Source organism: Apteryx mantelli, chromosome 3 (genome assembly GCF_036417845.1).
Source record: "Apteryx mantelli isolate bAptMan1 chromosome 3, bAptMan1.hap1, whole genome shotgun sequence".
Taxonomy (NCBI): domain Eukaryota; kingdom Metazoa; phylum Chordata; class Aves; order Apterygiformes; family Apterygidae; genus Apteryx; species Apteryx mantelli.
Genome location: NC_089980.1, coordinates 26465658 through 26525779, shown reverse-complemented (window position 1 = coordinate 26525779; position 60122 = coordinate 26465658). Strand labels below are relative to the sequence as shown.

The 60122-nt window shown below is 41.1% G+C and overlaps 1 protein-coding gene and 1 long non-coding RNA gene across 2 annotated transcripts; both read right to left on the bottom strand.

The window, feature by feature from the left end:
- Nucleotides 1-1488: 1488 nt before the first annotated feature.
- On the bottom strand, nucleotides 1489-59664 carry LOC106490368 (stonin-1). The gene is made up of 15 exons (XM_067294558.1): nucleotides 57729-59664; nucleotides 51723-51989; nucleotides 35703-37681; nucleotides 25953-26155; nucleotides 21764-21800; nucleotides 14336-14437; nucleotides 13777-13829; nucleotides 11811-11912; nucleotides 11430-11553; nucleotides 9676-9731; nucleotides 8332-8425; nucleotides 6443-7044; nucleotides 4681-4974; nucleotides 3836-3925; nucleotides 1489-1834 (listed from the first exon to the last, which is right to left on the bottom strand). The coding sequence occupies exons 3-15, from the start codon at nucleotides 37630-37632 to the stop codon at nucleotides 1727-1729; spliced, it is 3795 nt and encodes a 1264-aa protein (XP_067150659.1). The 5' UTR covers nucleotides 37633-37681; nucleotides 51723-51989; nucleotides 57729-59664; the 3' UTR covers nucleotides 1489-1726.
- LOC136991558 (uncharacterized) lies at nucleotides 29659-34265 on the bottom strand. Its single transcript, XR_010883675.1, has 3 exons — nucleotides 33961-34265; nucleotides 30915-31119; nucleotides 29659-30754 (listed from the first exon to the last, which is right to left on the bottom strand). It is a non-coding gene; the product is annotated as an uncharacterized lncRNA (long non-coding RNA).
- Nucleotides 59665-60122: the final 458 nt, after the last annotated feature.

Genomic DNA, 60122 nt, shown 5'->3' with positions numbered 1-60122 from the left:
TTATGTCATCAGCACAGGGGTTTATACAACTATGAACAAGAAGTTTGGGGTTTTTTTTTCCATTTCTTCTCTGTATTCTTTCTCTCCAACTCTTCCCTGCTACTTCCCCTGTTTTCTCAGGCCCTCTGCCTCATCCCAGGGAGGAGGGATACCAAAGTGTCTCATGGTTTCTTTTCTCACCAGATTTAAAGGAGGCAGCCAGGAGGGAAGGGTGCCAGACCCAGTGTGTGGCACTATCCCTTTTAGCAGGAGCATCTCTTTCTGAGTAAGGCTGGCCTGGTTCTTCCCAGCTAGTTGGGAATGGGTAGAACAAACAAGTTTCCAATGCTGCCCACAAGAGGCTACAGTCTTCAATCCTCCCTCTCCAGGGGCCAACATGAGGACAACTGTGCAAGTGGAACCCCAGCCATCTGTTACAGTCATGGGAGTTAGAAGATCTTCAGTCATATTAGAAAAAAAAAAAAAAAAAAAAAAATCACCAAACAGCTGACAGTTTAAATAAACATTCCTTCCCCCTTCCTTTCTCCCACTCACACCTCCAAGTATAAAGGACTGGTGCCTCCCATATGACACCAAACTCCAAGCCAGTGTCCTTCCTGGAGAAGGAAAGCACTGTTGGGAGGCACAAGCAGGGCACTGTTTTGAGGCACACGCTTCTGGCACTTTACCATTTAGTACCTGAAACTAAAGCAACAAGGAACAGAGCGCTACAGCTATGAAGGGCTAAGGCCCAGCCCTGCAGGCACAGAATTTCTCTTTGATCTCTGGAGGAGCAAAGCAGAGGTGAACATCCAGGACTACTGGGAATGCAGTTCTCCTGGTGGAGTGAGCTACCAGCACATGCGTGGCTTGTGCACATTTCTCAAAGCAAATTTTAAATTTAAGGCAGACAAAAACAGCTCACAGGTAAAAATGCATGAGATGACATTTTATTATGCACAGTTTGTATCATTCACAGCTTCCTGATCTGCAGCCATAGAATGTAGTGGATATATAGAGGAGGAAAGTTAATTGACTTTGCATTGACAATGAAAATAAATCACATTTTAATGTTAAATCACACTATTACTTGACATTGAGGGTTAAAAAATAAACAATAATTCTCATATTTTGATAGCTCAAGGATCTTCCACCCACATTTCCTGACTTACATCTAAAGTGCTTGCCTTGAGGCTGAAGCAAAAACAAGCAAACAAACCAAAAAGTGCAGAAAGGGAGAGGAAGGGAAGGGGAGAAAAAGAAGAAAGTACACAGTTGAAACAGCCACAGGTCTCAAACTTGCACAAGTGTTAGCTTTTTTCTTCCCCAGCAGAATAATAAATCACTAAGAATTGTGCTGTTTTATACTGCAAGTCATATTTTAACTCATTTAAAAATGGAAAGAAAACCAAAGGAGTTGGAATTTACTTAAATATAGTCAGTTAGTATTCTATGACTTTTTCTTAAATTACTAATAAACTCAACATTTTAGTCATTAAAGCTGTTCATTTCAATTATGTTTCTTTGGTGGAAAAGGAATGAAATAATCAGAAAAGAGCAGCAAAGACAGATGAATAGCTAACAATACAGTGTTTTAATTTGCATTATTAACAGCACAGTTTTACACATTTTGTTTAACAAGTTAATTTTTTTCTAAATGGCAAAACAGTAGAATGTTTAGTTGCTTCACAGAAGGTTCATAAGGGAATAATTCCACACTCATTAAAGTACCTATTTCAGTGAAGTTTCACCACTCCGCATCTCCAATGGCTTTTGCAAAAACATAGTCTTTACCCCCAAAGCACATCACTCCATCTTTTAAGTAAAACTTCCACTTGTTCTTACTTCGATGTATCTGATAAAAAAATTAAATCAATGCCCCCCCAAACCCAAAGCATATATTAGACCATGCATAAAAACATACAGGTTTTTAAGCACAGCTTAGTTTACACACCTCATTTTTGCTTTAAAATTCTGATAGCCCCTAACATGTTAAACAGTGTTGCTCTTAAAAGAGCACAAATACTGGCAGCAGATTTGTTGCTTATAATGAATTTCCGCCCTCTCAAGTGAAATACTTCATTAATCTTAGTCTTGTCATATTCCAGTTTTCCTGTCTCCCTTTCAAAAACAGTAATTATATAAAACACCCTCCTTCCCTCCCCCCACAAAAGTAGGTAAGGGTAGCAGCCTGAAGTCCTAACACTAGAAGGAAAACAAGACAGTAATGGAGCAATTTGATTGTTGTATCCATCCCAACACATAAACTATACTTGTTTGCAAGGTGCAGTAACTGAAATGCAGTAGTTTCCACTTCCCATACACATAGCAAAGCAATACTGCTTGCAGAAGGACATTAGGATAAGGCAAAACCCAGGAAAGCATTACTCAAAAGCAAATGCTATCATACAAAGCAGTATGAAAGAATTTTCCTATTCTGTTTCTTAAGAGGCCTGCAAAATATCTACACTGCAGAATGTGTTTTCAGCATCAGTCTATTTTCAATTCCAGAAAACTGGGTGAAAGGAGAACAGCACAGTCATTTTGCCTGCAGCATTCTTTTATAGGTAATAAGATAATGTATATTTTAACTGTTTACATCCATTTTTTACCAGACCTAAATGTTTTATTAAATCTCTGTAGGAAATAGAAATAACCAACAACTCCACCAACTTGTTTTTTGTTTCAGTTTATACAATGAAAGTAAAATTAAAAAAAAATCCACAACTGTCAGTTTATAACATCTGGTATTAAATTCCCTATAGGCAGGTCCAGTGTTGAACTTCATATCAGTTTTTAAAAGTTTTCAACTAATTTTTCAGTTCATCACAAAATATATATATATATATTTATAGTTATAGATAGCAACATCAACTACCTATCACATCCATAACATCCAAATAAGTTACGCTTCAAAACTTACGGTACCTTGTCAACACAATGCAGACCAACACTGTGGCTCAATTTCAGATGCATTTTCTACACATATCCCTATAACTACGATTTTCCAAATAACTATTTTCAGAAACACTCAATCTGTTACACTTTAACAAAAATCAATTTTCCTAGCAGCCCACTGCTTCCTAGAATACAGACCCCCATTAAGGTGGGTCTAGTTGAACACACAAAAATAATCACTGATTACTTCCAAAAGCATAAAGAAAGTCACATTCTTAGCAAGCTATTAGACAGCTTTCCATATTTGGTTTCAAAACAAGGTGTGCACTTTGTTTTGTCAGCTTTTACACTATAGACATACAAGTATCCAAAAAAATACCAACGTTTAAGGGGGGTTTGGGGTTTTTTTTTTGTTTTTTTTTAGTTTGATCACCAGTAGTTCAAAATAAAGTTGAAGTTCAAACATTTACATAGGATGGGCCTTTTGTGCTCCTTAAGTGCTTTGCTTTTCAGAAAAGACAGATTTCTGGTAGTAAGATCTTCTCAGGAAGCACTTTAAAGACATACACTATAAAAGACAACACACTCCTCTTTCCTATTACCCATTTCAGTGGTCTTAATTCATAGTTGAAAATGCATACATACATCCATGGAGCAGTCCATATTACTTAAAAGTTAAGGATGTGCATAAGCATTTGCAGTACTACAAGTCCTCATTTTTCAAGATTCAGCCCCCTTCTGTTTTCCTTTAATAGGCTGTTATATGCCCTTTATTTATCCTCATTTCAGAAAAGAGTAGATAAGTCTTCTGATTACTGTCAGCTAAACACAATTTAAACACTCAATTATTACAGCATTTGATTTTCTTTAAAAGGCACTGACAGCAGACAAGATGTGGATTTGCTGAAGATATTATTTAAAATGATTAAGGAACAAAGATAAGATTTATATACTGTACCTTGTCATACTGACAAACTATCACATTATCGGTGTCAAACAAGTCCGGAGTGTCCTGTTCACTGACATCATCACCAGAATTTAAGGGGTCCTAGAGAATAAAACTGTATTTAAGTAGTATTTTTTACATTCTTCCAAATAGCATTGAATATACTTGACATTAAACACAACTAGGACAATAAAGGTTGCCACACCAAAAAAATCAAGACCTAGAAGCTCTGAAGATCATGTTACATCTTTACATGCTTATGTTCTAAAAACAAAAACACCTAAAACAAAAAAGACACGGGTCAAAACCAAGTTAGACTGTTAGCTAAAAGACAAAGGTGACCACAATACGGAGAATACTAATCAACTGCTGTTTATCCAGTCAGGATTCTACAGACAGATTCTCTTGTGAATCCCAAGGACACAGAGTTGCATATCTTTAAGAAAAGCCTTTTCCTGGGAAACAAATATACTTGTATCACATATTGTTCTCTTCTCCAACTAATCCCCTGGAGTTCTTCATAAGGAAAAGAAAACTAGATTTGTATCCTGATCTTAAATGAAATAAAACTCCATTCCACTGAGGCCAAGACTTCACCCATATAACTTCAATTCTGGTAATTAAGTGTTTTAATCCATCCAATAAACAAACGATTCTCAACATCTCTTTCATTTGTTCACACTTCTCACAATGAGTTCTCAAATAATTCCTCAGTAGTACCTCGTGCCTCCAGAGGTACGGAGCTTAACTATGTGTTCTGTGTTAAATAGGTCAGGAGTTGTTCTGGGTTTTGCAGTTCAATATTTGAGATAGATAAACAATTGTAACTTGCTTCACGAGGCTTAAAAGTAAATTACCTCCTCAACTATATCTATCTGAGGCTCTTCGTTATCACCACTACTGCTGCTAGACTCTGTGTTTGATAGGCTGTCACCTTCTTCATCCTCTTCTTCATCCTCATCCTCCAGAACTTTTAGATCCTCCGATTCAATAATGCCAATGAATTCATTCTCTTCCATATCTTTTGTATGTGCTATTTCTTCCTTGGGAGAAACATCACCAGTTCCATCTAGCTGAATTATGCCTTCAATGTCACTGCAGATATCCTTCTCTGTTCGCAAATTAGATTCCATCTGCTCAGTAGGTTCCATCTGACAGGAATAAAAGAGACCAGAGACAGCTTATGAATTAACACTGAATAGCTTTCATTGTTCAGTACAAAGCCTTAGATTTTTGTTTAATGCAGCAACAAAATCTGGGGCACTGAAATGGGAGTGTCAAGTCCTGGCCTACTTGTAAGCCCTGAGTACATTTGAAAATCTTGTTCTTACACCAACCTCAAATGGAATCCATGTCAAATTCTTCCTCAGTAATATAGAAAGACATTTTGCTAGACTTTAAACACTATTGCACTTGACAAATGACGACTTTAGAAAGATGATTGAGTTGGCCTTTAGAATTTCTATTGCACAGGAAATTCCAATATTAAAAAAAAATAAAATAAAAAACCTACTACCCCCCAAAATAGTATTTTTCATTTTGGAAATAAAAGTTAAGGTGAAATCATCGTTCTCCATCAACTCAAAATGCTTTGTTTAAATAAGATACAAAAAGCTGAGAGAGCGCAAGAGTAAATATTTTAGTACTTTAAGTTACTGTTCATAGAAACATTACAATTCCTAAGCAGAGAGCTCACAGGAGCATGAGGGCTTTAAGTTTTCAGTCATCTTAGTTTTCTCATTAAATCTTTATTGTAGCACTGAATTCACATCCATATACACTTTCTAATTCAAGAAAATAACACTTTGCTTTGACCTTCTATTCTTCCTACTGACAGTCTACATCATCCTACCATTAAAGTTCAGATGAGCAACATAATATGCTTTCTATTTACTGTCATTTGCATTTAATAAATTTGTCTCAATCACATATAAGCAATAAAACTCAAAGTCAGCAAGATAACATGAACATAAAGTATCTGTAAATAATTTCTGGAACAAAGATTAGATGAGGAAAGAGGCTTGTTAAATTAATTTAAATTTTCACACAGCTCTAGCTGAATCTTAGTTTGTTCAGGCTTTTTTTCCCCCCTAAGGAAATACATTTCCTTCCAGCAGATTTTCACTTTGATCAAATCTGATTTTTCAAACTCAATATGAACTCTCAATGCAAGTTAATTGCTCTTCACATCTTTGGGGTTAATATTAATCCCAGGTTGTCCCCTACTGGCCAGAATCCACCTACAAATTTAGTGGCAGAATGACCTGGAAGATTTCAGAGGGTCATTCACATATGCTCAGAGTCAAAAAACAATACTGAAAAATACTTTATAAACCTAAAAATGCATTATAGCCATTCATTTCCTTTTTAGTGTTTGTTTTTTAGAATTTGACATTCCATTCAATCCAAGTATTTCAGCAATATTTGTGACTGAAATCCTAAATGTGAACATAAGCAGTCAGCTGCTGCTATCCAAAATAGACTCAAGAAAGAATGAACTTTAAAAAAAGAAAAAAAAAAAAAGCTATTTATCACTTACAGATGTGTTTAACAACATCCCTTATGAGACTTGTTCCTCAGACAGCCATCAACAATGTTCATATTTTCACCAGGTCCTACCTTGTCAGCGAGAGCGACGCTCTCCTGATCTTTCAGGACAGCATTATCATCCAAACTGTGGCCCATGATAATCAGCTCAATGATATCATCAGACACCTGCTGCTGCACCGACCCCTGAGGCTCTGTGTCTAACTGCCCCTCCACATCCGGCAGCATGCTGCTTGGGTTGTTTGCCAGTGATTCAGCCGGAGAAAATACTTCAGAGGTTTCTGAAGTGAACACAGCTGTATGAAGATCGCTGCACTGGGATTTTTCCGTCAAGTCTGCTTGCTGATTCAATGTTGCATTAGTCGCAATTTGCTGCTGACTTGTAGTAGGCTGCTGAACCAACGTAGCATTTGTAGAGTTTTCCAGGCATTTTCCTTCCATGACACTTGGTTGAAAGACCATGGTCTGTTGGACAGCAGGCTTCTGGGGTTGCAACGTTTCAGCAGTTGCCTGGACAGAAGGTGCATTCACCTGTGCAACACTGGCAATGTTGGCTCGCAGAACTGAAGGTTGCCCAAGCTGCTGAAATATCTGCTGAATAGGATGCTGTAGAATACTTGCATCTCCTGGGGCCTGTGTAACCATAACAGGCACATTTACCTTGTAAAGGTGCCCTACAAAGAGAAAAGTTAAACTGCTTCAACAGGTTAAACTACAGATCCTTACAGGCTACCATCCTGTTTGCTAGTAACAGCCAGTAGCAAATACTCAGGCAAGCCACGAGAATCAAGACGCACGCAAAGCAGTACCTTCCCCACACACACTTTCAGCCTTTGACAAGTAACAGTTCAGAGGCTTTCCGAGTCAGAGGTTTCATCCAGAGCATCATGTTGAATACCCATTCTCAGACCTATCAAGCATGACTTCCGACATTGCTTTTGTGAACCCATTTATATATTTGGCCTTCACAATACCCTGTGGCAATAAGTTCAACAATTTAATTACATACTGGATTAAAAAAAATAAATAAATCCTTGTTTTAAACCTGCTTCCAAGTCATTTCAGAAACGAGAATACAAGACAAAGCAGTGAACAGCCGTTCCCTGAATAAAAGGATAGTTCACTCTTAAGGACAGCTAGGCATCTCTTCTTAAAGCAGAAGACTCCTAGTTTATCTGTCCTCTCCTTGTATGATAACTACTCCAAATACTGAACCTTTAAATTTATTATTGTTATCAATGTTAGAATTAAGATGCCAGAGCCAAGTTCCCAATTTCATTTAATTATACTGTTCCCCATATACACCATGTATACACACAGAGAATCACCAGAAACAGCCTCTAGGTCTCAAATCTTTAGGAGGTATACCTGAACAGGTATCTAATGGCATGCATTTCTCAAAAAACAGCATTTTAAAAGGGGACCTATGACTGAACATAGGCTTTCAACTCATCACACCCTAAGCAGTACCAGCAAATGTTCTGTAGTAAAATTAACCAACTTAGGCAACATTATCAGCAAGAGAGGGTAAGCAAAAAGAGTAAGAGGCACTTGGATTTTATTTAAAGAAGAAATAAATTTGATTCTGAAGCATCAGAAAATGTCTTTGCCTGTTTAAAATATGAAAGGCTGTCCCTCATGTAAGACAAGGGGATGTCTATGTCTGGACTGACAAAGGTACACACTCACCAGCACTTTTAAAACAAAGCTTGGCTCCCCAGATGATGCCATCTTAACTGATGTTGCAAGAGCACGTAACTGACACATTGTAACTAATCCGTTTACTTGCTTTCTTCATGTAGCAACTGCAAGCACAAACTACAAAGGAGGAGGAAGAGAACTGGCTCTACCCAACCATACTTTAACTTCACATTTGTTTCATTTACTCTATTTGGGACCATCTTTCAATATCCACATACAGTCAGTGCACTATACCATTTAAGATCTCTTTTCAGTCTTACCAGATGCCATCTGTAGCGTCACTCCAGCAGGTACATGTAGAGGATAAGCAATACCCGAAGGGAGAGCAAGAGTTGCACCTGGTCGTGAAGCACCCTAGATACACAGGAGCTTTATTAAGTCATAGTTCATACTTTATCTCTTAGGGCCTAAAACTCACATTTAACTTATTTGTTAAGAAACAGGAATGAGTACCTTTTTGCGATCATCTTTACTGAAGAGTTGCTTCAGACTTTTGAGGTAAAGGCAGATAAAGAATACTCTGTATTGAAAGGATGATGACTTGCCCTAAATGCTTTCTTATTTTCCAGTTATCATATACCCTTTTCCTTTTTGTTAACAGAACACTTTCCTGTAGCCTCTCAACGTACACATGATCCAGAATGCTACTTTCCCACTCAGAGCTGCTTTTACCTGAGCTTAAACTTCACACAGCACAGACTCCTTGCCTAGGCCTATAAAGTCACTTCATAGCCTCTTTTTTCTCTCAGAAAGTAAACAGTTGGGTGTAAGTCACCCTTTCAAACTAGCTATTCCTGGGAAATCCAAATTAATTTAGAAAAAAAAAAAAAAAGCCAGGGAACTTGCATGTTACTCAAATACCTTCCCAATATTACATTTCAGCCTGGCAAGCAGACTTAGCTTGAGGCTCCATAGGCACTCAGTACATTCATCAAGCTCTGACACTAAAAAGAAGAGACACCCCCCCTCCTCCCCTCTCCCAAAACAAATTCGGCCATATGAGGAGTTTGGAAGCTGTCACTCCAAAAACACTCACTTGCTTCTGAATGACTTCTAGGCCTCTCAGGTAATGCTGTTTCCAGCTAAATTAGCGCTGGCATTTCCCAACCATACATTATTTTAACACCCAGTAATAATAATGGATGTGTGCACACACATTTCCACTACACTCCCACCCCAGAGGCAGCCATGTCCTCCAACACACTTCCTGGCTCCGCTGCTTGCAAAACCAACTGGTACATCCCCATCCTTTTTCACTGCTCAAACAGCAGCAGGAGAGAGTGCAGCAGCAGTCTGCTCTCCACAGACTCTCAACTTTTGTATGGTTTTCATCAAAATAATGTGGGCTACAAGTATCAAACTGAGTTTCTCCAGCTGTTGATACTCTCTCAGCAGGACTTCTACTCCCTTGTCTGCTATACCACATTGTACACAGACAAAATTGTCAGGAGAAATGCTACCTTTTCAGTCTCTAAATGTTGTCCTCAAGTATCTATACCTGGAAAATATTTAATGTTCACCTTCTCTCAAGTGACAAACTTAACTTTATCATTTAGAATTCAGTACAATCAAACTGAGAACAAAATGGCACTGCAGCTACGTACCAGGTCTGCTGCTGTGAAATGCTGGAAACCCCTGCCAGCTGGGATGACTAAAGAAGCTATGCAAAAAAATAATTATAAGAAAAAAAATAAGTATTTTAAATAGACATATTTGATCATTCAGTACTTTCCAGCAAGCATAAGTGAAGCTGGAGTAATCTAAGTTCAGCTCATGCTCATTAGATCAACATATAAGTAAGCACATCTACATAATGTTGCTGAATACACTTTCTTTTATGTTCCTTCACATTTATGCTGAACTCAGTTTTTATTATTATTTTATATTCTGAATTTATAAAACTTGCATTTTGTCAAAAACTGGTCTTGGAGATTTTGTTGTTTTAAAAAGATCAAACAGTTAAATAGAAATATTTAATTTTTTTACAGTGCAACTCACTTAAGTGTGACATTTCTACTTACTACATCACCTGCAGGGACAGATGTACAATGCTTCCATTTTAACACAACCAAGCATGTATATATCAAATGCACTGTCCTGTCCACATGAGGAAGATTTGTAAGTAATTTTCTGCACCAGTGCTAATCCAATGGTGTGAATGGTAGGAGCAGTAGGATGGGATTTTCAAAAGCATTCACTGCTGAGTTCAGTGCAAGAAGATAAGTCAAAAAGAAAGTTTTCACAGGCTTTAGTAAGAGCAGAATTTAGGCAGCCCTAACTACTTTGAAAACCTCAGCCGTAGGACAATTCAAGACCGTTTAAAAAACAAAAAAAAAGTGCACTGGCTTCAACAGATTCTGTTCTGCCTTAGTACTAGCCACCCTTCCAAAAATTAGGAGTAATAAAGTAAAATTAATTAAATATAAGGCCTCTAATAGCTAACAAATGCAAAAGTATATCCCTTTTAACCAGATGGAATAAATAAAACAGTCTGTCTCCAAAAACAGTGCATTCAAACATGAAGAGTGAAAAAAAAAAAAAAAAAAATCAAGGGTGCCTGCTCAGGCTTGAATGGTTGCCCATGGAAACATGCACTATAATACAGATTTTAATTATATCACCACATACGATTTTTCTCCTTCATGGGAAAAGTCTTAAATGTCCTCTCACATTGGGAGAGGCTTCAGCTGAGCATTACATTCTGCCTTAACATCATCATAGTGGTCAGCTGGACTTAATCAAGACAAATAGACTTTGAAGTCAGAGTCTGTGTGAAAATCAGCTGCTTCTGTATGATGTGAATTATCTGCTTTTAGAACTAACTGAAAGACAAACAAACAAAAAAATCCCCAAACCCACACTCTTATATTTTGAGCAAGGATTCACATCATTTACAAATATGCATATTTAAGATGTGTAGACAGATTCAGCTCCAATATGATAGCAGAGCTGCATGGCACAAACATGCCATATAACCCTCAGCACACATCATGCCACACATGGCTATAGGGAAGTGAAAGCTTAACCGTTCTGGTGAATTTGCAATTGAAGGTTACTTTTCTGGACTATGCACAAGGCAGCTAAACTTCTCTTCATATTTCCTTGCTGAAAATAAGCAGCAGGTCAAGGGCAGCTAGATGCAATTGCATTAGTTTACCAAAATTTAGTTTGTCCTCTATTGGTCAAATTCTATTTTCAGATACATACTGTACCCCATCCTCCTAGATATACACATGAGCACTGCAAACCAGGATTATTCCAGCACCCTCAAGTCTTCCAAAAAGATTCTTGAATCACTGAGCTATTCTTAAATTGCATCTGTTGTGTCAACAATCTGTTGCATTCAACAACATCCAACCTGCTGAAGCCTGCAGAGCACGATGAAAACTGTGCGGCAACTGCAGAGTAAACTGTGGTGAGTGGTGGCTATGTCTGAAGAAGCCTTCTGTTGCTTTCGACTGCATCACCTTGGTTTCCCAAAGCTGCAGAAAGAATATTATTAAAGTCACCAGATATCAGCTTAAAAAAAGATAATCAAATTTCACTAGTTTTTCAAGAGTAAGCTGACTGATTCTATCCAATAAACATGGTAACAATCACTACTAGATTTTGACTTCCAGGAGCCCAATTCATCATTCACAGAATATTTGCAACTCTAAGTTAGAAGAAAATTTGCATGTTTCAGAGGGCAAAGAGAAAAAACACAGAGTTTTTATTAATTCAGGTGAACCCAACAAACCTGCTTCAAGTCTTTCAGAACTTGTTCCTCTATACCCTCTTCTGCAAAGAGTTCCCGAACACCTTCAATCACATCTTCGATAATGGATCTGTAGAGTTTGGGCTATACAAAACAATTTAAAGCATTTACAAGTTAAGATAAAGATTAAGTCATTTGCAAAGATAGCACAAAGTCTAATCTGGCTGCATAAACTACCATTACAAACTGAACATGGAGAGATCGGTGCAATATGTTGAATGCTCTACCAAGTGCACAGACCTGCAAGTCCACCAGATCTGCAAGCCCCACTCATTCTTCTAAATCCATAGGACTAATGAGACATCCCTGGAAAAATATTGACTTTTTAGCCTTGAAATATTGGTTTCTGTGGGCTACAGAAATGCTCAAGAAAATCCTAGAGACATTAGGAGAACAGCTACTGTGGTATATTTTCAAAATAGCATATTTGAAATGATCGTTTAAAATTGATATTTACTGTGTGGTATCATTCTAGCAGCACTGGCTAACGTCAGCCCCTAACTTGAAGGGCAAATAACAATAACTAAAAAAAGAGAAGTGACAATTCTGTCAGAAGCATGATGTGAATAACCTGTTATGAGTTGAGCATGAAACACAGAGATATTCCTTTGTGGCAGTAATCAGATGCTATACAGTAGCTTATCTATGGAAATCACTACAGCTAATAGTTTAACGCTATAGTTGTCAACATATATCATTTGTCTCATATGAGACGACAACTATAACATGACATGTTATTCTCTCTCCTGTGCATATCAGTGATTAGATGCTAATCCTCCTATCAGGACTGGACAACAGGCACAACCACATATAAGCTTCAAGGTTCACCCACTCAGATCCAAATATAAAATAAAAAGCTTTTAGCATTTTAAAGCTTTTTAATCCTGTCATCGCCATCAGAATAATCTGCTAATAGAAGGCCAAAGTATGAAGTTAAGGTTTTTAGGAAACCTCAGCAGTTAGGACTTCAGGATCTGAATTATCTACATTTGTCTAACTTAACATCAAATTAATTTTTCACTGCTGTGAAGTTGTTCTAAATTGCAGATGAAAACCAATTTAAGACAACTATAAGTTATTATTCAGTTACAGGTTATGGTCTTTGCAAAAAGTGATCAGCGCAAAATAATGCTATTGTAAGATGACCATACTCATATACGATTTCGCATGGGAGGCTGGAGCTCCCTAGGACTCTCCCAGCACATTTCAGGAGACCAGCTCAAGAAGGGCTGGGGGGAGCTCGACTCTTGCATCACCACACTAAAAAATGTTGATGAGCCCATGTATCAAATGCTTGGCCTTCACTGCTAATTCAGAAGAGAAACTGAGTTTAAATCAATTTGCTTTCAATGGGCCTACTCCTCTCCCCAGGTTGGCCAAGCTACATTGCATTAAGTTCATTTTTACAGTAAGCACAAATATTATGTTATATATTATGTTCAAACTGTACAAAGCAACTATAAAATTCAACCATTAAGTACTTCCAAATCAGAGCAAAGGAGGCCACTGTGCATATGCTAGGGTACTCCAGTTACACCCCATCCCGCACACACCCTCCTCTGCAAGGAGGAGGCCACACCACAGCGCCACAAACCAAGCACCTCCAGCCTTCCTTACATACCAGCAGACAGGAGGGCGCGATTAATGCCCCGCTCCAGAAAAAAAAAGGGGGGGATACTTAAAATTATCCTCTTATCCACTGCCCTGCTAAACATTTTCCTTAATAAAACCAAAAAGGGGGAGAAAAAAAGCCCCCCAAGCTTTCCAAGCTAACCCCAGGCCCCTCCTTTCCCGGGCAAGGCCGCCCCGCGGAGGTGGCGGCTGGAGCCAGCCCGGGCTTCGCCTCGCCCAGCCCCGGCCGCTGCCGCCGCCCGGCCACGGGGACGGGACGGGACGGGACGGGACGGGACGGGACGGGACGGGACGGGACGACGCCGCGGCCCCTCACCACGGGGTTGCCGTGAGCCATGGCTGCAGCCCCCGCCCCGCGGCACCGCCCGCCTTAAGGCGCCGCCCGCCGCCGCCGTTGCCATGGCGACGCGGCCTGCCTCGCCGCAGCGGGGCCGTCGCCGCCTCGGCTCCTAACGGTCGCAGCCCTGCGGTAACGCGCGGTGGGACCAGGGAGCCATGTTCAGAGCAGATAGTGCTTCTGCGCATCTAAAAAATACACTGTGTTTCGCTAATAGTGTGTGTGTGTGGGGGGGGGGAATTAAGCTGGTTCTCAAAATGGAGGAAGAGTCACGCTTTCGGTTTTGGTGGTGAAATTGTTGGAAAGGTGGTTGGGCCACAGACTGTGTGAAAGCAAAAAATATTTGGTGACGTCCAAATGTTTTGCTCCCGCTGCGCGTGATGTCACTGTCCTTCGGCCTCTGTGCACCCCCGTGGGGCTGCGTGTCCCCGCCAGCGCAGACTGGCCAGGGGACGCGCGGAGCACGCCAAAATGTGACAGGAGCCCTTCCAGCTGCAGCTTCCCTGACATCCCGGCAGGCGGGAGAATCCCGACTCACCTGTGATCAAGCACTTTGGTTTGGTTTGGTTCTTCAAAATAATTAATACTTTCAACACAATTTTTCCAACGGAAAATTTCCTTTTTGCAGATACTACAGATCCTGTGAACAACAGTCAAAGGGAAAAATTGGCAGCATCTCCACAACGGGCATGTAATCGCTTCCAGAGGAAATAAATAATGTGGTCAACCTGGATGATTTCAAGAGAAAAGGCAGCGTGGACAACAGCTGCAGTGCCGGTGCTAAAGCACCCGAGAGACCCAGGCTTTATTCTCAGCCCTACTCGGCAGCGCAGAGCGAGTCACTTTGCTGTTCTTTGTCTCAGCTTCTGCTGCTCCTTTGTCTCAGTTTTGCAGTTTGCCTGCAAAAAGCGGCGATATTTTAAAAGTAGCCTACTGATGAAAGATGCTTTTCTAGACTATCATTATTCCCAGCATAGACAAAATGGAATAGAGAGCATGTTAAAAGTCCCATGCTTCCCTCCTCTCCCCGCACACAGGATAGACAGATCTGCCTGGCAAGTGGGAACACCTTTCTCTGGGGGGCTCCCTTTTTTCCTCCATATCACTGAAAAAAAACAAGAACACTGGGAAATAACTGAGCGCTGGTTACTAAACCCAGGTTTCTTCTTTCAGCTCCATGGGCCAAAGAGGAACCAGCCACACACAGAGAACAAGGGAGCCAAAGGCCCCAGTTTGCACTTTGGACCCTGACCTCTAGCACAACCTGAAGCAAATCCGCTGGCTTTTTCAGTCTGAAACATCAGCTTTTGTGCACAGAGGAAAGGAGACTTTGTTTGGAGAACAGAAGGCAACAGAATTACATATGCCACATAGTGTGAAAATATACCTAGGAAAACTGGATGGAAAAGCGTATTATCTTGCACTAATAAACTCTGAAGTCATTATTACCTCATAAACAGGAAGATAGCTGAAGCTCCCAGTTAAGTAGCAGCAATCTGGTACAACTACACAAATTATTGCTTACATTTGCAGCAATCTGTTCATATGTTAATAAAGAGATTTACCAATTTAGCAGTTACTCTTCTGGAAAAATGTTCATTATTCTTATATTTATAGGAAAGTACATATTTTTGTCTTACTTTATACACTTTCCATCCATACATAGATCAATATTACCCTGACCATTCTGAGAAACCAGTATCATTGTTTTTTTCTTTTTCCTTTCTTTTTGCTTTTCAGGTAACTATGTAGATACAGTGCTATATGGTGGTGTGAAGAGAAGGCTCGCCCTTTAAGCTTTAGTCTCTAAGGCTGAGTTACACATCAAGAACAACAAGATTTTAGTGAAAATGCTGAGAGACCCTTAATTATATAGCTAGACTAGCACCTACAACAACAAAAAAAAACTTTCCATAATAACACTGTAAGCTGCGTTTTCATGAATGAGACAAAGAGGAAACGCAATTTTCTATTGAAGTAATTTTGCTCTGCAACAGTATATGTTTAATGACACTGCCTAGGTCTTGAATTAAATGGCAATTGCTTATTCAGCTGTTTGTATGCCCCACATCATCACAAGAAGGCGGCAAACCATGTTGCTTTGCTTATAGAGTAATTTAAATAATAAAACACATTTTTAAAGCGTGGTGTTTATTTGAAACCGTCTGGGATAGTGCATGCCAAGAGAGTCATTATTCTTTTTGTGCCTGATTAGTCCTGTCATGTTAGCAGAGATAGCAGGAAGAAGTTGCAGCCTTCAGGATCTCTCTGGGCCCTGAAGGTTGCAGATGGTGATTCTGCAGCTGATTGCAACATATTCATGAGAGATAAACCTGATGCGTAGACATCCATCTGGCAGAATGTTTTACAGCAGTTTTATAGCACAGAAGGAACATTTATAAATCAGCTCCCCACTTTCTACGCTCCTTCCTTTATCTAGGGATTACAAAGTTCCTTGAAGCCGGCACAATCTCTGCGTGTAACTTCAAAAGGGGAAGGAGAGGGAGACTGGGGAGTGTTATACCAAGGGACTTCTCAGCCTTCTCAAATAGTGATTGGGTGACTTTGGCTCTCTCCACATGGTCGTTTGCAGATGAAAGCAAACAAGCTTTGCCTGCACTTCAGGTTGACAGTGTGCATCTGTTGTTGAATACACCTAATACATCCCACCAGCAAAAGGCAGTGTAGACATACCCCGTGTGTTGCAAATTATACCCTTGGTATTGCCAATGAACACAAAAGATCCATCGCCAAGGTTAATGCATCATTCCCTTCTGGCAAGGGACACTAGTCTAAGCCTCCTAATAGTACATGGCTATCGGCATAGAGAAAGTAAAAACTGGGGATAGAATACAACCTTTGAAGCTGCGTAGGGAGGTTGCAGAGAGCACTTTCTACTAACCAAGGCATTTATGCTTTCATCTAAGGTCTGGCAACAAACTTTATATAATTTCTTTTAGAAATTCCTAGAGAAGCTGTCTTTTAACATAAGCATTGCGATCAGTGTGTCCACTGAACACATGAAAAAGTCTGTGGAAAAATTAAATCTTCTCTGAACAAGACAAAATATAAAAATATCTGTGGATAGCATTACTTACTCTGATTGGATAACTTTGCTATTGGTAACCTTAACACAGTGTCCAAATCTTGCAATATAAAGCACAAATTCATCATGATTTTCATGCTTATGGATTTTGTTATCATTTAACCCCATTTTTAAGAGGGGAAACTGAGACACAGACACACTAAGAATCTTGCCCATGGTCACAAATGGTAGTCAGGAACAGCATCCAAGTTTCATCGATCTTGGTTTCGCTTCCTATCAGATTGTCTGTGTCGTGGTCCCTTTAACAGCTCACAAGTGTTTTAGGAGTCAGGCTGTCTGGAGATTAGCATGCTGTTCAAATCCTCATGATTTTTCAGGGTTTTGTCAGCATTTGGGATAGTGCTGCTTAAGGGCACCTCAAACGTTCGTTTACTGGACAGGTTTTAATTTGTAATTATTTATACTCCTCTTGGTACATGATGTCTAGAAAAGATTTATTTTTGGATGATGAACCTTTATTAATCATTAAAAAATTTACATTTTCAAATGCCTTCCTTCTAGAAATGGAGATCCTTAGGAAATTCAGATGCTTGGTAATGGATGCCCTCTTCTGTTGAAATACAGTACTGTTGGTGTAAATGCATAGATACTCAACTGTACAAGTATTGAATTCTTTCTAAAAGCATATTTTATAAATACCATCTTGCCCTTTCTTCTAAGTAAGAGTAATCATTCTTAAAAGGAAGTGGTTAGAGAATATGGGCAGTCCTCACGGAGATGCATCGACACAGGCAGAACTGTAATTTTGTTTTGAAGTAAGATATTCTCTAACATGCTCCCTTTGTTTTCAGCTGTTGACTCATAGATACACAGCACTCTAGCATCATAACCAATTTTATTAACAGCATGATTTTGTTACAAGCCCCATCATTTCCTTCAGAGTTCTGATATAGGTAACACCGGAACCTCTGGTTTGTTCTGCTTTCACTGATCATATGCGACTCCTCCGTTTTTTCAAGTACCTCTCCTTTTTTACCTGATTTAGACCACTTTATCAGAGGAACTGTGGAAAGAACTGTCCCTTAATTCAATTTAATGACAAATTTTCAGGACACCGGGGAGAATAAGAAGGAATCTGTACAAACTGGTGTATAAAAATGGCCCTCTAGATGGATTGAATACACTGACTAGTCCTGTGTATCTGGGCTCCTTGACAAGCGCAGTGTCTTATGCAGTATGAGTAAGCCCAATTAAGGATGAAATAAGCCTTGGATCTCCTTAATGCTCACCCTGATACCCTGCCTTAGGTGGAGAGAAAGCATCAAAGTGAAATAGCCGTCAGCAGCAACCTCACTGTCCTTATTCTTGTCCCTACTTTCTACTATATTCTTGCTCCTGCCCCACTCAGTGCTCATCTCCTATTCCTTCTCCTCCTTGACTGTCTGCCCCGATCCCCTGGGTACCAAGGCTGTTTATAATATCCTTTTTGCCAGGAGAGAGCCCAACCTCCCTCCCTGTGTCCCCAAGAAAAGTTCCAGTGCAGCTCCCTCCCCTTTTGCCTAGTCTTTCCCTTCGTCTCTCTCTACTGTTGTTTTACTCCCTGCATCAATGGGTGAAATCCCACTCCCTCCTCTCCTGTCCATAACAGCCACCTATCTGCTCCTGGACCCCCCAGCTCCACTCTGTTGTTTCTAAGAGAAAAGTAAAACAGAGAGGGAATCGTAGAGAACACATCGAGTCAGGGGGCAGTGGGAGGATAAATGCCAGAAACATTATTTCTCTTTATTTCAGTTAGCTACTGGGAGTTCATAGTTGAGCAGGTGATTACTGAAGTCCAGGCGGTTTTAATGTTAAGTTAAATAAGAGCAGAAGAGCAGGTTCTGCTCAAGGGCAGTTTGCTACGTCTCACTTTGCATTACCTAATTGGAAGAAGAAGTCAGAGCTACCACAGTAGCTCCTTTCGCCAGCAGTGTTTTTGCAGCACTGACATTTGCTGCCTTTGAAACTGCCACTAAGGTCAGGTTGGTACGTGACTTTGAGAGACAGGTTCAAGTACAGCTTAACAAGAAGGTTCTTGTGCTTATTGTCTAATTGATACCAGTTTAACTTTACTAAAGAATGACTCAGACATACAAAGATTAAGCTACATTGCCACATTAGTCTTGGAAGTGCTTATGTGAGGATCCCAACGTTGGTTAGGGTCTTCTTCCTGACACTCTCTTTCAGGGCAAGCATATCTGGGCTGCTGGCACCTAACTGTATGCACCATTTCATTCTTTTTTTTCCCCAAACTACTTCTGAGACACCTGGATGCAACTGTTGCACACCGACCTGACAGTATTAACCACATAATTAGCAGCAAAAATATTCAGTGATTCATTCTGGTAGCTCTGTGGAAACAGTTTCCATTTGCACATTGTGCCTTTCCATGAAAGGGGCTGAAACAGCATTTCACCTTTTCTCTCCAGGCAATGGATGGCTCCCGCCATTTCAGATAAACTGTCATCTAAAGCCTGGTGTCAAAATTTATATTTAGACAGTAAAATCTAATTAGCATTACAGATGAATTGGCAGATGCAGGTCCCTCCCTAGAGAGCAGTCCAACAAGTTTGCAGTGGTAGGATGCCTCTGGGTATCGCCAGGCTAATACCTAAGTTCCCACTTTAAATCCTCCCTGTTCCACTGCTGGGTTTTACTTGATATTTTCATTGCACCTGCTATTGCATGACGATGTCACTGGTCCCTTGCATGAGCAAGGTCTTCCTGTCAAGGAATATAGATTGTCACCGCCAACAGCTGCACAGATGTGACACAGGGATGCCCAAGGTGGAGACGGAGCTAGTTGTTCTGCTTGGCACTAACGGCACCGCTGAGCACATGAAAGCTCAGTGCAGAGGCAGGGCGGGCGCAACCCAGCAGGGCCGTTTCCGTACAGCTGTGCAGCAAGCTGGACACGGCCTGGCGCTGGGCTGTGCCGCCATGCAAACTCGTACGAAGGAGCTCTGCTCGCTGCCCTTTCCTTCTGCCAGCTCCCCAGCCCAGCCATGCCTCCTCCCTCCTCCCTCCTCTGCCTCTGAGTTAAACATAGGTCCCTTCTGCTCCCAGGACGTCCTGAGTTTTGTTGCCCCCCCAACCTTTATTCTTAAATAAGGAAATGGAAGCGAAAGGTATTTTATATTAAATCAAAAAGGCCATCACAATGCTATGCAATGCTAGACTGTATCTACCCACAAACAGAAATCTCTAGTCACACTTTCTTTGTGGGATGGCAAAGCAGAATTTGACTCATCGCATTTTACTTCTTTCAATAAGGCTCCAGCATGGATTGTGAACATCGCTTACAACATGTTATGATTATTACTGTAAAAAATTACAGGTTGCTTTTACTAAGGAAAGAATAGGGCTATAAAATAGCACATACTAGGCATAGCACATACTAGGAAAGTGTCCCAAAAATAAATGCTTTCATGTCATTATTTGTATTCTAGCAATTTAACATCTCACCTTTTCACATACCTCAAACATGTTGTTCACTGGCACTTTTAAATATTGCAGTGTTTAAGTTCCCATTCTGAACGAGGACTATACTGCTACTAGACACATGCTTTCCATTTGCAGATGTTCACTGAACGATACAACACCAATGAAGTGAAAATGTATGTTAACTGTATTTCTCCATGTTTCACAAAATAAACCATTGGTTTGGTTCTGAATGTACAAGTGCTTCCATTCCAGGCAAAATGTTCTCAGTGGAAGATTTGGTGGATTGGTGGTTGTTACCCTTTATCTGTAAGCTGGTCTCAGCTTTGGAAGTAGAGAGCAAGACACCTGTGAAATAATTAGGTCTTATTTTTACTTGCTTGAATTATTTAAACTTTGGAAAATTCTATTTATTTATTTTTATTTCTGTGGAAATTCATCTCTGGATTTGTCCTCATTCACACAATTGACATTAAGTCGGGGTTAATTTAACATGAGTGTTTTATACTTTAAACCCATTCTTTGAAGAGTCACCCCACACATCTCTGCCTTATTCACATATTTCCCCATCGAGGTTTCACTGCTTCACTAGTAACAGCTCATTCCAAGAATGGACTATGAAATTTGTGAAAGTCTTAAATGGTTGCCACTAGTTTATATTCAAATATCCCAGTGATTTTGGAGGAAGTGTTGGATAGGCAAAAACATCATATTCTTTGGCTTACTATGTTATACAAATAACAGGCATAGAGCTGAAACAGTCATTAATGGAATATGGAGCACCGTTCAGCTTTCTGTAACCAACAGTATTTAAGATTAGGAGTGATGTCCCTAGCCCCACTCACATACAGAGTAAAACTTCTTTTACTAATAAATTACCACACTTAATGGTACAAGATCAACTGTCTAATTATAGTAAATGCAAAATGAGCTTGATAAATTTTCAGTAGGGGGACAAGAAACTGCTAGTCTGAAATACAGCTTTATTTTTTTAATCAATATGCAATCTACAAAATGTTATTACAAGATTATCAGCATGATAACAAATAAATTGATATTTTCCATTAAAAATAACAGCACTGCTTCTGAATTATTAAAATAACAGCTAAGAACTACTAACTCCAGCAGTTAGTTACCGTATTTAGTCAATACAAAGAGAATTAAGTATGGAATAGCGGCATGGACAGCAGTACTGCAACTAAGAAATCTGTCAAGTAAAATATGTGTAACTAAAAGCAACATCTGAAAACATCCTTTTTCAAATGTTAAGCACCTTTGGACAATTAATATGGAATCTGGAAAAAAGCAAGCAGCACAAAGATGACAGCAGCTTGGCGGTACGTTCAATGGAGTGCAGCATCATCCTCATTTCTACGGGGCTGCTGGATGGTGGCAGCTAGAGAATCAGTCACAGTCACGGCAAGGCTACAGCTTAGATACCCAGTAACAATCCCTTTCCTCTCTTCTGTTTTCTTTTCTGGCAGAAATAAATAAGCATTGCACTTTGCTTATTTGCTAGTGTCAAGAATCCTCTACAGTTTTTTTTTCCCTATTCATTACCACTATTCTCTCTCTCTCTCTTTTTTTTTTGCTTCTCCTCCTTCATTCTTAGAGACTTTGATGCAGATCCCATTTTGTCGGTTAAAAGACTTCCATTGACTTCAATGGGTGTTTGAATCCAAAATTACATCAAGCACCATTTACATATAGTAATACTGTGAGAAATGAGTAATACTGTGAGAAAGATTCATGCAAAGATAAAGTTTGTCTGAGCAAATACAACATTTGGAAAATAAGTCACACTACAAAAATAGCTGTTCTCATTGATTTCTGCTTAAAATATAAAATACCCCAAACCCTGCTGCTGCTTTGTGAAAGAAACCAAGATAATACCTAAATATGGCCCTGTAGTAAATGTTAGTAAGCGTTTGCATTTTCAGTGACCAGCATAGCTGGAATAATTTCAGTGACGCAGGCACGAGCTGTAGGAAGCAGAGATCAGGCATGTACTCAACCTGGCTCCTCACACAAGGCCAATGCACCTCACAGGCCATTTACAGCTCCAGCCCTGGGATTCTGCTAGCTAGACACTGAGCAGCACAACAGATTATAAAAACTGTTCCTCACCTCCATTCCCCTCCCAAAATACAGTTAAACTACCTATAAGCCAGATTTCCAAAGAATCAAAACCAATACATTTATTCACTATCACCTGCTGTAGCTTTTGTAGAAAATGTTAGCAAATAAGCTGAAACATTGGGAATATTTGTTCAATAGACTATATTCAAGAACATCAGAGAATGAAAAAGAAATATTAGAAAGGGGAAGCCAGGGTATTTCTGTTTTAGTGTGTTGCAATAAAATGGGAAGGTTAGAATTTGATTTAAAAAAAAAGTCAGACAACCCAATTTTTTCTTTCATTAAACTGTAGCATATTTTAAAAATATTTTGACAGCAAGGCATACAAACATCAGTCTGAGACTGAACAGGGCAATTAATTCTGTCTTCAGCTGTGCTAATTGTCAAATTTAAACTAAAAATCATGCATGAAACAGGGTAACTTTCTTTCAGTGTAGCAATGTTTCTGTGGAATGAATTCCCCATGATCCTGATCCAATTCCTATTAACATTAACGGAGAGTCCTGCAGGCCTCAGATGTAAAGCCATGATTCTGCTACATAGATATAGCTACAACTTGACCTTTTGATGTTGATGAGTTCAGTAAGGCTGAATTATCACTTGCACCATACCAGATATAATATGGACTCACCAGCGGGACAGAAGAATTATAGCATGGCTGTTCATCATTTCAGCCATTCAAAGCAATAGATCATATTTTATGGGATCAAGCTAGAAGAAACTACAGCACTAGACTGGTTTCTTAAATGTGCCTTGAGAGACAGCAGAAAGAGGAGAGAACAAAAGCAGCCGTTGCTTCTGCAGGAGCTGTGACGATACCAGACACCGAAAGCCTAGGAAACGCATGCAAAGAAGGGGGATCCTGAGATGGAAAAGTCACAGAAGAGACTGACCGTCCTCTTACTTAAAAAAAGGAAAGATGGGGGCCAGTTGGCAAGACATGCTTTGGACACTTAGCACTGCTAACAGATTTACTGATTTAACTGTGTTAATGTCAGTCAAAACAAGTCAGCGGACCTGACAGCCTCAGACAGAGGTTAGTGCAAGGAACTGAAACGTATAAGCATTTTGCGTCCTCTGCCTCATCGAGCACAAAGATAATAGATATTGTAACTCCATAGTTATACTAGAGCTAAGTGAATTGCAGAGCTCTGCCATGGTACTAAGTAAATACATTTTGCCCTAGTGTACACTATGTCACTTAGTTCAGCTGAGAACTAAATAAACCAAAATTAAATATGAATAAAACAAACTGAACATGACTTGAAGGTGCTAATTGTTTCTCAAGTCAAAACATGTATGGAAGATGCAACATCTGAGACACATTTGGATCACAACTACACTAAAGCATTTGCTTAGATTTATAATAACATAATCTGCTAATAAAATGGGATATATAGAGAAGCCAAAATACCATAACAGTCTATTCGGGGCTTTGGTAATGTAATACACATAAAAAACCTGCCCTCAGGATTTAGTATAGAATCTATTACCCATTTCATTCTCAGTTTCTAAATGGGGGAAAAAAGTTTACTGTGATGAACTATGTTCATATTATGGCCTTCTGTTTCCTCAGATTGATAATTTTCTCAAGGCATATCCCACATATTTCTACTTTTGGAGAATAACATTTATCTGTATTTTTACTCAGCGTTCATATAAACAGTTACAGCTGTGACAAAATATAAAGTGAGACTTAGTGCATTACTATATTTTTATTCTCCAATAATTCAGTTTGAAGTAAGGATAATTTTAGGAAAACTGCAGCAAAAAAGTATCAGGAGCATTTTTAAGTTCATCAGATTGTTTTTTTCAGACCTGGAATTACCCCCTGCAGAAAATGACAAAGGGGTAATGGCTTTGGAAAAATGTTAAAACCCTTCCCTAAATTCCAATATATGTTCAAAACCAGTTAACGTATTAATAGGGGTTAGTAGCTGAGGTTGCCTGCTGAAGTGTCACAGCTTCACTTCCCTTGCGATAGTCTATTCCAGTGTTCTTACCCCATAGAAAAATCCCTTTAGAGGCGGTAGCATGAGAACAATCTCACTTTCCATGCGTGGAAAGACATGTCCGCTATCTTGAAGTTACTCAAAACGACAGTGCAACATGGCCTGCGGTTTCCCAACCAACATCTGGAACTTGAGGCCTAAAGGGGGCCCAGAGCAATTGGTAGTGACTGGAGCTTTTTTTTTCCAGTTCTGCTTGTGTAAATTAGCAAAGCTTCATTGACTTTAAGAGACCTGGACTAATTTACACTTGCTGAGGATCTGTCCCTTGTTTCACTTGCCGCAGTAGCGAAAAAGATTTGTCTAATGCTGGTACAGAAATTTCAGTCACATCTGCCATGTGTTTTTTTGCCCAAGAGACTACATCGAGCAAACCTATAAAATGCTGGGGAGGAAACATTCAGAGCTACAGAAAAGTGAGGAATCTTATTGCTGAACAACTTTTCCCACTCCGCCAATGAAATCACCCAGTTTCTACTCATTAGTTGAGGCCCTTGTAGAAAGTAATGTTACGACTTGTTCTGTTGACATATATTGAGGTGAGCAGAAACGTGGGGGACATAGATTTTCAAACTCCACTAAAAAGTGTAATTGGTCCTGCTGGGCCTTGCACAGATGCTGGTCTGCGCATAAGCATTCTGGCAGTTTTTATTGCTGAATATTGTATGTCCAAGTGACGTGAACTCTTTGAGTGGTGCCATTAGTTTTCAATACAGAGTATGAGATCACTCCCAAGTCACAGATATGCAACAGAAAAAAATACATCACAATCAGTCAATTAAGTGCTCACGTCCTGCAAATCTTTACAAGGCGACGTTACTCATACCACTTCTCCCATAACAGGAAGTTTACTTGAATGTGAGCTAATCAAACAAGTACTGATTTGCAGAATTAAACCCCAAAGCCCTAAAAATAATTCAATGATTGCATTTATCCTAAACTAGATCATTGCACTTTTTCTAACAATAGAATTTCCCATGGAAATGGATTCCTACTAGTATTATATGATGGTGTCTGCTGTCCTTTTTTACTGCATTAGGCAGTTGCCAGCCTTATCTGGATCTTCTCCATCAAGCCTAATCCATTTCTTTTCAATTTCAACCTGTAGTTAGAAAACAACAAACAGGTAGAATTTAGCAAATAACTGGGCACTAAAGCTGTGATCTGCAGCAACAGGGTGAATAAAAGCTTTGACACAGAATCAAAAGACTCCCAGGCCCACCAGACGTCAAAACTGCTACTCCCAGAAATAGCACTGAGAAAAAACAATGCTGCACTTGCAGTTCTGTTTTTCAGCATCATCTTTGATCAGACAAAGAATTATTTTTTAATGATTCTTTTGCTCAAAGTCATTCTCCCAAGTGCATGCAAGATATGGTTAGAATACAAATCACATTGGCTTTGAAAATACTGCACAGGGTGGGGAAGGAACAGGAGAGGAGAACAAGAGAAAGCGACTGTGAACACAATAGTGGAGATACCTGGCAATTGTAAAAAGCTTTCTGAATCACGTGTTTCTGGGGCTGCACATCACTCTCTAGGCCCAGAGACTTGACTTCCGTTCCGGAGGCACAGGCATCGTGAATGACAAACTGCACAGTAGCAAATGGATACCAGTCAGAAGGTATTTCCTGGTCTGATCCAAGCTCTAGTTTGTAAGACAGACTGTGTGGATGATCTGAACCTTTGAAAAGAAAAAAAAAAGAAGCAACCACTATCAGATAATTATTTTTAATTTGTTTACAGTGCATGGTTAATCTGCTAACAAGAGACCATAGCTCTATTTTTTTTTATTAATGCATAGCTGTTATATAATGCAGGATTATTCTATCTGTAATCTTTTGCTACTGGGGCATAAGATGGCCCCTTACTCCTTTTTTCTCTACTTCACCACACCTCTTACAGTCATCACAATTTTACAAATTAATTTGCACAAGATTTACCAGATCCTGCCAGCTTCTCATTAAGCAAGGAGTACTACCAACCTAGGGATTGGCAGCTAAATTCAGATTTTTAGGGAAGAATCTCAGTTTTCACTTAAAAATACATTTCTTACTCTCATGGAAAGGAAAAAAAAAAACTTGAAGATCTCTGTTTAGCCAAGGCAGAGATGCTGCCCTATGTCCAACAACTGCCCTTCCAGAGCTCTCTGCTATAGGAGTTTCACCCGGGTGTTTATTTCAAGTACAACAGCTATCTTGTGTAACATCATTTATCACAGTATGCCTACAGCGGGAAGATAAAGGTGCAGCTCAGAGTGCTGCTCAAACAAGATATATCCCAGCTGCCGGGATGAGGGCTAATCCGTCTCCCTTTCTAGCTTTGCTTTTGCTATGGGAAAAGGACATATCCTCTTTCTTCTAAACAAAAGAATTGCTGAAGGAACTATCATGTTATAAACCACAATCATGAAGGACTGCCCATGCACTGCAGTGTATTCCAGATTTCTCTAATCCAGCCTTAGATCCTACTGATCACTTGCTTCAGAGTTTCTTGTATGTGGGAAAGGTATGGGAAACCATTTCTCCTTCTATTGGCACACAAGAACACCAGGGTGAAAACCCCGCTTTCCACAGAAATTGAGGTCACTAAGTTCACTACGTGCACGAAGCCAATATACCAAAATGAAAAGAATTCTTCATATCACAGCTGCCTCTCCAAATTCTTCAGGGCAAAAAATAGTAATTCTGCCTTTCCCCTCCTCTCCAGTGTTTTAAGCATCAGTATAGAAAACTATCATTTGGCTGCAGGCCGAAAACGTTAACAGAGAAAGGATTGCCCACGTTTTGTCAAATGAAAGCCTGGCAGCATATTTAGTTTTCATCCGTTACACTAAATGGACGGCATCTCAAAGTTTAGGCAAAAACATCCCATTCTTTATGTATCCACTTTCTCCAGCGGCAGGAATCAATCTCATCTCAGAACGAAGGAGATGCTCACGATGGAATTAACACATGCTGAGCTTTATCCATCCCATGGGAATAGTCAATATAACACACCACATCCACAGGCTCACAAGCATTTCATAAGGCAAAAAAAAAAGGGGGGGGGGACTTCCATAAAAGGTTGCCAAGCCTATAGCAGTTCTCCCTGGAAAAATGGCTACGTCTATGACAGATCCCTGCCAGCCTGCCTGAGGAGCACCGAGCACGGGAGGCTCCTGAAGGAGAACTCAAGTCAGCAGCCAAAGCAGTTCCCCACCTCACTTACGCTGCAGGCTGAACCCGTGCAGTGGAGTTGCATGTGTCCAAGTGTCCCCTGTGACCCGCCTCAAAGCCTGCCTGAGCCCAGACCCCCTGCGCACGCACTGGTGTCCAGGCAGCTCAGAAAGGAGCAGAGGCTGGACTCAAGGGTAGGTTGGAGACACAGTCGAGACCTGGCCAACCTGGCACATCTGAGGATTTTTGCAAAGTTCTCACCACAGCCTTAATTCTGCTTCTACTAAAGCCCAATAGGGAGCATATTTTTAAAAAATCATTGATGTCTTCAGGAAGAAAACATTTCAGATCTTAGTAGATAATTTATGTTTGATCAGTTTTGATGGACAGAGTTCTACTAAACACACTTGTCTCTAAGTTCACCAGAAAACCTAAGTCAATAAATAGTCCTCCAGATTTCATATTAAGTCTGGCATAAAGTTAATGAATCCCCAAAAATCAAGTGTTGAAGTGTTTGAAATTCATACATTTGTCTTAAACATACTCATAACATTCTATTTAAATTTTTTTACTAGTAAAGTATTATTAATTTCTTAATTAATAATACCCTCCCTCTTCCTTAATATGATGTTCAACAACAGAATTAAATTTGTTTGGAAGAAAAGGTGAAGGAAGGGGAGAAAGGAATGGGAAAAGTACTTTGGAGTATCAGCCCCCTCAGTTTCAGATGGAAGGATCTCCAGCTCTTTCTCCTCCTTTCTTTTTACTTCACTTTTTTCACGTTTAAAAATAATAATAATCAGTAGCTTAAAGAGCTATTTGCTGAATGCAAGTGTTTTTCTCCGTCAGTTCATCCCCAAGCCATGCACACAGAAACACAGCAGCATTGTTATAGCCAAACATTCAGGATAAGAGGCATGGCAGTGAGCAAGTGCATTCCTTGCCTGGTTGGCCTCTGTAAATGGTTGATTTAAAAGCAACCCCTACAGGCTTGCTTCCTTTAGTATACTGCCTTCGATCCTTATTATTTTAAATGTTTCTTCTTTCTGTAACTATTTTTAATATTACCAGAAGACCTGAACTGGATTTCAGAAAATTATGCTACAGGCACCAGTTAAGAGTCTTGCACCATAGAGCAGCATCAGACACTGATCTCGAAGTCTTATCTCGCACCTCTCCCAGACTTCTTTAAAGAAATGTGAATCACGACAGAGCCAGCAACCACTCCACTCCATGGGATTAGCTGCTTCCTTCTGCCAAAGTACAACTCTAATACAGACTGGTTACAGAAATATTGTAGGAAGGGGTAAAACAACTTGCATTCATAAATGCAAGGGCCAGATCCATAAAAGGGACTGCCAGGGATCGCTGCAACTAATGCCTAAGTCTTGAGTTCTGGGAATAAAACTTCCCTAAATATATCAGGCACAATAGCTCCTTTAAAGGCAAATGGGGAGAGGTAGGAGCCCAGCAATGGCCCTCAGAAGAGCCAGCACCAAGTGAGGGAAAACCTAGCCAAACAACGGGAAATGCTGGAGAGATCAGATGGAAAAAATCTCACCCCCCTTGCAGACGTTGCAACCTACCTGTAGCACCAATCAAGGCACAACCTCCATACTTAAAAACACACAAAAACAAACAACCGCCCTCCCAAAAAACAAACCATGCTCACAGACCAAAAGCAGCAGCAGTGTTGCCTTTACATAGTGGCCTGCTGCTTACTTCTCTTGCACATGGGTTGGGCTCAGTCACCCACGCAGCCATAAGGCAAGGCTGGGCGCAGGGGCTGAGTAGGATGCTTTTTACTCCTTGCAGTTACTGTGATTTGTGCTGAACTCAGTGCTTCCAGTATATGCTAGACATTAGCCACTTCTCTGCATACACTACAGGATCAGGTCCTCCAAGGCACTCAAGCAAAAAGATACCTAATTTGCAAGCCCATAAAGGTCTTTGGCCAAGGAGCAGGATGCCAGAGGCGCACAGCATGGGGCTAAAGTCTCAGGACAATAAGACAATACACACAGATAGGTAAAACTGTAACATTAAAGACTTTATTACAGAAAGTAATAAAGTGCCATGTGGTGCATGCCTTGTCCACAATCTGCTGCTGGTCATCCCTTGCTGTGGCCAAGCATGTTTCTCCTGCAGTAAAGCCCTCTTAGTCCAGAGGAAATTCACGGTCTCTCTTCCAGACTGCCTGGACTTGGTGGAACGGTGCTGTCAGGGGTGAGCCTCTCCATCCTGTACCTGCCATCGTCCCAGCAAGAGCTGCAGCGATAGCAACACCAGTGGCGAAGGAGACCGACACAAGCATTTCTCTTCCCAGCCAGTGAACTGCAGTGGTCATTCTGTCTCCAGCACCACAACCTACCTGAGCCATGCTCATCATGGCTGTGAGGACCTGCACTGCTCTCCAGCAGTGGGGCTGGGATGCAGCTAGGCACTGAGCAGGCCATATGTGTGCCTGCACGCTCCTGAGTAGGGCAGCAGTTTGGTAACACACTTTGTTGACCTGTTTTATCTGCTGTTTTCTGGGTTGGAATGCACAGACTGCACAACTACATCAACCACAGGTGAAGGGTCCAGGGAAAACAGCAGCAGGCACAACACTGAGGTGGCATGTCATGCCCTGGCCAGGATAGTGGCTCTTTCTGCCTTTGAGTGTATGGTTTGACTGAGGATCTGAGGAGAAAGGTGTTGTCCAAGAGCAGCAGCATCTTGTTTGCAGTCCATTTGTGGCAGAAGGAAAAGGATGTACATCTAGGGGCTTCTGGTGACGAAATTTATCATCTTCTTGTCATTGGAGAAAGGCCTCCGCAGAAATGAGTAGCAACAGGCATTGCCTGGAAAAATATTTTGTCTTCTGAGAAAAGGAATCCAGAAACAACCACTGTTTGGATTTCCCTGGAGAGATGTCTGATGGCAGATGTCCATCTGAGCCCAGACAAAGGCATATGGGCTGTTCTTCTTGCCCTGCTGCTTGACAGACCTGTTAGACATGGCATAGTTGTGATTCAGTACCACAAAGCACTTGAAAAACATCAGGGAGGCAGAGCACTCTTGATTTAGTCTGGATGTTGGGACTCGGTAAGTTCTGGGATCTTTTCTTTCCCCTAGGTTGTAACCTGCAAAGGCAGAGAGACAATAGTTTTGAGAGCTGAGTAAGGCTACTGCCCTGGGTCCTCTGGAGCAGCCTCCACTGGACCCTTTTCCCTACTTGCAAAACACAGGACCCCAGCCTATGCCCCTCATGTAGCAACATCAAGGCCAGAATGAGGTACTTACTGCTTAACTTGTGGAGAAGTCTCTCTGCCCAACACTGAGCCATGGTCAGAGCGCGGAGCAACCTGTTCCTGCCGGCCGACAGGCAATGAAGCAATCGACCAACACTTTGGAAGACAGTGAACACTGTCTTAGTTTTTGCCTAATATTGGCCAGTCCTTTTCATCTCTGCTCTGTGAACCTATTGTTTCCTTGGCCTTATATTACACTGGAGTTGGAAGAAAAGAAAAAGAGAGGCTGCATGTACAAAATCTTTTCGGAAAAAAAAAAAAGTAATGATGAACAAGTTAGATGTTGGCCAGAAACAGAGAAAACACAGAGGTGCAGAAAGACAAGAGGGTTGGGGCGGGCATGGCGTTAAGTCTGTACAACTGCCCAGTGGAAGCGAAGAAGAAATATTCAGAGGTGAGCCTAGCTATCCAATATGTGGCCAATACATAAGCATCTGGCCTGATGGAAATGAATGACTCCTGAAAGGAGTGATTGGGATAATTTGGGGAGATAACTGCACTTTTACTAGCTAATTTAGGAGACAAAGATCCTAGGTCTTAAGTGTCTAGGCAACTGGATAAGACTTTCGTGAACTGGGAGAGCTAAGCCTTCCTTATTTTATATTTATCAACCTGGCTCTTATTTCCTAAAAATGTTCCAAATTCTTGTTCTCTTCCTCTAAAGAAGAAAAGCAAAAAATAAAACTAGGAGATTCAAATTGTCATTTAGCATTCATATTGCACTTCACAAATAATTAGGAATCGAACTTTGCTGCCCTCACTCATCCTGTTTAGCACTCATTCACCTGTAAGAGCAGCGGTCAAGCAAGTCACCTTGATCTGAGAAAGGCTTGTGGAACCAAACAGTTTAGGCCAAAAGATGTGCTGGTAGAGCTACTTTAGTTAAGAAGTAATTTTATTTTTGCTAAACCAGTTCCAGTGCTAAAAGTCTTATTTTGATCATGGGAACATCAATAATTATTAATAACACATTTGTAATAGGATCATTAGAAGTTAACAACTCACTGTAGTCATGTCTAAATGGGTGCATTTACCCATATTCCTGGGAGAAAGGCATAGGAAAGGGGAACAAGAAGATACCATTGCCAAAGAGCTGTCTGCAATGGTGCTGACACCAAAAAGAGGTGGCAGGGGCAGCAATGGAGCTCAAGTATAGATGTCATGGCTAGGAGTTTCCACCAGTTCAGAAAGCAAAACCAGCGCGAACTCAAGGTTGCTATGAGCCACCTCACAGCTACTAACCACTACGACCGTCTCAGACACCAGAGTCCTTGCTTAGACACTAAAAGGCAGTAGCAGGGCTCCCAGCAGCCACAAGCTCCCTGGGCTTCGTTTCTCTGTATTGCTTAATCACTGCTTCCTCACTACAGCTCCTTCACGGGGAAGAGGAGGAGGAATAATCAACGGAAGAATTGTTGCGATACACAACTGTCCTGCGATGGCTGTGTCACACAGCAGGAAACGCCACAGGGCACAAACACACGCAGCAAGAGAGTAAGACGCAGTGACTACAAGTCTAGTGTCTCCCCGGCTCCCAGGGCTGTGCAGGTTCACACAGTTTCTTCAGTGCAAAGACTGGCCTCAGTACTGTGCTGAAATCATAACACGTGCTGCATTTCCTTAAATGATGCCCTAGCTGATTTCACAAACGTAGGCTCAATTTGCTGAATTTCATTAGACCAACACTTCAAAGTACAAGGCTTTTAAAGTATTTTTTAAAAATCAGTGCTAGCTTTCAGGCCCCACACCCTCCATTTATATACCTAAATAAGCATAGGCAGCTTCTAAAAATCTGGGGCATCTCACAGCTGCCACAGACTTTGCTTGGACAGCACCCTTCCAAGGACGCACTTTAGGAGGAACTAGTGGATACTAACATATTTTGATGGCTATAAATGGAGTTACAATGTATCTGTAGGCAACTTGTTTTTTTCTTTTTTCTTTTTTTTTTCTTAGTCTTGGACAAAGGCTTTTTGAAAGCAAAAACATTGGCATGTTTTTCTCCCTGCAATAAACGTATTATGAAAGTTTACATATTTCTATTAGTCTGACTGCCTCCAGATTTTTGGCACGCCTCAGGACAGTTCTATTTTTAAAATCTTTACTGCATATAGAATACTAGATAGAAAGCTTTAAAATTTGACCAGGCAGTATTACTACTGAAATATTTTCTAAAACGCACGAACATTTCAAGGATACAGATGATTTTGCAGATCTTAGCCAGAGGAACTATTCAAATGTCAAAAGTTTAAGCTACTGTTAGAAAATAATTTAAAGCTGTAGAATGCCACAGAAAAGGTTCTTACTTTTAAATACCATAAATCTGAGTTTAATTGTGCACAACAAATCTTAAGGTGAATGAACTGCAGGGAATTAAAGACTTTGGAAGAATCATAATCTTCTGTAAAATTGCCTGACTAAAGCTACTGACTGATCGTGCAGAAGCATATCTACATTAAATAGCAAAAAATATTAAAAGCTGCCCAAGCAGCCAGCCCCATAAGCTTTGGGAAAACACAGAGGCCGTAGTAGCGCAGTGAGAACCCTAGCAGACAGAAGTGACATCCGTATTTACAGGCTTTGAAGCCCTGAAGAATTTTATGTCCATTAATTCTCCCACTTCTCTCCATCAGCTCCTCGTCCCGCTCTATTTTCTGGTGAGACAGACCTCCCCTTACTGCCTCCGTTATCCCCTCTCCTCCCTCCGCGCTTTCCACCCCGCTCTGTATTTCACTTGTCTCCCCACCACCAATTCTCCCTTGGCTTCCTGCCGAGCATTAGCCCATCTGCTGGCGCTGCGTCTCCTTCTTGCTCCCACGACCACTTTCTTGGCAGTCCCCGGCATCCTCTCGGAGCAGAGCATGAGACTACGCAGTTAACAAGCTGAGGGAGGAAGGACGGGCTCTTTGCGGGCAGACAGCCAATTCGGGGAGGACTGGGAGAAACCACACAGCCACAGGTCAAAGCCAACCACAGCTTCTCCCAAAGCAAAAGCCGGGGAAGATCAAGACGGAAGGCACATGGCATCGTTCCCGAACCTGATCACCGCAGAGGTGGTGTCGTCCCTCCCACAGCACGCATCAACGCAAATGGAAAGGCAAAATTGCTCCAGGTTTGAGAGATCTCCGCTCCTAAGCAAGACCCAACCTACAAACAAAAGGCATGCACATTTCCATGCAACATCACCAGGAAAAAAAAAACTAGTTCTAGTCTGCCAGGAAATGCAGTAACTCGTACTCTCACAACTGCTGCATTAGCACGTTGACAGAGGATGCTTTGCTTTCGGTATTAAAGTGCCTTTCCAATCTAGTTCACACATAGGCTCAGGAAAACACTCCCCATTCATTGCTTCTGCCTCAGTTTTTTTTGTCTAGCTAATATTTACGCAACAGAAGTAATGATCAGAAATATTCAAGTACCAGATTAAAAAAAAAAAAAAGGATATCATAATGACTTAAACAATATAATTTGCAGTTAGTTAAAATGAGAAAAAATCTTCAGGAGGTTTTTTTTTTTTTATATATAGTTTTGAAAGTGAACTCTTGACTGATCACACATCTAGCTGTCTGAACCACTGAGTGGATATGTCAAGTCTGTAGCAACATATGTGAAACCTGCACTTAAGAAGATTAAATCTTTTCTGGACATTTTAAAGAGGTAGTTAGGCCAGACAGTTAGTACTCTGCAAGTCTAATTCGATTCATTTGTTAATTCTTCACCCTTAACCCAGTCTCAAAAGTACAGTTTTTGCAGATATTTTAGGTAAAACAGTTTAATAGACGCCCTCATCCTACAAAGATCCCCAAAGCCTCAAATACATATAATGCATATGCAAGGAAAGGATCAAGTGCCTTCATTCTGCAGCACTTATAACAGAATAAAACATTTCTCAGGATTTTTTAATGTCTTTAGAAAAAAACTATGTAGTTCTATTAATCTGATAACATGACTAAAATGGGAATTTTAAAACCATATATTTATATTTTACTTCTCCAAAAACAGTACTTTCCTGATTAAATTAGACTAAATTAACTATTTTACTTAGTGGAAAATTACTACTCCCACATGCATGACTGTAAGCTTAACTGGTTTTATTGCTGCAAGTATTTATAGTTTGGTATCACCACCATAGAGAAATAGGAATATAACCGGAGGTGTCTTTTGTCAGCATGATTATTTTCATGATCATACAATCTCAATGTATGAACCCATAAATGAAGTAGTAGATACCAGTCTTGGCAAAAGCACAGTCAATTTGCTACAGCAAGTTTGACCACAGCATCTTCTACTTATATATCATACCTACCATTTCTTAAAAGGTGCTAGAAAGCCAAGATTCAACAGTTACAATACCAACTTTGCTACTAACTAGGTGACACTGAGCAGGCAAATCATTTCACCAGCCAGTGTTTGCTTCCCATCCCACTATGGCCCGGATGGTTTATGAAAAGCATAAACCCGTCCTCCTTTCTTACTACAAACCTGAGGTTTACTCAGAATGATGAGATCCATTTCCATGGTAAAGCCTTGTGATACTGGACCATTATAATGAATGATAATAATACATCTGCCTGGATCAAACAAATTAGGAAAATACCCTTTAGGAAAAAAAAATGAGGCCATATTCTCCTTTTTCTTAGAGGTTAGCTCCTACTGACACCACTGCACAGATACAAATTAGAACTACTCAAGCTGATGGAGCTACACAGCATAAAAACATTGTGCAAACCCAGAGAAGATCTGCACCCAAGCCCATTATTTTATAGCACAAATTATTTACTTGAGTTTTTATCTGGAAGCCTGTCTATCTTCCACACAACAGCCCTATAGGCACTTTCATATTTTGCCGTTCCAACTGAGACTTGTATTACAGGATCAGATTCAATCTCATGTAAAGAACCAAGGCATGTTCTTCTATTCATTTTTGCTTTTAGGGACTTCTGTCTTTGGAGGTTCATGGTCCAAAGTGCTTTGATCCACTGTGCAGGAACTGGAAAGCGTATCATAACATTTTCACAGTACTTCACAGAAGGCAAACGTGTTGGTATCAGAGCAGTTGAAGACATGTTTATAAAAGCCTGAAGTTCTATATATGCTCCCTGAACCACGACAGCAGCCTTCACAGAAAACGGAAGGTCTTGTCCATTATACTGTGTCTTGAAACGCATTAGCTCCAGCCTACAGGCATCAGGAGGTGTAAACTTAATAATTCGTGATTGCTCAAATTCCTGTGTTTTAACACAGTTATGGAAATGGTAATCTAGAATATCAATCCATTTCTTCTCCTTCTCAAAGTAATGTTCATCCCTTTTCTGGAGTTCCAGATCATTTAAAGTTAAAAAGCAGTCAGTACTTCCATTCACAAAACATAAACAATAAATGTGTGTGATGACAGCACTTTCCACAAGTTTTCCTTCTGCTTTAGTGATTTTACCCCAAAAGTTGTCCACTACTTCTAGAGTCATTTCTTGTTCTTCATAATTTCTCTTTTGTTTAGAAATGCTGGGAAGTTTCATAAGCTCTTCCTCAACTGTTACAAGGAAATCAGTGAAGTCATTATAATCTGTGGTTCCCAGCTTTAACATCTGCTCAGCCTCCGGTTCATGGATCACTTCTACTTTGGGATGATACTTCCTTTTCTCTGTGTAAGACACACACTCAATCTTCACAGTATGGATTTTTCCTGAAACATTATAGCTCTCCAGTTTGGGTTCTGAAAGCTTACAGTGTGGTTGCAGCTGGAACTCTTTGAAAGGCTTCTCAAGGCCCTTTTCATAATACATTTGTAATATACCCCCAGGTAGGACTTTAAGGTAAATAGGACCCCATTGCCGAGATGACATCATATTCTTCTTCTCAGGAATTCTCAGCATGAACGGCCATCCATCTGCTTTCTGACTCCTGAACAGACCGTGCGCGACGGCAGACGAGAGGTTGTGCCACACATGCGCGCTGGCGGCGGGCAGGCTTCCCACAGTGTCAGAGCTATCAGTTTGCAAGTGTTCGAGCCTTTCGCAGATGTAGCTGAAGGAACCCTGATTAAGGCTCTTCTGATCATGGCAAGTTTCTTTTTCTTTAGAATGACAAACATTTCTGTCGAGCGCTTTGTCCTTCCTCTGTGTGTTAACGTTAGGTGGCGATGTGCTGAGCGAACACCCTTCTTTCCAAAAAGGACTGGAAAAAGCACAGTCACTCTGGAAGTATGGGAAGTGCTCTGGTGGCTCTCCCAGCTCATCGCTGCTTTCCTGCAGATTAGGATTTCCTTTATCTGTTGATTTGGAGACTAAAATCTTAACTGGATTATCATCAGTCAAGGCGTTCACAGGAAGGCTGCTCAGTTTCTGCGAAGTTAAGGAAGAGCAAACCCCAGGTGATGGAAGACAGTTACCTTTTGATGGCCATTCAGGAATAGGACAAAGGATATGGATCCCAGGCTTGGGGATACATGGGCTTCCTGGGTAGTCTCTAGTAGGTGTAGTAAGTGGAGAGTTACTGGGAGGTCCAGGACTTAGGTAAAAGTCAACTACAGGAGAGGAGAGTGGAGTGCTGCCTGTAGAAGATGACCTACTTGAGGATTCAGGCACATTAGAGAGATTGAGCTTAAGGCCATTTGCTCTACAACTACTCTGATTTTCAGCTGATTTCTGAGGAGACTGGAAGAGCGGCTCATCATCGAAGGTAACCCAATTTGCTGGATTTGTGGAACACATCTTGTAGGAAAAAGTTGAATCACTTGCACATGTATCACCCGCAAACCATCTATTAAGAAAGAACAGACAAGATCAGAAAAAAATTCTCTTGAAAGACAAAACAAAGAAACCTGATCCTTACAATATTCAAACCACATGAGGCTTACAACTTGCATGTGATTTGCAAATCTGACCTACTTTGTGTTTTACATGTATAATCTGAGACAACCATGCAGAAAACAGTGAAACTGCCCCAAAATCCCCACTTTTCTCCCAGGCTGGGGACCTAAGCATTATGCTTTGTTTAGAGCACCTGGTGTATGCAGGCACTATGTCAGAGACAACAGAAAGTCCTACAGGTGTGCAGGACTGTTTGCACAGTGTTTTCCACTACACAGCCTATCAGTAGCTTGTAATATGGGCAGAGATTTTCCATACTAGGCCTCACCTGCAGATGAGGTCCCACCACCACCACTAAACAAGGTTTTACTAAAAATGATGCAGTTGTTTCCAAAAACAAATTCAAGGCAGAAAAAACGTTTGCAATGTTGTCTGTTGAAAAGCTGCAGCAGCTCAGTACTGATGGCAAAGGTATACATACTACATCAGTCGGGGCAAAATGCTTCCACCAAGATAATATATGCAATTAACAGCCCCCTCCTGAGGCCTCTGAAAGGCAGATGTCCTCATTACGTGATGGGCACGGGTGATAGGACAGTCACAAGAGGATCTCCAGGGGAGAGGTGGTGGGGGCATATTGCTGCCATCAGAGCTGGCCTGGGACCGTAACCCGCTCCGTGCTGCTGTCCAAAACACCTCCTGCCAGGAGCAGGATGCACAAATTGGTCCCAGGCACTTTCCAGAGCTGAGCAGGAATTGCTTCACTTCAGTTCCTCCAACTCTGACTTATCCTCTTAGAGACTGTGGGCAGGTCAGAGTAGGAAAGTTGGGGGGGGGGGGGGGTGGCGACGACATTAGACTCATAAACAAGAAAGAGCCTTAAGAACAAGCAGTACAGCCCTCTTGAAGGGTAGCTTACAAGCACCCACCATATACAAAAAGCTGGTGAAACACAAGTCAAGGACAACTAACAACATATGCATCTGCTAAGCACCGAATTGGCTGACAGCCTGGAAAAAGTACTGTTCTTTTAAATCAATTAATAAATTACACTTCATCAAACAAAATATTTTTGGTAAAGGGCATTGTTGGATGTCCTCTGAGCAGGACTGTAAGCAGTAAACAATTAATCTTGCTCCTGCAGTCTTAAATCATGCACTGAAATTTAAATGCTCACTGTATCCTTTGCAGGATGTCTTCTCGAAGTTTTTCCTTCCCACTGCTCACAATTGATGAAGCAGCAAAAAACAAACTGCTAACGACTGCAGAAGAATCAAGCACCATGATGATGCACCACAGGGCTTATTTACACGTTGTTCATTTGGAAAAAAAGTGTCAGGGCATATTCACATGTGCCTGAAAGCACAGGGAAGGCAGAGTTCATATATACAAAACCACCTGTACATACACTACCGTGTTAGTTAGGGTTAGAGAATGATGACTTAAAGCCAATCCTCTTCTCCCCACGCATGAACAGCCATAGTGAGGCCATCTACTAATCACACAGCAAAGGTACACCTACTACAGCATATAATCCCACCATCGCAAAAGCCATTCTTTATCTAATAACATTTAGAGAACAGTTAGTTTCTGGAGATGACAAAGTTCAGCCAAGTAAAATCTTATGCTATGCTACAAGTCGTTATTTTTTAAATTTCACCATTATTTCTTGGCCAGTTTATAGCCTTTAGGAAGGTATCATGAACTGTGGCACAACGTGCTCACTTCACTGCTGAACAAACAAGAGCTTGGAATGGAGATACTTTAGCCCTTCATTATTTTTTGAACTCTTGACCTTTTTGTTCAGTAAAAATATTTGCACTATGCTAGTTATTTTATAGGAATTCTCTCCACTTAAAAAGAGAGAGAAAATGAGTGAACATGTTACAAATGACTGTTTCACAATTCAAACACAGGCAGCTCTTAGTGTATCCTTCACCCACACAATCGCTTCATCAAAATAAAGCAATGGGAAGAAAATCACAGCTATTTGGTCTCTGATTTTGTCATAACTTTTTTCTCTTATTCTGCACCCTTGCTTTCCAGCACTGTTCACTGAGCAGTACCTATTGATTATTTCTACAGCCAGAAAGTTTCAGAGTTTTCAGGCTGTAAATCTTGCTCCATCTCAACATGCCTCTCTCTTCTGCTAATGACAGCTTACGTGACACTAACTTAAAGCGTTGCTTTTTCTGTAACGGCCAGGACAAAAGAATTCAGGAGCACCCGGGTAAGGTCGGCGGCCGGAGGAAGCAGGCTCAAATGCTGCCATTAGGGACTCGGGCATTTACAACAGATGAGTGACTGCGAGCAAGAGAAAATACTGAGGGCAAAAAAAAAAAACACGCTGAGCAAGAAGAGTGAAAGAATTCCTATCTAAATGGGCTCTTGGGATGAATGCATGGATAGAGCATAAAGCGAAAACGGAAATGACAGTGAATTCAACAGTCCGACAAAGCAAAGCTATTCTATCTAATTGCAAGAGCACCAAACTGGCAAATTACAGGAAACTAAGATGTGTGAATGAAAAAGAAAATACAAAGTGAGAAAGGAAGTAAATACAAATACTGGTTACCGTAAAGAATGCATTTTGCATTATATTCCCCTTTCTGTCATTAGAACTAAAGTTTCTCTGTGTCCTTTATTATTTCCAGATGTTGGGTTTTTTACCTCTACTTTTTCTAAATGTGATGGTTACAGATTATTTTGCAGATATTTTTCTGTTATAAAACATACTTATAAAGATGCTTGAAAGTTACCTGCCAAATGCTTAACTTCAGTCAATAAATGTCTATGAAGAAAAACACTTTTGCAGGTGCATCTCACATCTGCAGTTACAATACCATTTCTGTACCTGTCAAAGACTGTAGCTTTCACCTTCTATTACTTTTCCAGAAATGTATTTTTCAAAAAAATGTGACTGATAAAAAAAATACATACCCAAGAATCAAGCGTTAAAATATATAGCAATTCTGTTATAATTGCTTACTGATCACCAGAACTGACCACTGGGAAAGGAGAAAGATCCAAATGTATCTTTTAAAACTATTTATAGAATGTAATACTAATAAAAGGAAACACACCCTCTCATATATTATGGGTACTACTAGTGCCACTCATCTAGTATTTAAAAGAAAACATTTACAGTCTTATGCTACATGATGTAGTTTTTCTCTGATGCTTTTACATCCGCAGAACAAAACTAGTATCTTATCTCAAGATCTTTTCTGCCTAGCAAGTGCTTCAACATTCCTTCTTAAGAATTAAGATAGTCTTCCTTTAAATGGCAGTAAAATAGAACTTTAAAATAGATCTGGTTTTACTCTTAAGAAGCTACCATGGGACCCATATAAACATAACCCAAAAGTTTTAGGTAACAGGAAAACAGTACAAGATGCCATGGATCTCTATTACAACATATGTTATGCAGCCCATAACAGTTAAATTACAAGCATGTGTGGCATCTCATTCAGAAATGTGACAGGAAATACCATTTTTTAAATATTAAAATTACAAAGAAAAAGGCTGGCTGAAATAACAGTTGATCCTAAATTCGTCAATACCAGTGAATCCAAAAGCTGAAACTCAGCTCAATTCATCCTGTTCTGCCTGAAAACAACCTCCACATTCATCAGGTTAACTCAGCCCTCAGCATTTCACAAACAGAAGTTGTGGCTTAATTTCTTCACTTTAATGCCGCAGGGACGTAAAGAAGAGCATTCCTGCCCTGTTATTGAGAGACCTTATAGGCCATAGCTATTACTGGCTCTGTTGTTGCTTCTAAAATCCCCGACGAAATCTGCTGGTGAAATATTGCTCAACATTGGTGCCTTCCTGGGGGACACCATCATCTGTTCCCACACAGAAACCAGGAATAGCAAGTTCCTACCCCCTCCAAGGTGCAATGTGAGGTACTAGCTTCCAGTGGCCCCACAGGCTGGTGGCCAGCTGGCCAAGGTGCCACCTGCCACCCCACCACACGATGGGCAATTTTTTAAGATTGAAGAGAAACGGGGTCAGCTAACGGAAATGGGCTGCCTGGGGGTGACAGGGATACACTTTCCTCCTGCAAAGCATGAGGCAAGTGCACGTAACGTTTAGTAGACTGTACTCATACTCCAAGATACAGAGGAAGGCATAATTTTATAAATGCACTCATTATTATCTCTCTAGCTCCTGAGACCATTGTGGCTTCAACACTATTAAAGCTATATATTCTCTAAGTTCTTGATGCAACACCTGAGCACACATCTCATGCGTGCCACTTCCACGGTGGTGTTTTATTGGGTCAACATAACTAATGGCTTCCAATTCAAAAAAAAAGTCAACTCAGCAACACGCATATATCTTATAATACACACACACACACACACACACACACACACACACACACACACACACACACAGAGTGTGTGAGAAAGCAGTTAAATAATCCCTTCAAAACAAGCTGAACCCTCCACAGGACCTACTCCGTGTGCAGACCACCACCAGCAGTCACATTTCTGGCCTCTCGCAGCGACAGCTCTCAGGTTCAGACCATCACCTGTATGGTGTTTGTTTTTAAAGCCAAATCCGATTTTGTCCATTTTTAGCCATTTCCTCATGGCTTTGCACCTGCGAGCTAATGCCTCCGCGTGCCCAGAGGCCCCCGGGCCAGGGCTGCCCACCCACAGTCGCTTGGCGCCCCTCGGGGACCACCACCCTCAGACAGGTTTCATTGCTGCCCCATGAGATCCTCCTAACCGCTGCTCCCCAAGATCCCACATTTTATATGTAATCTCCTGCCCGTGGGAACTAAAGTCAGGGTGAGCCAAGCCACCTAAACCGCTGAGGTAGCCCATGAGGACCTGAGAGTTAAAGCACCCCAGAAACGCAGCATCCACAAGGACTACGGACCCCACAAACTACTACACATCAGCACATGGTACCGCTGAGGTCTCCGGTGGACAACGTCGTTCACTGTGCACATGTGAAACAGAAATTCAGGCGCAAAACTCTGCATACGGCGCACGATGTGGTCCCATAATGATATCACATGAGTTGTTATGGTTTATTGTACAAATATGAAGACAACTCTTAAAGCGTTTTGCCATAAAGCGTAATGATTTCAGAGGAAAGTATAAATTCTCATTTTAAGTAACAAAGGGCATATGGCATGTAAAATATCCTCATGTTTGTAAACGCTTGTAATATCTACATAAAATACGGCAATTTATCTCCGCATTTTACAGCCATATTCTTTGCGCCACTGTTTTGCTTATCAGTTAACTACACAAAGAACGTAAAGCACACCTTCCATGGAAAAAACTGCTTGATTTATGCTGATTTCCCACAAATTTTATTTTGAGACTACATATGGCTGAACTTTTACTTAACTGCTCTACTTCTGTTAGACAAAGAAAAAAACAGTTCTCCAAACTATACTTTTGAAATAAACACAACCAAGGGGCATAATTGACTGCAAAGACATATACATAGATTAAGTCTCCCACTGCATTACTCATTTCATTGCTTTCAGAAAATAAGTTACTGGTGTAACATCCAAAAATACACACAGACTTCAAAGTGTAATGTGAACTTATATTTACATTGCTCATTCTCTGGGGTATAAGCACATCTGGGAAAAGCTCTGAACTTGTAGCTAATCTGTTTAATTTGGAATTCCTTACTCCTGGCCCCAAAAGCTATAGGAATTAAAAGCTTTCAGCTTTTGACAGTGCTCGTGTCACCAGAGTAAAGGCGGGGGTAACTCACGCAAACACCTTTCACTGTAACTCTTTTTCATCTCAAGTCAAAGGGGAGTTTGTGAATAAGGCGACTGATACTTGCACACATAGGTCTGAAAAATCACCGACATTTTTAAGGGTACCAACATAACACTGCTTCCTTGTGTCCCACACAGCTTAAAGTTGGAATGGGAATAAAGCAAATCTCCCTGCCAGACCTTGCCTATGCCAGGGAAAAATAAAAAACAAAAAAATCAGTACCTATGATGCAAATACTACAGCAAACATAAAAGCATGACAGATTATTACGTCATTAAAATCTGTCAAGTCCATTAACTGGCCCAAATGCTTTATCACTGGCACTCCCACACTTTGCTGGTCAATGAAGCACTCCCCACCCTCTAAATTTTTAAAGATCACCATATGCCCTTAGCATCACCCTTGCAGGTGAAAATATTTAGCAGCTGCATGCTATCAGCAGACCACCTACCAAAATCACCATGAAAATCCCCAACTTCTGATTGCCGGCAGGGCACAGAGAAAAGGAAATAGCAGCCGGTGCCATTCAGCACCAGCATTTTTATGTTAATAAGAGAGTTTCTCAGATGAGTTCCTACACCAAAAACTTAACTGGGGAAGGGAAATCTTTATGATGATATATGTTGTTCCTTCACAGTGCACCCACAGTAGGACTTTTAGGTTTTGGAAAGTCAGCTGGCATCGCAGTATGTGAACGCAGTCCAAGTAGACACAAAGTTTACTTTTCTTGCTGGGGAAAAGGACAAGGCAGAGGCTAATAAAAGCTTCTAGTGAGCATGGTTTAACACGGCTTGGTGCATGGGGGACTTACTACCATAAGGGCAAATAACAACAGTTACAACAGCAGCAGCACTTTGTGCGCGCCGGGCAGAGCACCCAGGGCTCGGGGTGGAGGCTGCAGTGACGTCCAACGAGCGAGGCCTGGAGAAACATCCACTCATCGGCTTCTCAGAACTGCATCTGATGCCTTCAAGGTAGCAAACAGATACAAAATTCACATAGGAAGGAAAACCTACAGGAAGCTCTCAAAAGAAAATGAAAGGAAAGCAGCAGTGCTGCCAGATTCACATCTCTAATAACTATCCTAGTCTGTTTGGCTGTTGCTGAAGTGGGTCTTTCTCAAAGAAATAGCTCTTCTAGCTCACAGCAGGGCGAGGTAAGACAGGGATGACCCTCCAGTTTCTATATTAAATTTAGCATTTGTATTAGAAACAACTTCCATTTTTGCCATGGAATAATCACCCCAAACCTCAGCTGGTACACACTGCAAAAAAATTCCTTTTTATTTCCTGATCCATTCTATTAGATCCTCCCTAATACTTAAATGTGAAGTAAATTCCAAAGCTGCCTCAGAAAGACAATAAAACAGCATATATGACTGGTCCTGTGTGTTGCACGATCAGCTTGAACGGATCTCCCCATCTATCATAAATCATGATTCCCACACCCTCCCTTGCCCTGCTCCTGCAGTCACACAGTCATGGGGTGAGTCAGATCAGCTTCCCTGTTGACTAAAAGTGTGGGGGTAGGGTATATTAGTTTTAATTTTAAGCTGGCACTCTAGAAAAACAAGAACATTCCTTTAGTGTTTCAGAGTTGTGAATAAAAATTAGGGCAGGAGAGTCTACAGACAGAATTCAACCAAAAATCTGTGGGCAGGACTCTGGAGGGATGTGCCAAGGGCACGCTCCGCAGGAAGGGAGAGACCTTCATGAACTGCTGCAATGCCATCACCAAGGGGCTGAACCTCTCAAGACTTTTTTGCAGAGTTTATTATCAAGAACACAACTTGCGAGAAGGGATAAAACAAACTTACAGAAAGCTAATTTAAGTACCACCAGGGAAGATACCAGCACGGTGATTTAAAGTAGCTTCTGGAAGTTACTCAGAAGTGTCTCTTCATCAGTGTACATACCAAGTGCGAGCTGCAAAAAGCAATAGTAGGCCTCTTATCCTAAGGCCAGCTTGTTCACCTGACAGGAACTACAAAGCTACTTGCACCAACTCCGGTACTACTTGGTTTGACTTATCCAGTATGCAGGCTCATGACAAAACACATATAAATCAATAAATGCAACAGTCAACGCAGAGAAGTCAATCAGAAGCCAACCTCCAGCTACAAAACATTCAAGAATAACAGACTTGCAATGAGCACTTCCTAACATTGAAAAAGAATCTTTTCCCAATTCACAGCTACATTTAACTATTTTGTTTGGAGAGGATGCAATCATGTCTTGCATCATACCACCAAATCTGGCTAATTTGGGTAAATAAGAAAAGATCCAGAAATAGGTACACTTATGACTGACTCTGTTATTAAAAAAAAAAAAGAAAGAAACAAAAATTACAAAAAGAGTCTACCTATGGTATGTCATCAGGTCTAACTACAAGAATGGTAAATATTAGTACTTGACGCTAGTCTCAACATCCTTCTCAGGCCCCTCAGTTGTAAGCTCTCCATCAGTTCCTTCAGAATTGACTGAGGAAACCCATGCTACGATCAGGAAAATGCTGAACATCTGAGATGTTACCCTTGGCACATCCCAGAAAGTAACTGACTGTAGCAGGCCTAAGTAATACATTTTGCAGCACATGCTTCCTTGTGTCTTTGGAGTTCACATTCGCAATTGAGAAGATGGGATGGGTGTACCTATGCTCATGCCCTATGGGCTGGCAAACAGGTGACTGTCAGGAAAGATCTCTCAAGGACTGAATCTCCTACCCAACGTAGCAGGAGTATTTCTGCTAACTTGAATGAGAACAGGGTTAAACCGTAAGAACCACAAAATGGTTCTCCGTGTTACACTGAACATCTTTAAAAGAAAAGCTCTCTTTTTCTAGAAGAAAAAAACAAGTATGATCAAATCAATATGTTAACTGGGGCTATTAAGTGTTTCTATTCTTTTCCCTCCTGTTTATCACAGTGCCTTCTAAGACACACTGTTTTCTTTCTTCCTAGTATCTGGTTAGAGAAGATATGTAAATCATTTTTAATTCACTTCATGCATATGTATGGTTCTCTCATTTATACAACACACCTATCCAGTGGGCCTTTCTTTTTTATACAAATGAAAACTTCCAATTAAAAGATAATTGGGGGAAGAGGAGCATACACAATGAGGCTAAAGTTACTGGGCTGTTTTGCTGTTGAAAAGAGTGCCGGCGTGTTCGATAAAGGTGCTTGTGTTCCAGTTTTCATTCAGTTTACTTAATCAGTCCTACTTAATGCTTTCTGAATCACACTACTCTTCAGCATTACCATAGTTACTGCATAACTTACACCCTGTAGGCAGATTTCAGAGGGCCAATGGACAGCTACAGAAGAGTTTCACGTAAACTGTCTATTGACACTAGCTGACATTTTGTGGTATAGAAGTTTTTGCTGGTTTTCTTTTTAAACAAAAGAACCCAACAAACACACCATAGTGCTTTGGCCTGAAAGAGAGAGGAAAAGAAATCTATTTTTATTTACACTGCTTACGTAGGTCACTAAACTAATGGACTGTTATTGAAGCTACTGAAGTAATTTTAAACTTTGTTTAGGAAACATGTTACTATTAGGAATGCGCAAACCTCCCACAAAAGTGCTCTGGTCACGACAACACTGGAGAGGGCCCTGGCAAGTAGCTCAGCATCCAAAACCACTCCCTCAGCCCTCCCCCTCGGCAGAGGGAGAGACTTGCCTTACATTACCGAGTGGCAGAAATGCAGTCATGTACCGCTCTGCTTCTCTAATAGCAACAGGCTTCTTTTAGAGTGGAACGGTCCTCCGGATGAAAAAAAAGTCCTGAGCTCTTTGGCACACAGATCATGTATCAAAACATTGAACAGGCCGTGGTGAGAAACAAATTTAAAACCGGTCCTCGGCTAGTATTTGTACTGTCCAAGTGAAGTGATGGATGAAATGCTACAAAACAGAATACGTGACAAAAAGGACACTTCAAAAGCTCTTTCCACAAGTCTCAGCAGTGAATAATAAGAAGCTGGGAGACTATTTGAAATACTATTCTTGGATTTAGCATATTCACTGAACGATATAATATAGTCTCTTTTTTTGGGTTAGAGTCAGTTTTTAAAATCAGCATTTAAAATTTCCTCATGCTTTAGTGGCCATAAACAAGAGCTAGTACCTTCCTACAGACTGACATATTGCACAAGACTTGCAGAGTTCTTGTAAGATGAAAAGTACTATATAATAGCTACTACTAACATTTTTGAAGAGAACAACCCTCTTTTAAACTGCAGGAAACTGTACTTTCTTACAGTCCAATAAAACTATTAGTATTAATGAGAAGGAATATCATAATGAAATCCTCATTTATTTAGCTAAATAGAAGTATTTTTAATAGACACTGATGATAGTCATTTCAGAAAGTATAATTCATAACTCCTTCCTACAAAAAGGCTAAATTGGACTCCTCTCCAAATGTTTTTTTTTTTAAATACATGTGTACATTGTGGCTTCCCAAAGTTAAAGACTCAAAGGAATTCATACTAATAAAACCTGTAAGAAAAGAAGTGGTGGACCAGAGGAATCTTGTCACACCAATGCGTAAAGTAAAACAAAGTCCATGACAGTAGATCTCTATTTGTTTAATTGAGTGCATTTAAGTGCATTCATACACAGATGCCTCAACTTAAAAGTTTACCTGAATTTAGGATTTAGAGACCTACATTTAGGTAGCCTTATCAAAAAAAACAAAACAAAACCCAGGACCATTAAGCCTACAAATCCCAACAGTTACAGAAAATAACATTCTTAATTTGTGTAGAAGGAGACAGCAAGAAAGAGAATAATCAAATCTGAACAGTAGCAAGGACAGAATACCTGCCTTAACTCAGAATTTCCCAGTGGTTTGATTTACAATTCTAGTATCAGTTAAGTATAACCTCAGGCCACATTCTGCTGGGCAAACTACTTCTGTGCTCAACTACAACTATTTATATATAGTGCAGTACTAAGCACTCATCTATGTATGGCTATTCACACCTATAATCAAGGAAGTAGCTAATCTAATGTTTTTTTCATAACATTTGCTTGCTGTAAGTTTGCTTTCAGAGCAATAAATAGGCAAATCCATGTTTTGCCTTCAACTACCTCTTTTTTTGTTCTTCTATTAGACATGTGGAAGAGTCTCAGACTCCAGATAAGGAAAACTCAGTTAACAGAAAAAGAATGGCTTGTATATAAGAGCCTCAGGCTCTTAAACGTCTCTCCCCAACCCCCCACGCAAAAAAAAAAAAAAAAAAAAGTCATTACCTTTCTCCCCAAAAACGTTAAGTCCTGTTCTCATAGAAATCAGTGAGGGTTTATGGCGCTCTCCACGTTGGGGAAGAAGCATCCTTATTTGGGAACCTAAGTGTAGACTCTGTAACTTAACTTTAACTGCACATCTCAGAGATATCTCAGTCAGCACTTTCCCTAGTACTTTTCAGAAACGCTCTGATTTACCACAGATACCAGAACACCTACATAAGCACTTTTTCTTAAAAAAATGCTTACTGAAAAGCCCCCCTGGGCGAGCACATATTCAAAACCAGAAAGCGAAAACTCTTCCTCCTTGTGCTCGCCCCCAGCACGCCCAAGAGCCATTTCTCGAGCCTGCAGCGCGCTGGAGCGTGGGCCGCACGTGCCGCCCGCGCCGCCCGCGCCGCGAGGCTCGCGCTCCTCCCGGCCCGGCCCGGCCCGGCCCGGCCCGGCCGCCGGCGCCGCGGCGCTTCCCTGCCGAGGGCTTCGGCCTGGGAACGCGGCGCGCGGCTGCGCATCGCCAGCCGGTTACTAGAGAACGGGAAAGGCTCCAGGAATTAGTTTCAGTTCAGATAAAATAGAACAAGACAGGATAGGACAGGACAGGACAGGACAGGACAGGATAGGACAGGACAGCAACCTCCCGGCCGCCCGGCCCCGCGCAGCACGGCGCAGGCCGCGGGACGCCGGGCTCGCAGGACGCCCAGCGCAAACCGCGCCGGTTCGTTTCCGCGCAGGGAGGCTCACGGCTCCGGCAGCGAGGGCTCCGCGCGGACCTTTCCACCCTTACCCCCCCCCCCCAAAAAAAGAAAAAAGTGGAGCCAAGTATTTTTTAAATTGGGTCTTTCACTCAAAACGAAGCCGCGCGCCCGCTGGCCCAGTTGCAGCCGCCGCGGTCCCGCTACCGGGACGTTTCCACGCCGGGTGCGAGCGGGACTCCGGGTCGGCCCGGGATGGCCGCTCCCCCCCGCCCGCCGCGGCGGCAGCAGCAGCAGCAGCAGCTCCGAGCCCGACGGAGGCGGCGAGCGCGGCACCGGCGCCCCGGCAGCGGCAGCGCCCCGCGCCGGCGGGGAGGGGTGGGGAGGGCAGGGCACCGCCGCCGCCCCCCGGCCCGGCCCGGCCCGGCCCGGCGCCCCGGCCCCTACGCGCTTACCCGGCCGGCGCGGGGAGTCACCGCCTCGGTGCCGCCATGGGGGACTGGCAGCCGCCGGCGGAGGCAGCAGCCACCGGGCGGCGGGAGGCGGCGGCGGCGCCCCCGGGCCGGGCGCCAGGCCCCGCCTCGGCCTCCCCCTCCCTCCCTCCGTCCCGGCCTGCCTCCCTGCCTCCCGCCCGGCGGGGCCCGGCGCCTCCCGGGGCAGCGGGCGGCCCCGGCACGGCGCTGGCGGGCGCCGGGCAGCGGCCCGGGCTCCCCGCGCCCGCGACGGCCGGGCCGGGGCCGGGGCCGGGGCCGAGGCGGGGCCGGGGGCTCCCTGGGGCAGTGCGGGCCGGTTTGGGCACGCAGCGCGTGGTGCGGGCAGGCGCGCTGCCCGCAGGCCTGGTGGCACCTTGGGCACCTTCGCACCGCCGGGCTGGTGCTTGCACGAGGAGTTCAAAACCATAAAAGCCCCAAACACGAGGGAAACCACCCCCAAATCAGGAGCTAGGGGCAAGTTAAACCCCCGCTCCGGGTTGGTCTCCTCCAACCCGTGCTAAGCCCTCAGAAGAGGGCCGGTGGTGGAGGCAGGTGCCCCCATGGTCCCCCAGCCCGGCCGTGGGGACCGCGGTACGCAGCCACTGCGCAGGGGAGCGCGCCATGATGGGACAGGACAGCCCAGCCCCTGAAACAGCCACAGCGCTGTTGCTGCTGCAACGAGTTTGTGTTGCAGCATGTAGGAGCCTTCGTCACAGACCGAGACCCCTTTGTGCTAACCCTCGTGCGAAGAGCTTATCCAGCACCCATCAGTGAAATGAAATGTGGATAATGTCCCCTTAGTCAGGCTATTATTTTAATCCTTAAATAAACGATCAAAGTGATTTTACCTGCATTTATGTTGGAGCACATCTTCTGCAGGTCTTGACGAAATTTGAGAAAGGCTAGTGAACGCATTAAACAGGAGATACAGGCCAGATGCCGCACACAAAGAGAAAGCAGTCTCTGGAAACAAACACACTTTCTCTTCCCGCGCTACCCTGCACTGCCCTGAAGGTCAAGTCTTTCATAGGTGCAAGATAATTTCCCTCTTGTACTGCACAGATCCCAGAAATTCCTTTAGACAATTTCCTCTTGTCTTGAAATTCAAGCAACAGAATGGGATCTGCTGAATAGCAAGACCATCAGAGCCATTAATCTGCACTTACAGCCTAATCTTGTTTCATTTCCTGTCCTTTCCCCAGTTTACAATAAGTGTGCAAACCACTGAACCATCAAGTCAGTAAGGCTTTATGGGTTTGAACGAGTCTTTTAGTGAAATTACAATTCTGTTCTATTTAACTCTCCAGCATATAACTAATTTCTGCAAAGGACAAAGTGCCTCCTTCCAGTGGAGGAAAAGCAAGTATTTATTCTCACATACATCATTTATTTTAATTTAAAACAGAAAGTTACTTTCTAGTCTTGTTTGTTAGAATACTGTAATATCCATGCCTCTCTGTGCCAACTTTTCTTAGACGTTATAATTTATATAACGTGATATAGCATCTACAGGTTTGATTTTTCACCACCTCTAAAATAAAAAGTGACATGCATGCAAATCTTGATACAGGCAGTAAATAATATAGAGCTCTTTTGAAATGCTTCACAATCTTCTTTCAAAACAGTACTGAGGGGTGCTTTAAGTGTAGCAATTTAATTTAATTTCTGTATAAGTGAAAAATAAGGCAGTTTTCCAAGCAGCTGTGAAGTCTGTGAAATGTAGAAAGCAGGGAAGAAAATGCCTGATGAAAGCAAGATTTTGTTTCAACGGTAATGGGTGCTGCAGCAGCGTAGAAAAATTACTTACCAGTAAGCACTGTTAAAGGATCTTTGTGGGTGTTTTCACACTGCAAATTTTTCAGCCAGAGATAATTTTTTGGTCATAACTATATCCACAGGGTATCCTGTAGGCATGTCCCATCCAGAAGAGTTTCATGCAAAAGAGGCTCACACCTCTGAAGAGGACGAGGACTCCAGAATCACTCTCCAGTTGTGCACCCTTCCTGGAGGTCTCCCTGCTAGCACTGTGCTGGCTTGAAAGCCCAAATAGAGCTCCACAGCCTTAAGCATGTATCTGAAAAAAACAAAAACAAAAAAAGCCCCACCTTGCTGGTTTCTTAGCAAGATGTTAAGCAATGGTCATTCTCCAATTTGTGTAGAAATAGCCATTTTCTTCTCTGCAGTGTCAATTTTCCTATCCCTGAAAGAGGAAGGTCACTGTCAAAGAAAGGTGAAGGCTCTCCTGGGACCCAATGCATGGATTCATGCCCCAGGAAAGGGATACCTAAAAGAAAAAAAACTACTTGTGTTTTAATGAAGATGAGACTCAAAGCTTGGGACAAAACTTTGTGTGGTGGACCAGCCACAGGGACATGGGCAGTGAGAAAAGTCTCATGACTGCAGGCTGTTAGGTGACTGAAATGATCCCCCACATCCAGCTAGAGAAAAATCTGTTGCTGTTGTCCTGGACAGTAACAGAAGATAAACTGCAGCCAAAGAGCAACCCAGAAGGGCAGACTACTGAAAAGACTAAGAAATTCAGAGGTGAACTATCATTGTTTTATTGAGATGGGGACCTCCTGGGGAACAGGCTTGGAGTAAGCATGCGAGCAGCCTGGGGTGAGGATATGAGACACTGCCATGTGCTCTAGGTGAGCCAAGACTGATTTTCCTTGGAGCAGAAAGCTGGTGAGATTTTTTTTTTGCAAGTTCTTACATAGTCAGAAAGTCATCCAAAAGCAAACAGGCCTTTACAGAAATTAAGTCCAGGCAGGCTCCAGTAAATTCAATGCCTTGAGGCAGGATGAGCACTGACTCTGAAAAACAAGGCAGCAAAGATTTCTATCATTGTTTGAAGAGGGAGAAGGACAGTGTTCCAGCAACACTCAGCAGATCTCCATAAAGGACACCCCTGTTTCTTCAAGATAAATCACCAAAATTGCTAAACCTTCATAAAAACCCACAGAACTTTGGAAAGACCAAGCTGCAGTGCTGGAAACAGCTGTGGCTTAGGAAACAGAGATACTTATGACTGCGAGCCCTGTCTGAAGTGTGAGGAGCTGTGAAGGTTGAGGAATGCTGACCAACTCTGCTGCTCATCTGTAGCGATAAATGAATTGCACCATCTTGGGGCAGCCAAGTCTAAGTCCAGAACAGGTCTCACCACTGCCCCCCCATTTGCCCTCTGCAGAATCATTTTCTTCTCAGAGGAAACATCTTTGGCTCCCAGAGACAGCTTCACTGTTCCTCTGGGCAGAGGAGTTCCTTCAGAGAAGCACAGCATGAGGCTTAGAAAACAGCTTACTTACAAACAGGGCAGTATAGTCATATTGCCCTATACACTATTCTTCTATTTTGAAGAAAAAGAAAAAGAGTACCTTAAGAAAACATTTCTTATCGGTTATCCTGTCTCTCTAAAGTTCATCTGTCAGAGGTGACAAGGCACCATGTGGGAAGTCTTTTCCAAAATGGACAGGAAACAGACAGAGTGGGTAGGAAGAAGGGGAAGAGGTGAAGACCACTTGCTGTATCCTGGGAAGTGTTCCCAGAGGCATGGAGCAGAGTAACCGGGGGCAGCTGCCTGCGCTTCACTGCAGTGGAGGCAGTCTGCTAACAGACCAAAATTCCTCATCATATGCAACTGCAGTTATTCTAATCGCACATATAAATGTGCAGTCCTCTTTCAAATTCCATTAACCTATCAATATCACTGATAGCTCACTTATGACAGTGAGTTCTAGTTTATTGGGTAACTTATCAAAAAGAATCAACCTTAAATGACGGTATAAGTTCAAAATAAGATTTATGTGAGTAGTTGCAATGCTTCCCTATTAAGTCTTTAAGTCTTATTTTGAACGCTGGACTTGCTTTCTGTTCAAGTGTAAACATAAATGATATCAAACTAAGTGATACTATTGAAGACCTATTCTGGTAAATGTAAATTAAAATTGCTACAGTTCACATGGATAAGGGAACAGGGCAACAGCATTTCAGGAACTATGCGCAAGAGAAGATATCAATGTAAGATTTGCACTGGAAGTCTCTCCTTAGAAGGAAATCAGTAATACATACATAGATAGGATAGGGAAAAGAAAAACAGATGCTTCAACTTTAGTTTTCCTAAGTTAGTGGTCTTTGCTTCTGATAGATCAAAGTTTTTCCACCATAATTTAATCCATAACTTGCAAGCCAGTGAATGGTTACATTCACATTTTTCTTTCTTTAAATATATTTCTTCATTACTGCCAATCTGAGGTCTTCAGACTCAGATCACAAAACAGCAACCCTGGCAAGCACTGGGTTTACATAGCTTATTATGCCATCCACCACGCCAGCACGAAGCTGCGCAGGTGCCAGAACCTGATCCAGGCCTCTTCCCTTCTGGAATTCCAGCACAAGGAGTCTTCTGTCTCCGCATTTCCCTTTCTCACAAGATGCACCCAACGTCTTGGCAGCAAGAACACGATCACTACCTCCTACTTCTTCAGAGAACCAGGAAACTAGAAATACTTCACCAAAATGAGTCCTTCAGAATCTCCTGTACTTCTTCACAACATTTAATACATCCTTTTACTTGTTAGCTTCCACATTAGCCTTTCTAATGGTTTTCAGCTTAAGTGTAAGGGGTATTATTTTGCATATCTCTTTATCAAGGTCAGCATTGAGAGATTTTTTCCTTTACTGAGGCAAGTATAAGCCTGTTGTTTTGTGTGTGTAAGAGCTCAGTTTTGCTTCATGCTGATAAACCACAGAGGGATTGGAGATGAGAACAGGAGGAGACTAATGGTGCTACACACCACTCTCCAGCAAAACTGTTTCTGGCTATCAAGGCCATTGTTAAGTTTCAATATCAAATAAGACTCTGTGAACAGATTTCTGCAAAATTGTAAGAGAGATCAGTATTCTAATATTTAGGACTCATTTTCAAAACAGGACTTTTCTCTAATAAAATTCTGCTATTCTCATCTTCCCCCAGAAAAATTCAGTACACTATGAACTAAAGCAGGAAAAAAACCCCGATACTGAGATTTAAAAAATCCCTAATATAATTTGGCTTTAATGAATAGCATGCACAGAACAACTTAGAGCAATTAAAATTATTTCTACAGTAAATAGATTTTGAAATGTTTTACATAAAGATACAATATATTGCTACGGGTAGTTATTAAACTATTCAACATTTTACAATGCTAACAATAAAGTCAGTTCATATTGCTACCTATACTTATGTTGATCTTAATGTGATTTGCAGTATATTAACCTCTTCTACAAACTGTTTACTGTTTATGACTAGTTTGGCAAGCCAAACCTGTCAGTTCATATTGCCAGAACCAAATATTAATTGAAGACAGAAAAGCACTCCTTTCTAGACTTATTTATAACTCTTTGGCCTACTTCCTTGCCTTTTACTTTAGCAACAAATTTCCATGAACAAGATAACGTCCATCTTGAAAATTAAAATCAAACATTCTTCTCTCCCCTTCACTTATTAATTTTTCACTTAAAACTATTGCTATTAAAAACCCACAAGTTTAGCATATTCACTATTTAAGTTCCGCATACTTCCTGTATATAAATTGGTTACAAAAGTATTGCATAGCAGGAATAAAACATTTCTTGTGTTCCTTTTGTTAGAGATTCAGTGCCTTTTGGTGCAGCTGGCTTCAAGTGCTCTTGATCTCCTGGGCTAGGCCTATAACCTAAAGAAAAATTGTTTTGTGCACTTGCCTGGACTGAAAATAAATCAGACATTCAAAATCTCAAAACAAATTTTTGGTGAAATTCATTTTCCCTGCCCCAAGGTAAACATTTGCTGTGGCTGACATTGCATAAACTGTACACAGTTTGAAAGTTAGGTAGACAGCTGTGTAAGGGGTGCAGCAATGATGCCAGTATTATAGCTATTCCTCAGAGCAAAGGTTACAGCTAGTGAAACTGCACTGAAGTTCTCAGCTCAGACTTTTTCAAGTTTATAACTTATTTTAAAAATCTTTCCTGAAAAGCACTCTGCATTTACTCTTCAAGCACAGACTGAAGTCTTCTAGGTGTGCAAGGAAGAAAGCCTGAATCTCTAGGAGAGGTGGGGGACAGACATTTGAGTGCCCCCCCCATATACTCATTTCAGAAGCAATAAACTTTATATGGTAAAAAATTTGCAAAAAGCTAGATGCTACCACAGACTAGTTTCTAAGTTGGCTAATAAAATAAAATTTGTAGTGCTTAAAATAACTGGAAATTCTACTCTGAACTTCTAATTTTATGGCCTACATGCTTCTCAAGACCAAGCTCTGTTGTTTATGGAAGAATGTAAATAGACAGCTTTGATATCAGGTCTGGATTTCAAAGGCTACTTCACTGGGCAAGACTTCATCAGTTTATATAGTTTTGGACTTGAATGTGAATTAGAGTTAAAACCAGTACAGTTAAATCAAATGATTTCTGAAGTTATGGAAATATTCATCTTTACAATTTCACATATCAAAATTTTAAAACTAAAGTTCTTATAGCTGTGGTAACTTAGTAGCTTGATAGGCAAACTAAGCCCAGTGAGAATCATGTGCTTTTTATTTTGCAGCTCAACTATGTAACCTCAGCATTGGAGCAATGCAAGTATTTGTACTCAAAGTTTTTGTAAGAAGCCAAGTGATTCAGGATTAGCATTGACATGGCTAAAGCTGCTTACGTGCACAGGAAAAAAAAAGGAGAACTGCCCCCAGGCAAGTTTCCGTGTGCTAGATTTCATAGCTCCTGTTAGGCCGTAGTTTATAAAGGCCCCCAGAAGCTGCCCTCTGCACCCATCTCCCATTTAAAGCTAGCAATTCTGCAGGCACCCTTTCAGTTAGGGCAAGTCTCTAACTTTGTAACTAAAAGAAATACTCAGGAATTAAAACAAACATGGCCTCTTAGAACAAGCATAGTCTTAATTCACTGCTGAGTAATACTGCGAGTAGTAACAGAAGTAGAAAATGTAAAATAAGCATTCTTAATGGAGTGCCATCTAGCCTTTGTAAGAGAAAGTAATCAGGCCTCCTGTAGCAATTAAAAAAAAAGTAACTGCATTAAGTTTTGCTTTCATTATGACAGTGCTGTTGGTAAGCTAGTGCTCTCAAATTACATTATATTCATACTGCATTAAAGAACACTAAAATTGCCCAGATTACAGAGACAGATGGTTCTCTGAAGTTTAATATATAGTTGGATTTGTAAGGAAAAAAAATGTTCACACTACCCAACCAAAACATTAGTAATTTCTCTAGTCTCACCATAGGTGCTACTTGGGTAAAAGGTTGGTTTCCTTTCCTGTTTGCAACTGGTCCACTGGATACCTGAGCAAATGATTTCTTTGTAGTTATAGTGAGCACTGTTGACCAGGGCTCACTCACAGGACACTCACAGGACTGTCCTCTGCAGCACATGAAATCAGGGAACCACACTGGTTCTGAGATCTTTCCCCACCAGAAATGATTCACCTATCAGTGATGCTATAGTAGAGAGGGCAACAGGATTGCAAGTATAAAGTAGAAGTGAAGCTGGCTTAATAAAAAGGGAAAATACCCTGTATGAATGGACAATATACTTCAGCAAAGTGGAAAAGTGCTTCAGTCTTAATACAAGTGCTGCTGGACTATGTCTTCTGTGCGGTTGTCAGCTCCACTACCATTGAAACTTTGAGCTGTTTAAGAAGGAATCTGAAAGAATTGGCAAAAACATTATGAATGCTACTATTCTTAAACGAACAGATTATCACCATTTGTTAAGTCACAGGTATGTATTCATACGTAATATATGTAAATTAGTCATATGGTGAGAATACCTTGAGCAGCTTCTGATGACCTTGGCCTAAGAATACAGCTTCAGAAGTTAATCTTTCAGGCAGGTAAATCTTCTTTGACCATTGCAATCCCAAAGCTTTTTAAAACAACCAAGACATTTAATTATTTGGTGCTTTTATCACATATTTTTCTTGGGTACTTTCAAAACTCATGAAGGTGTAGTTCCTAAGAGGACAATTATCTTGAAGTTATACGAGTTCTTGATTGTAACAAATATTTATTTTGAAAACAGAATAGTTACTGGGGATATATTTTCAAAATACATGTATAGTTAAGCATAGGTATATTAGTACAGTGTTTTGTTTTTAAATCCTGGAAGAGTTTGTCTTTGAAGATCCAAGTATCATTAAAACCATTAATAGGAAATAGTGATGTTATCTGAACCAATTATTTCACAAGTGTGAGAGATTTTTCATGAGATACCTAACACTGAAGAAGTGAACTACAAATGCTCTTTAAAGGACTCTTAAAAATGCTTGAAAACTTGCTTTTGTTATATACATGACCTGATACAATGAACTGTCCATTAAAAAAATTAAACAAGGATTAGGATTTTTCTTTTAAACCCTGGTTTCAAGCTATGTTGTTCTCAATATTTTAGTAATTTACAGCAGTTTTTCATTAGCTTCCTGGTTAACCAGCTCCAAAGCATAGGATTTGGACAGTTTGAATGTTAATTCCAACATTAGAGAAATTTCTGTTCCTGAATTTTGGGCATTTCTGTTATAATCATCTGTACAGACTGTTCTGTATGGACACAATAGTTCAAATTCATACTTCTGGAAGACTGTCTCAAAGATTACCTCCTCGCTGCAATGTTGTTGATGGTCTTCAGCTTAACTGCATAGCACTGTTGAATTGCAACTTAGATATTTTTATGATCTATGGTTAGAGAGTTCAGAAACTGATTCAGAACTACCTGGTTAGCAGGTACATGCATGCTAGTTGGGCATTTCTGCTTGCTCCAGTTTATAATGCCACTTTCTTCCAAATGGAATTTAACACATTATACCCCCCTCAATGCATCACTATCCAAAATACCTGATTTTATCCTTAACTCTCCTTTTAGTTCCTTCTCATACCTCTGGCAGCTTCATCTTCCCATCTGTAGTTTAACACACATTTTACCTGCTGTATCAAACAGACCTGACCCCAGTCCCTGAGACATCACAGAACAGTTGATGTCAGAAGGGGCCTCTGGAGATCTAGTCCAATCCTCCTTGCTTGGAGCAGGGTCAGCTAGAGCAGGTTGAGTCAGGGTCACATCCAGCTGGGTTTGAAGTATCTCCAAAGACAGACTCCATAACCTTGTTCCTTGCATTCGATCAAAATTACAGTTAAAAAGCTTTTTCTTAAACAGATTTTCTATTTCAATTTGTGCCTACTGTCTCTTATTTTGTCATTGGATACCACCAAGAAGAGTATGGCTTTGTTTTCTTTACACTGTACCAGCTGATACCGTATCCCAGCATTTTTCAAAGATTCTATTTTTGTGTATTGATAGTTTATGACTGTCTGGAACTTACTTGAAAACTTTTCCCTAAAAAACTCAAGGGAGGCAGCCTGAGTGATCAAAATTGCATATATGTCCCTTCATGCGCATATTTACAGCTGATTGGTGAGGCAGATGCTCAAATAGGTTTCCAAATAGGTACTGCAAGGAAAAAATGCTGATGAACTAGCACACATGGGAATCGCACCTAATTGCCTACACATTCTATTTTAATTCTAGTTTTCGTGTTGTGGTATACTCTGTTGCAAAAATAGTTTGAGATAACAGATGGTTTTAACTTTGAAAATGTAGGTAAAAGTTTTCCAATCATATCTTTAACTTATGCCTTTCAAAAAAAATGGCATATGCAAGACCCTTTTTCTGAATGCAGCCACCTATAAGAGGTAGCATCAGTAAGAATTTTAGCAGTTCGATTCAGAGAATCAAAACAAGATACCTGAACTTGTACCTTCACTGCAGAGTAGAAATCCTCAGAAAAGGCAGCTTCAAAAGACCTGGAAGAAAACAATTAGCTTCCCTAGCTACTTAAAACAGTTGAAGCTACACCTGCTTTAATAAAATGGTTAGAGAGAAAGTAAACACTCTTCCCAGCCCTCATTAGCACCACTATGTAGTTTTTACTCAGTGTGATGCTCTTTCCCCTCTTCTCCAGTTTCATGACCACATCCATTCCATTTTTAAAAGGAAAACCAAAATCAAAACAGCTTTCACAACAGTCACAATCAATGAAGGTCACATATTTTTTTTGGAAGTTGCCTTTGAGTAGATGTAAATGTGAGAAGTGCTAACATGGACTAGGCATACTTTGCATACTGCAGCACTATGTTGAGAAATACAGCTTCTGGTTTCAGGGGCAGCTTGC

Excerpts from the sequence above, each read along its gene's own strand:
- LOC106490368 (XM_067294558.1), bottom strand. The coding sequence starts at position 37,632 with ATGTGTTCCACAAATCCAGCAAATTGGGTTACCTTCGATGATGAGCCG. Across the intron at positions 4,975-6,442 it reads GCGTCGCTCTCGCTGACAAG|ATGGAACCTACTGAGCAGAT; the intron begins GTAGGACCTGGT and ends TATTCCTGTCAG. Across the intron at positions 1,835-3,835 it reads TAGTTTGTCAGTATGACAAG|ATACATCGAAGTAAGAACAA; the intron begins GTACAGTATATA and ends TTTTTTTATCAG.